This window comes from Electrophorus electricus, chromosome 17 (assembly GCF_013358815.1).
Source record: "Electrophorus electricus isolate fEleEle1 chromosome 17, fEleEle1.pri, whole genome shotgun sequence".
Lineage (NCBI taxonomy): Eukaryota > Metazoa > Chordata > Actinopteri > Gymnotiformes > Gymnotidae > Electrophorus > Electrophorus electricus.
Genome location: NC_049551.1, coordinates 17,640,700 through 17,711,771, shown reverse-complemented (window position 1 = coordinate 17,711,771; position 71,072 = coordinate 17,640,700). Strand labels below are relative to the sequence as shown.

The 71,072-nt window shown below is 41.5% G+C and overlaps 5 protein-coding genes across 8 annotated transcripts; 4 read left to right on the top strand and 1 right to left on the bottom strand.

Moving 5' to 3' along the window:
- The first annotated feature begins 3,910 nt into the window (after positions 1-3,910).
- Positions 3,911-26,079, top strand: LOC113584006 (seizure 6-like protein). The gene is given in 18 exon segments (XM_027020687.2): positions 3,911-4,528; positions 14,447-14,914; positions 15,328-15,470; positions 16,306-16,501; positions 17,239-17,424; positions 17,533-17,704; positions 17,790-17,959; positions 18,082-18,276; positions 19,117-19,255; positions 19,408-19,565; positions 19,568-19,603; positions 20,686-20,880; positions 23,586-23,777; positions 23,963-24,157; positions 24,254-24,289; positions 24,475-24,589; positions 24,846-24,951; positions 25,205-26,079. Coding segments are annotated over 18 exon segments (2,817 nt in total). The 5' UTR covers positions 3,911-4,443; the 3' UTR covers positions 25,235-26,079.
- Positions 26,080-26,277: 198 nt separating this feature from the next.
- tpst2 (tyrosylprotein sulfotransferase 2) lies at positions 26,278-29,582 on the top strand. 3 transcript variants are annotated; one of them, XM_027020696.2, is made up of 5 exons: positions 26,278-26,369; positions 27,020-27,534; positions 27,765-28,082; positions 28,363-28,561; positions 28,720-29,582. In XM_027020696.2, exons 2-5 carry the CDS (start codon positions 27,038-27,040, stop codon positions 28,777-28,779), a joined length of 1,074 nt encoding a protein of 357 aa, XP_026876497.1. In that variant the 5' UTR covers positions 26,278-26,369; positions 27,020-27,037; the 3' UTR covers positions 28,780-29,582. The 3 variants fall into 3 exon arrangements, with proteins under 3 accessions (XP_026876497.1, XP_026876515.1, XP_026876506.1); XM_027020714.2 differs by having other exon boundaries at positions 26,282-26,369; positions 27,015-27,534; XM_027020705.2 differs by having other exon boundaries at positions 26,295-26,369; positions 26,972-27,534.
- A 2,726-nt stretch (positions 29,583-32,308) lies between these two features.
- On the top strand, positions 32,309-34,170 carry ubc (ubiquitin C). The gene is made up of 2 exons (XM_027020902.2): positions 32,309-32,411; positions 33,381-34,170. Exon 2 carries the CDS (start codon positions 33,388-33,390, stop codon positions 34,075-34,077), a length of 690 nt encoding a protein of 229 aa, XP_026876703.2. The 5' UTR covers positions 32,309-32,411; positions 33,381-33,387; the 3' UTR covers positions 34,078-34,170.
- A 4,795-nt stretch (positions 34,171-38,965) lies between these two features.
- scarb1 (scavenger receptor class B, member 1) lies at positions 38,966-51,890 on the top strand. 2 transcript variants are annotated; one of them, XM_027020881.2, is made up of 12 exons: positions 38,966-39,353; positions 40,014-40,174; positions 41,944-42,085; positions 42,473-42,676; positions 42,873-42,968; positions 43,119-43,234; positions 43,495-43,661; positions 44,080-44,198; positions 46,755-46,828; positions 47,140-47,191; positions 47,398-47,544; positions 51,019-51,890. In XM_027020881.2, exons 1-12 carry the CDS (start codon positions 39,234-39,236, stop codon positions 51,112-51,114), a joined length of 1,494 nt encoding a protein of 497 aa, XP_026876682.2. In that variant the 5' UTR covers positions 38,966-39,233; the 3' UTR covers positions 51,115-51,890. The 2 variants fall into 2 exon arrangements, with proteins under 2 accessions (XP_026876682.2, XP_026876691.2); XM_027020890.2 differs by lacking the exon at positions 51,019-51,890 and adding an exon at positions 47,882-48,465.
- A 4,816-nt stretch (positions 51,891-56,706) lies between these two features.
- On the bottom strand, positions 56,707-62,042 carry tacr1b (tachykinin receptor 1b). Its single transcript, XM_027021152.2, has 5 exons — positions 61,636-62,042; positions 60,397-60,591; positions 58,015-58,165; positions 57,075-57,271; positions 56,707-56,944 (listed from the first exon to the last, which is right to left on the bottom strand). The coding sequence occupies exons 1-5, from the start codon at positions 62,040-62,042 to the stop codon at positions 56,707-56,709; spliced, it is 1,188 nt and encodes a 395-aa protein (XP_026876953.2).
- Between the last annotated feature and the right edge of the window lie 9,030 nt (positions 62,043-71,072).

The window sequence follows — 71,072 nt, the reverse complement described above, 5'->3', positions numbered from 1 at the left end:
ACTCGCCAGAAAATCTTCACAACACACGCAATGACATTCATGTCAACTCCCTCCATAGTGCTAGCTGTTGTTCGCTGCTCCCTGCGTAGTACCCTGCGGTCTGGAGTCTCCCTTAAAATGGCAGCATTCCTTCTGCAGTCCACTTCGTAGGGCATTACAGGGTGACTGGAAGGCACCTTATATCAGAACTCACGGAAGGTCTCTCGTCCAATCAAATTACTTGGTTGGTAAAACTAGTTTATACTATTTGTTCTTTTAGGACTCACCTTGGAAATCAGTTCAACTTTTTTCATTGAAATTTTTAATTCAGCTTTTTCAATTGGAACAGATCAGTTTAAGGCATACTCTCTGATTTATTTTACATTAAACAAGTGAATTTTCATTGGCATGATTATTGCCATGCTACACTGGCAACAGTACCTTATAACATTTTACCTCTTCATCACTGTGTATTGACCCCGATTATGTTTATCTAACTGAGAATATGAGGGAGGAAGGCTTCTTTGAACTCGCACTCTCTCAACCCCGTGCGTGTGTGTGTGCATGCTCATTTTGGAGACAGTTGTGTGATGTATAAATAATGTGGCCCTGTAGGCAGGGATCACTCAGCCACTGGATTAGCGAGAGGAAAAGAAACACAAGATGTGTGTGACCGTACCTCCCCTGGGTTCCGCCACCCAGTCCCTCTCTGCCATCAAAGACTACAAGAAGCAAGATGAAAAAGCTGGAAACCCAGAGAGGGGGGTTGGTTCAGGGGGCGGGGGCTGGGTAAAGGCAAAAGTGGCACAAAGCGATTCCAGCCAGCGCCATTTTAGAGGCTGACTTGCAGAGTTGCAGGTCTTTGTGTCTGAAGAGAATTTATATCTGCACAGCAGAGAGGTGTACGAATACAAGGATGCACAAGTTGGCATGGAAAACAAATACTACAGTTATCAGTGTGTGCTTCATGGGCACATGGGTGCACCCTGCATCCCCCACGCATAACATCCAGCCACTGTAGAGCCCAAATGGAGTGAGTGCGTGGGAGGGCTGAAGTGATTCCGCAGCATGTGTGGGCCCTGTGCTTCTCTCCCTACACAAACACACGGCAGAGGTTGATAAAAATGAGTTAACCTCATTTGCGCTCATGTCTACATTAGTGGAGAACATCAAGATGGAGCTGTGGTGTATGACATCAAATGCACGTACAGACACATATAGGTATGATTTCAGGAGAGAGACTTACAGAGAGCTTGTTGTGACATGCTGCAATAGTGCTGCAAGAATAAGAGTTTCTTCTCCCTAAGGCTTATTCATTCAGTGTGACATTAACGGTGCAGACCTAGCCTAGTGTCAACTGTATGGATTTTGTGTTGCATGCTGTAAGTATGGTTTTTCTGGTGGACTTGCCATGTAAATGTTAACCTATTGGCTGAAATAGAAAAGAGGAAACCTTTCCTTCTTCAGTGACTCTGATTAATATTTCTTGTAGGCAAAAAGTGGATCAGGTCATTTTCTCTTGGGCAGTTATAGATGCTATTATTCTGAGCTTGTGGATATCATTGTTACATTGTTACATTTCACACAGGTGAAAAAGTAACTGTTATTTTTCAATGTGAACAATGTACACAGGTTTATATATTTTATGGCTTCAGAAAAATTAAAATGTGCCACAAATGTGATGAAAATAGAGATTACTTGTTACATTCTTTGAATAATATCAGCTCATTGCATGCATCTCTTCTCCTTAAACTTGTCATGGTTGCCCCTCTTCTGGCATCGCATTCATCATGGCGGCGGTTTTACTTGTGCTCTGTGTTTTGGTTTCGTTTCTAGCCACATGCTTTCTGTTTTGTTTCTGTGGTCCACCCTTAGCTACACCCACCTCCTGTGTCCTGCTTTTTTACCCATTCCTTGTGTAATCTGCCCCAGATGTCTCCAGTTAGTATTCTGTGTATTTACTGTATTTATTGGCAGCAGTCGTTGATCTGGCGTAATGTAGAGTTAGGGTTGGGTGAGGGTTAGGTTAGGGTTAGGGTTAGGGTTAGAGGTTAGGGGTTAGGGTTAGGGTTAGGGTTGGGTGAGGGTTAGGTTAGAGTTAGGGTTAGGGTTAGGGTTAGGGTTAGGGTTAAGCACTTCTTTTGTTTTACCTTCTGTGATGGCCGCCATAGTAACAGGACTGTTCATGAGGACATTGCTTGGGCAAGGTCTTCTAACGCATCACATAGTCTCCAATCCCACCTATACCCATTCATCCAGCCAGCCCAGCCAGCAGGTACTTCCTCCCTCCGCGCTGCCCATTGTCCCAGCTGCCCTGCACACTTTAGCTCCAGCCTCCTGTTTCATGCTCTCCAGAGGGAACTGCCTCTAGCTCACCATGTTCCCTGATCTGCTGCACCATGCCCATGGGGTGCTGCCTCTGCCATGCCCAGGACACATGCCACTGCGCATGTGAACCTGCCATGCCCTGCAACGCTCCCACAATGTGCACATCTCCCACCCACCAACACCCCAAGGCCCCCTCCTCTTGCCAGCCTTTCTGTCTGCCCGTGTTCTACTTTCTCACTTTTTTGTGCCCTGTATCAGTGTCCATTCCTTTTCCCATAGTTCCCCTTGGTATGCATGTCTCTGTCTGTCCCTGTGCCTGACAATCTTTGTCCCTGTTCCTAGATCTGTTTTCCTACAGTTCCTCACCTATTTTTGTCATTTTACGTCATGTTCAGTCCCTGACAGGTACTTCAGGACAGGTACTTCCTGTCCTGTTTTCCTCTTGTTTACCCCCCAGGTCTCATTCCTGTCATGTGTGCCTTGGCTCTTCTTCCTGCTTCTGGCCCAGTCTCAGTCTGTGTTTAGTGTTTTCTGTTGGATGGGGGGGAGGGGTATTGTGATACTCTGGCGCTGATGTGCTGGAGAAAAATCACCTTGAGGTTCAACAGACTTACCAAACAGAGAATGTGAACATTATCAGCATATGAGTCATCAGACTTGTCATGAATCTATAGATAACTGTGCCATGAACCTAAAAAGAGATACAGTTAAAAAATACATCATACAGCAGTTTTAAGTATACCAGTGGTAAACCAGCATGAGAAGTATCAAATTTTATCTTTAAATGGCATGTTGAAGACAGTGCACTGACAGCCCCAGCACTATGAGATGTACCTCAGTGATCGTGCTGGTATGTGCAGACCCATGTGGCCTGAATGAACACGGATTATCCTCATCAAGGCCTTGTTGACGCAGCGGTCTGAGCTAAACATTAGACCCCACCGTACAGCCTCATTGTCAGAGTAACCAGTGAATAGTAAAGGTCTCAGTAGAATGGGCATGAATTAATTTTAACTTCCTGTTTTAGCACAAAAACAGTCTTTGGTCTTTTTGTTTGTTCTGTTTCAGCACCACGGACAGGTAACTGCTCCATATGTTGGGCACGTGAGGGCAGAAATGTTAATTTCTGCTTCATTTTCTCATTGAATGAGTTCCTTGAGATGATGAGGCATGTTCTCAGCACTCTTGGAGATATTAACAGTACTTGCCAGACAAAGCACTGTGATTCAGTATTTCAACAAGTCATTTTAAAAACAACCTTCTTTTCTAGCCAGCAGATGATGAGAAATAAGGGTCTGAGCACAACTGATGCCTCAAAAGCTCTACTCTTTTAGGTGTTCTCCTACCCACAGACTGACTTCTCACGCAGTAGAGATCAGCCCCTTGGTTTGTTGCCAGTACGGACCATGGCTGCATTGTCTCGCGAAGTGGCCTTTCCTTGCTCTGCACTCACCGTGCATAACAAGAGCTTTTTCACAGCGGGTGAGCGCAAGACACGGAGAGCGTGACACAAGCTCGTGCTGTGCCGTGACTAGACTTTAGCTCGCCGTGATTGGTCAGAATATTATGCCCAGCCCTGGCTAATGGGCGGTGGTTCTAGTTACTTCCATTTGTATTTGGTGACGCTAAAGTAATAAAGTTTCGTATTTTCATTATTCAGTGTGAAATCTTTGTGAGTTTGAGAATTTGGGGTAATATGAGTTAAAGTTTAAAGGAGAACCGGAGGCTGGTTTTTGTTTTTGTTCTTCTTCCTCTTCTTTCAATGCCCCTTTATAAAAAATAGAGTTGCGCATAAAACAAAAAAAACTGCTCACCAGCAGTTATGATACAGTAACTGAAAACAGCTTTAGACCTGCTGAAAGCAACATAGCAAGAGGGCATCAGCAACTTTTATTAGAGGCGGGCGGGGGTGAGCGAGTATGCTGTGAGCCACACTGCGGAGTTCCAGCAAGGGAAGAGATGACTCGGTAGTGGTAGAGCGGATACCGAAAATCCAAAGCACTTGGGAACACGAGACATCGACAGCGCCTGCTTGGTTAACCTCGACGACTACATCCGACTTGTTCCACGAAGCTGTATACTGGACTTCGTGGTTCTTGTGCGGTTTTTGGGGCAGCAGCCCTTTGGACTGTTATCATGCAGACTACACGCTCAGTTGAAAGTCGTGCCCTGTGCGCCGTGCTATGGATGGGTATTCTGTGGAGAGTAATCTTGACACAAGGTAATGTTCCTCTCAGCCTGTATTAAAATGACGGTCCACTGTTCGAGCCTCTGAGGAGATGCCCTTGACTTTGAGTCACGTTCTTGTAGCTATTGTGCCACGCGCATAGCCTTCCTTACCATGGTGACTTCGGAAACTTTGATTTCACTATTTGCTTCCAATTGAATTATTCTGCGACAAAATTATTTTGTTTTAGGATGTTTTCCGTGCAAGTTCTGTGCGTAAATCTATACGGTGGACCCGACATGTGGAATTCATATAAGCTAGCGCACAGATTTTTATAGGTGTCGTATGCGAATTTCTGTCAATGTCTGATGTTTTGAACAGTTAAGATTTGAGATGTGCTACTTCTGGTGTTTCAGGGAGAACGGGGGGACCTAGATAATGTTGAAAAACCAGTATGTGGGGCTGTTTTGTTCTGCTGCATGATAACGCGTATCAACAAAAGAAAACACTGCGGGAGATGTTGTCTGCGTGCCTGTGTACAAGTGAATATGTATAAATCAGCTTCCCCATATAACGGCGCGCTACTGAGTCAAACAAGGGCAGTTTTTGTGCGGTCGTCGGTAGTTAATCTTGATCAAATCGGAGGTTTAATTTTATGGCATAGACTACACGTCGGGGTTGAAAGGGAAAGAGCAGCGTTCCTTTCCTTTCAATAAAAACGTGACTGAGGAATTGTTGAAGCTGTAGCAACAGTGCCAGTAGACATTACAGTGTTTTTAGATCATTCTATGTGGCTATTTACATCACCAATAAATTATTCAGGCAAAATCATATGAATGTGTGTTATTCATACAGACAACGCAAGACACGTGTGAGTCCGCTTAATATGGTACATAGGCCTAGTGTTAGATTATTCATAAATGCATCGGCTACACTGATAAAGTGGCATAAATACAAGAAACGCATATGTGCCCAACTCTGCATCAGATCCTTAATTTAACCGTCACTCGATTTTCAATGTAAAGCAGTAGTTGTATCGCGGAAGTCATATTTCAGTAAGAAAATATTACGGACTTGTAGTGGATAACTGACCTAACCATTTGCTCCAGTTTATGAAGACAGAGTAATATATGCAGTACAAGTGGAAGATATAAGAATGTCACGATAAATTAATTGATTAGACTGGCACAGGACAATTGGGAAATGAAACGAAAACCGAAAATATGTGAGATTTAACAGCCGCCACACTGACTAGGCAAACGGTGGGATAGCACGTGGGCCAGCAGCGTCGCCTGAGATAACGTCTCATTCTACAAGCGTCTCACATGCAGTTTGCTTTGCAGCAGCGCGGGCAGCAACGCATGTCTGATTCCTTGATCCTGGTGTGCGGACGAGCGCGCACCTGTTGGTGGAGTAATGTCTCTAACAACACACAGAACATGAAGGCCCAGTTTCAGAACCAAGCGTCTGATTGTTTTGTTTTGTGATTTTTTTTCTTTCTTTGAAGCCAAAATATGTGTAAAAACGACTGTCAATCGTCACGACATCTGTGCTAAATCTAGTTAAATTGTATATTTCTGCTCCATCTCTTGTGATAGACAATTCGGCACTCGGAAAATCAGCTAGAATTGCTCCTCTCATCACATCACTTCTCAGCAGCATCCTGAGATGCCACTGTGTCTGATACCCTGGGCTAAATCAGAAGAGAGAGGCTGAGGGTATGTAGGCAAGGGAATGTCTGGAAAGAAAATAGACTGATTGGAAACCAGGAAAAAACAGATAGGAAAAAACAAGCAAGATGGCAATACAGATTTTTAAGAGATTTAGGACAAACATTGTGTTGTTTTGAGGAACAGGCACGTGAGATTGGCTGCATGTAATACAGGTGTGAGGGGGGCTTGGTCATTAGGTAAGAACTAAGGGGCTGAAATAGGTGTGTTGCTTGTGGTTCCTACTCCTTGTTCTTAACATAAAAGGAAAACAAACATTAACTCATTAAATCCTTCGAGAGCATGCATGTTCAGTATATAGGAGCATACTTTAATCCTCCTAATGTGTTGCTGGACTAGTGACATAGCGACTTTTAGAACAACCAGTGCATAAATGAACCCTAAGCTGCCAGCCAGAACACACAGGTTTGACTTCCATTTTATCCAACATCACAACCAAGGTCACAACGTTTATAACGTTGATGTGAACGTGAATGTTTATAACATTCAACACTGGAACGTCTCACAGGTCAAGGATTGCGTTCAATCCTTGTTATGGCCCCCACAGTGGGTTGGCAGGTCCCACATTTAGAACGTCTTGGAAAATTCTCTCTGTTGTGTTCTCATCAAACATGCACAGCTTGGGTTTGAAGCCCTGAGGCTTCCCAAAAGTGAAAGGGCTCTGAGATGTCTTCCGCCCTGCCCATGGGGCACTTCTGCAATCCAGGACCCCCCTTTGACTCCAATTCTCTATCCCTTTAGCCTAGCTCTTGATCCTTGGAACAGTTCCCTTAGTCACCACGGATGGGTGAGAATGTCTTGTGTATCTGCATTCTGGTCTTACAATGTCAAGAGAAAACGAGGGAATAAAGAGAATGCATCATGATGGCTGATTTTTAAATGATAAAATATATTATTAAAGCTGCCAGAAGTGCAAAAATGAACTAATGACTGAAAGTTAAAGAGGTTAAATGAATTTGATTTTTTTTTTAAATATGCCTTTGACAGCTCAGCCTTATTATGACACTGTGTTAACACACTGTGCTGTGTCAGGTTCGGCATCCCCAGGTCAGCTACAAGAATGGGCTAATTCCAGATCTCCAGGCAACTGTCAAAATTCTTAAAATTCCCATCTGCCATTATAAAACGGCATTACTTATTGTTAAGGTATTTTCTGGCACAAACAGGAATGGCAAAGATGAGGCAAAGCTCAATATCACAATTTAAAGGGAAAAAAAAGAAGTCTGACAATGGATTTGATGGGCATCGTCTCAGCAGGCGCCACGTCCTGCGTGATCCCAGTAGCCTGTCACATTTAGCATGGTAGCTGGAACTTTGAATACTGGATCTTAGCTTACAAAGCTCAGATCAGCATCTGTATAACTGAAATCAAATTCAGTTTTAATCAGTGATGACATACTGATGAATTTGCCCCTCCACTTACCTTGATAGGAAGCCTCATGGACAAAATCCTTTTTTATTTAAAGTGAAGCATTGTCATTGTTACTGCACACATGCATCAACTCTACCAAGTGAGAAGCTCACTTAGTGATGAGGACAGAACGACTCGTGACAGGTTGAGTCAAAGAAAAGTGAAACTGCATTTCATATTACTGGCAGTTTGAGGAATTATAGCAGGGCCGTATGAAAGTGTATAATATAGATAATAGTAGTGAACTCTCTCTCTCGCACAAGAGATTTCAATTCAATGCATTCTAGAAGATCTGTACCACACAGTTATGTCATGGAGGTTTATTCTAATATGACAGTGTCAGCTCAGGCAGATGGAATGGATTGGTGAAAATCATGCACCATCTGTCTAGCACATGACACTTTGATTTCATCCGGAGCATTTAACATGCTTAATATTTCAATTTCCCTTTGCTTCAAAGCAGGGGCCAAGAGTTTGCACCCCGTGATTCTTCCCAATTCATTGCCTTCCTTTGAGAAACCCACCGACACCCATTGATGTGTCCTCTGTTTGCAGATATACCAAAGTGCCACATGTCCTATGACAAACATAAATCAGTTCAAGGCTTGTTGGTAGCATCCTGATCTCAGAGGGAGAGTGTCAGTTGTAACACTGGCACGCAGCTCATCAGCCAAATGGCATTTCATTTACATCTTTTGACTGGGTTACTAAGCACTAGGGCTTAGTGTCGGTGGACATTCTAGGACATCTTCATCTCAAAATAACAAAGAGTATTTTTAGAGAATATTTAAGCTTGACTAAATGTTTCTTGTGGTGACTTTTAAGTCCTTATTCTACCCTCTTGTGTTTCATTAATGTGAAGAATTCCACAAAATTGTGATACTGCACACAAAAACACAGTAGGCTACTGAACCTGAGGAATATTTCACAAAGGAAAAAAATAATTTACAACAAAGAAATCTTTAAGAGTGTACAGTGATAGATTTTATAGCTGAATGAATGAGATGATGACATTGAGGTCATAAAAAGAAAGCTATGAGGGGTCTGAACAGGCCTGACGGGGGGATCTGTGCCGCTTCTGGCTGTGCTCACATGCAAGTCCTGCTGAGAAGCTGAATGAATGATTGGCGTAGTGTGGAGGCTCCTTGGCACGTCTGCCCATGGCAAGCTCAGTTCTCTGATGTGGGCAGCAGTCATTGAAACACTGCTCACACATCTCCCTACTTCATATCCACGTAAGGAGGTGAGCACAGAAGACAGCATGGGGTGGGGGGGAGGGCAGAACGCCCCACTCTTAGACGCCCTACTGCCGCGTTCTGCTGCGGTTATGAAAGCACTGTGTGATTATGGCATCACCAAGACAATAAGATTTGTCTTGTGCTAAAGATGTTGAAGTGTTTGTGTGCTCAGTGTGCCCAGAGAAACTGTATAAAGATTTCAAGGTTGTTCAGTAACGTTATATGGACTTCAGAGTTGTGCAAAACTATTAATAAATCAAAAAGTAAATGTTTTAAAGGCTGCATTAATTGTGAATGGTGCGTACTTTGAAAATGGGTTGTCATGGCAATACGAATATCAACACCGGGAGTCTTTCCAGAGAGGGAGAGAGAGCTCAGATCATCTATCTCAGTGCCGATCTACTTGATCCTCTTGTTCATGTAAGTTAAACGAACCCTGGAGAGGAAAGAATCACAAGGATATTACCTTTTGATCTGTCACTGCTTTTTGTTCAGAGCACAAGTGGTTAATGAGGTGTTCTCAGTGTTACTGAATCACGGATGGCGTTATTCATTGTATGTCACCTTAGGGAACGACGTAATCACAAAAACGACATTCAGAGAGGGGAGGCTGGGGTCAGCGAGGAGATGAAAGGCAGACGGGTGCCCAGCTGTCGGAGCAGGCTGCTTACACCTGCGAGGCTGGAGAGAGGAGCCTGGGCGAGGAGCTGGCAGTCCATGCCATCTGCTTCGCCCGGCTACCCACAGCAGTGCCATCCTCAAGAGTTCAGCTGCAGCCAGCCAGCCAGAGCCATGAGCTCTGCCCAAAAAGTGCACACTCCCACCAGGCACTGGGGGTTTTCACCCATATAACACAGGAAATTACAAGTCGCAAATTTGTGTATATTTTTAATTATTTAATAAAAATACTGAAACCTTTCCGCTTGTAGACTTAAGGCTTCCATGTCCAAGTCTGTTATTTGGTCGCTTGGTGTGTTTAAAGTCATAAACCTGCTTTCCACCCTAGTTTAGTGGGCTGGAGATTTTCACTGTAACCCCAATTACTGGCTTACATTGATTGGTCCTGAGAGGCAGTGGAAGCCATTGAAAGGCTTTGCCATCTGTCTCATTGGACCAAGATTGGCACATCTCATTTTGCACACCCACATGCACTTAAACCACTGCAGTCACCAACAGACTTGACTACACATACCTACTGAACGCACGTCACAACTGAGCTGTGCTTCGAACATATTACTGACGCCGTTGATTTCGTCCCCGGTCAGGAGAACAAGGCCAAAAAGCATCGATCCAGCGATGACAACACGAGAGCACTTTGGCTGAAGATGATTTGTGCTGAGGCTCGTACTGTGGGAATTGATGGTTCTATTTTAGAGCAGTGGGAGCATGGTCCTTCAGATGACATGGTGCGGACATGCTGCCTGAGTGGCACGGCATCGACCGCACAGCGCGCCTGTCTGTGCTGCCCTCATTAGCCCTCACTGGAAATCATTAAACATGCTCATGTGCTTTCTCTCTCTCTCTTTCTCTCTCTCTCTTTCTACATCTATTGCCCCTGGTGTGCTGGGTTTCTCTACAGCGATAAGCGCCATGGTTGCCGGTGTGCTCGCATCACACACGCTCATCTGATGAGGTAGATGCAGGAATTAGCAGTCCTGCGCAGGACTCCTCAGCGAGGTGATCTCAGTCACAGAGAGGTACTAATGAAAAAGTAGGGTCACATGGAAAGCGTACATGTAATTGTCATGGAGAGATGTTATTGTAGGATGGGGGAGAATGCAGTGACCTCTGCAGAATGTGTGTGTGTGTGTGTCAGCTTGATCACACTGAGGCAACACGTGTTATTTGAGTGGATATGAGATATGTGGAATGAGATATCTTGTTTTCCACAGTAGTGAGTAGTTTTAGTTTTAAGCACCCAGGTGGAAATGGGAAGCCACTCAGTCGCAAACAGCACAACATGTCAACGAATCTCTTGTAGATTACCTGTAGTAGACCTGTTTACATTTAAAACAAATACCTCTGCCATCTTTATCTCTTATGAAGTTGTTGCTGTATTTCTCTTTCAAAGTGACACTATGGAAAAGAGTTAATTTTATGTAGAATGTTTTAGTAATTACTGCAGATGGCCTTGCAGGTCGGAATTTGCACTGTTTGTGACTGTTGTCTCCAGAAAGGAGGCAGGTCCTCCCCTGAGCTTATAAAACCACATTATTAAGCAAAGTGTATGAATATTCAGTTCACACAACCATTAACTGTAGAGTGTGTTCAGAATTACACAGTGCAATTCTTAATCTACTGTCACACACTCACACATCTCAACACGCTGGCACCCAAAACACACATTCCATCCACACACACCTCACTGACACCTTTAATGAGTCAGCACCCAGTCATGGTGCTAAACTGTGATAATGGAATGCTGTGACAAGAAGAGACTGTGTGGAGCACAGAGGTTGTGCCAGAGGGAAAAAAAAATACCGTTTCTTTAACAAGCCAGTCAAATGAAGCCATTTATTTCATTTAAAGAAATGCTGGTTTTTAAGACGTTAAATACGTGCCCATTTTGTGTCAATTTGTGTAAATTGGCTGGCATCTATTCAAGAGCAAAGCAACTCTCCCAAAATAAATAAATTAATACAAATATTAAATTAAAAAATGGCCTGTTACAGCGATCCAATTCCCACCCTGTGCCAATAGGTCCGTGACGGAGAGCCCGGACAGCTGTTAAGCATGGGGACGCACGTGGCACAGTCTTGGGGGGCATTCCGCTGCAGATTTGTTAGTTCCCTTCTGTCAGCGTCATATAACGAAAGAAATCTCCCTCTGCACGTGGGGTTGAATGTGGAATGATTCTGCTGAAAATAACTACTTTTGCATTTCAGGGAACATATAGAAGAACAGAGTTTAATAGACTTTATAGGACCAGGACATCTGCTGTCTGTATGCTTTTGTAGCCCCTTAACAAGGGATATTTGCAGTTGGTTCAACATCTCCAACACCCCCGTTTTATGGGTGTAGGCTGTGTTTACGATCTATTCTTCTCCTGTTTTCGTAGCCCTTAAACTGAATGGATTCCACGTGTCATTCCTGCAGATTTGTGACTAACACAGATGATGTTGGGATTAGGTTTTGCATCGATTCGGGTACTGATATATATATTTTTGTATTACCTTCTCCTATGTTGGCCATTTACCGAAAGCGACTGCTTCGCCTCTGCAGAGGGGAAGACGGTCTGAGTCATAATCCAACAGCGGGGGAGCAGGAGCGGAGAGAAACACAACCATGAGACGAGAACAAGGGCACAGAACAGCACACGGTTGCGTTGAAAAAGGTTTAACACAATGACAGGCCGAGGATTCATTCTTCAGTCGGCGCATGGCTGGGTAGCGGGTGTGCAGGACTGCAGGTGTGAGCCTGTGCAGATTGGGGCTTTGAGCTGGATGCTGCAGGCCTTCATTACCTCCTGCTTTTGGATGAGTGCTCGCTCTTCCTGCTGTTCTCAGGGCTGACTCAGCCATGCAAATGGGTCTTCTTGACAAGTGCAATTTCAAATGAGATAGAATAGTTTGTTCGTCTTTCCACATAGAGGAGGATATTAGTCGCCATAATGATTTTTATGACTCCAGTTATTGAGGTTTTGTCAGTAGAGTCAGGACCCGGGCAGGAATTCCACCAGTCTTCCTCCCCTCGCGCGTTATTTGGATAGCACTCCCATGGCCATCGTTGGGTGGCTGTCTTGCTCTACTCTCCTCTGGGATGCTGAAAGGTGTGAATAATGACTCAAATCTTAAGTAGCCACAACCTACCCAGTGCGAGAAGCAAGTGGAGTGTCAAATCAGATTGCATTCAGTTTTTCTGACCCACTTGCTAAAAATAAGTAAGAACAAGAGTGTGAAACAGGCAGTCGGATGGAGGGGAATGCTGAGGGGAAGGACCGGAGAGCAAACGCGCTGCGGATGGCTGTGCACATGTCTGTAGGCAAGCACATGGCAGAAAACAGGCACATTCTGTTTCCAACTAAGACTTCTCAGTGTTGTGACAGAATATAATGAGCCAGGCCTTAAAATAAGAACATGAGTGCTTTATTTTTGTTACATTTTTTACATTTTTGCTTTTGTATAAGCAACTAATCTCACAATTTAAAGTGATTAATTATAATGGTTAGCTTGGAGGAACAGTACCAGAACAGCTATATGATTTAGTCGCTTTAGGACAGAGAATGTGACCTTTTGTTGTACTTTTTATGAAACATCAATAAAAAACAAAGGGATGTATCTTCTTTTTAATGAATAGGGTTATTTAATTTTTATTTTGTTTATTAAGTTTACATGATTAGAGCAATTGCACTGAGCTGCAAAAAACACAATTTCTTGGAACCTCCTTAAAATGAATTCTACTTAATTTTTAAAGTACTGTCTTTCAATAACAATGTATGATGGTAATGTATAGTACAATAATAGAATATGCAGTTGTTATTACTAAGACACAACACCCCACATAATCACTTCAATACAACAGGCTCAGTTCTTACTGGTTCACCTCATATCTAGATACTAAAAGCTGTCACCAGACAGTCTTTCCCATCTGAGACCAACTGCGTCTTTTTTTTGAGAGTATTTAATTGATGAGTCTCTTACTTTCTCACCTTGAGTTATGATAATGATTAATCTTAAATAGCTAATATGGCAGAGAAGTTCTCGTTTGACTATTGTAAGTGCTATTGTGCTGTTTGTGTATGTGTTTCATATATATATATATATATATATATATATATATATATATATATATATATATATATATATATATATATATATATATATATATATACAAACACACACACACACACACACACACACACACCACACACACACACACACACACACAGACTATCTATATTTCTATCTATATATCATTGTAATCAACGGTGGTTTCTGTTATATAATTCTGCTCTTATATTTTTTCCCTTTCCTGCAGTGCAGAAAGAACAGGCATGTCTAATAACACTGATCTAGTTCAGTACAGCTGCTGTGGCATTCTCCCCTTCCTTCCTCTTTACAGCTGTGATCTCTAGTCATGTAAGGAAGATTATTCCTACTTCATTCACTTCTTATCAGCCAAAAAATGAGCTGTTTAGATGTTGTGTAGCAGCTGGCTGTGGGCTGGCATGCAGGAAACCTAGTATGGAATATTAGCATGCGTGGGAACCCGTGTCCATCTTTTTTCCCGCGACATGCTCAATTTGTGCTTCAATCCCTTCCTTCCATAAAAGAGTGTAGGCCTGAATTAGAGAGATGCAGCAAGAGAAAGGACGCAGTAATAAGGAGCTTTTCGTGGAGAGCTGGACACCCTTTGGACGCCCCCTCCCTCACCAGCTCCTGTCGGCTTAGCTTCTTTGAGCATGTGAACCAAACTGCGCTGCCACACTGTTTGCTGAACTGCATTTCAAAAATAAGATAATTCTGCGATTTACCTGATGTTATTATAAGGCTGGTGAGGACACAACAGTGAGGATGTAGTCTGTCTTTGGTGTCATTTCAAACAACCATATACATGTCATGCTATCATCAACCTCCTCACCTCTCTCTTCTAGATGAAGCTCCAACTCCTCCCCCCACCTCCCCTCCTGTGGTCCAGGGTGCAGCTCCGCAGGAAGGCACCAGTGAGGCTGTCTCCATGGGACAGGAGCTCTTGGAGTCTGTCTTGGCCCATAAGGACCAGCTGCTGGCTCAGAAGGGCATGGAGCTGCCCACGGCGCTGCCTGCTGACCTGCTCCCTATGCTGGGGAAGAGCCTGGGGTCCAGACCCCCAGCCGGAGCTCTGTCTCCAGAACAGCAGCACCTCCTGAGGAAGATACTGCCTGCACATGGTGGGGCTCCCCACATGACCCAGCCCCTAGCTGCTCTTACTGGTCTTATTGAGGTGCCCAAAGCCACAGCGATGCATGGCTCAGTCAGACTTGCCACATTGCCTCAGGAGGCTGACAGTGGTGCGCTCTCTGCCGGGACTGTGGTCACCACGGCTACGGCCACAGGACGTGAGCCAGGTGCTCTCCCCTCAGGTAGGCAAACCTTCAGAGCAGCTTCTAATCAGGATGAATTTTCAGTCAAGCTGACATTATTAGAACTTGTACGTTAGCTGTAGTACATAAATGAAAGCTTTTGAATGTGCTGGATGTTGCGTGGGCCTATCTAGCATTATTGCTGGACAGAAAGTATGAGACACAAACAAGACTTGTTGCATAAATAATCACAGTGAGGGAAACTGAATTAGACATTTTCAAGCTTGTTTAATATCTTTAGTCTCTTTACATCTCTTACAGCTCTTCATCCTTTTCTTAGACCAGTCCTCCATATTCTCACCACAACATTTGATTAAAACCTAATTTTCTACTGGGCTTTCCTTAAATTCCTTAAATAAACCAGGCCATTTTGTTTGAATGTTGAACACTGAATGGCCTCTATCTTCTCTCAGCTGTGTCCGAGATGCTTGGTGTGAGCTTCTCAGACCCCGAGGGCTACATCGATTCAGCAGCTGATCCTCCTCTCCCAGACGGCACGTTCCTGCGCTGCTCATACACAGTGAGCGTGTACATGGGCTACGGCGTGGAACTGCAGGTATGCAAAAGCACATTTCCGGATTGTTCTGCTTTTTCTTCCGATGTGGTCTTTTCATACCTTATGCTGTAAGTTTCTGGTTTACACCATTAAAATTCAAATGTTCTGAATGTTCCTTTATCACTATCAAGTTTGTTCTTTGTCTCAATTTTAGAAATTGTAATTGAATAAGCACGATTTAATTACACATAATCAATTTTATTTCTCTCAAATTTATTATAGGGATTTCAACCAAAATATCATATCCTGTAACAGTATGCAGTTCTACATCACAGTGATTCATTATGGCCCACTGGGAAATTCAGTGAGAACAGTGAGGTTGGATTCCAGCAAGCTTTTGCTTTCTGATCGATCAGATTTCCCCAATGGACCACAGAGATCTTGACTACAGGTGTTGCAACTAGTGAAACCCACAATAACAGGTTGAAGGTGACCTCCACTGGTCATTGAAGGTACTGCGTGCTGTGACGCACAGCAGTGTAGAGCTGCTGCCACACAAACAGATGTTAGTGAGAGGCGCTAACCTGCCGCCTGCCAACCTGCTTTAATCCCATGTCTTTCTCACGGCAACAAAATCTCCAATTATCTCTCTAATCCGGAGCCCCAGTGGGGAGAACCCTGCTTATGCCATTAATGATCACGGCGGTTAATCTACTGTGCACCAAGATAGTGAAACTGGATCACTAAAAAAAATTATATTTGCTCACCAAAGAATGGTGTGTGAGTTAATATTAGTATTGTCAACCACTTTATTAATTTCCATGATGTCTGTAATACAGATCATATAGGTATTTATTAAGTACAGAAAATTCCTTTGTTTTCTTCATCATTGTAGGTCAAAAGTGTTAATTTGTCTGAAGGTGAGGAGTTGTCGATCAGAGGGGTTGATGAGGGCGGGGATCTACTGGTGCTGGCTAATCACACACTGCTGGTGGAGGGGCAGGTGATTCGCAGCCCAAGCAACACCATCTCGGTCTTCTACCGCTCCTCACCTGAGGGTGGTGTAGGCACATTCCAGCTTCATTACCAGGGTGAGTCCATAGTACGTAGAGATGTTCCACATAGTGTTTCAGAACGTAGAGAAGTTCCAGAGTGGTTCAGTACATAGAGAAGTTCCACAAAGTTGTTCAGTATGTAGAGAAGTTCCACAGAGTGGTTCAGTACATAGAGAAGTTCCAGAGTGGTTCATTATGTAGAGAAGTTCCACATAGTTGTTTAGCAAGTAGAGAAGCTGCACAGAGTTGTAGAGAAGTTCCATAGAGTTGTTCAGTATGTAGAAAAGTTCCACAAAGTTGTTCAGTACATAGAGAAGTTCCACAGAGTGGTTCAGTACATAGAAAAGTTCCAAAGAGTGGTTCAGTACATAGAGAAGTTCCAGAGTGGTTCAGTACATAGAGAAGTTTCACAAAGTTGTTAAAGTTACATTGTGTCTGAACTTTTAATTGCATCATTTCCCAGTTGGTTAATTTGGTTAATTATCTGTCTGATAGGATCTGTTGTGTCCATTAGCTGTGCAGTGTACTCTTAGATTCACTCATGAGGATAATTTCCAAGGACCACTGAGGTCTTTCTTATAGTGTCATTTACACCGGTTTGTTTTAAACAGTGGCTTACAAGAGAGACTTCTCATCCAATTAATCTTGTTGTGCTCATCAGGGTCCCATAAGATTTTCTGTAATTACATTAGAAGATGCATATAGATATGGGTATTGGTTGTTATTTATTATTATTATATTATATTATTAATGATTATCTTTCTTTTCTTCAGTGTTCCGTCTGAGCTGTGCCTTGCCCCGCCGGCCTCACTTTGGTGAAGTGTCTGTACTGGATCTGCACCCAGGAGGCACTGCACATTTCTCCTGCCACATGGGCTACCATCTGCAGGGGGCATCCACACTCACTTGCCTCAACGCTTCCCTGCCCATCTGGAGCCAGCAGGAGCCCAGCTGCAGAGGTGAGGGTCAGGACAGGCCTCGACCAGTACACTGGACGAAACAAAAGTCAGTGCAACCCTCTGGATTACAGGTTTTTATAAACGAGACCCAACCGTTTCCCTCTCCAGCTCTGTGTGGAGGTATGGTGAAGAATGCCACCGTAGGCAGAGTGCTGTCTCCTTCACCTCATCCAGGGCCCAACAACACCCTGGACCGCAGCTGCTCCTGGTCCTTGGAGGCCCCCAACAGACAGAGACTACATCTTCACCTGGAGAGGATGGTCCTGGGCCACACAGACAGGTCAGTGCCAGTGTGTCTGCCTGGGCTTGTTTTTCTGCTCGTGTCTCTGCTGTAGATTCAAACTCTGCATCTCTGCTCTGTTCAGGCTGGTTTTGTGGAGTGGCCTCGATGCTGGCTCTGTCGTCCTGTTCGACTCTGCTCGAGGGGGTCCAATCCCTTTTGAGGGAGTCATCAGTGAAGGTCCAGCAGTCAGGGTGCAGTTCATAACGGACCAGCCGAACCAACACAACACTGGGTTCAGCATCCGCTACGAGGGTACGCTTCCCAAGTCACACATACCCCGTTACGGTAAATGGGGACCAGTAAAACCAGTAAAACCATAAATGATAGTAGAATCCCAATCACTCAGCTTCCACTCTCCCAACCCACCTGTACAGCTTTTGAGAAGGGCCACTGTTATGAGCCCTACATTCAGAACGGAAACTTCAGCACCACAGATACATCCTACAGCGTGGGCACCATGGTGCAGTTTAGTTGTGACGCGGGTCACTCGCTGGAACAGGGTCCTCCAGTCATCGAGTGCATCAACACACGAGACCCCTACTGGAACGACACCGAACCCCTGTGTAAAGGTATTCAGCATGCAGCGCGCCGTGTCTGCAGCAAATGTGAATGTTGAATCCAAGTGATAATCTGCACTTACTCCCATGAAACTAATTACCAATTATTTCCCATTTGCTCTGCATGTAAGATTAGCTGTTCATTTTCTGAATATTTATCATCTCATCCCACAAGCAAATCATCTTCAGTCTTTTCAGCATTATTCTTTAAATATCATGCTTTACACACACACACATATATATAGTTACTTTTTGCCAATAGTAAGTAGATCGTTACAAAGGACGGAGTAACTAAATGTCTTGTTTTATATGGTAGTGAAGATATTGATATTGAATAAAGATTTGGATGGGAGGCAAAGGAGAGATAGTTGCAGATTAATCATTACTGGGCTAATGGAAGCAAAATGGAATTAATCATAATTATCTCAGGCTCTGGTAGTTGACCTCAGTTAGCCTCATTATACACAGCACAGTGAGCCATTACTTAGGCTTAATCAAGGAAACCAAATTGCAGTCTAGAGTCTCACAAGAAAACCCAACTGAAGAATTAAGAGCATGAGCCATTCACTAGTAAAGGGCTTGAAGTGGAACTGGATGTATTCTGTCTTTGACAAGTCTGTTGTCATTGGATTAATGACAATCAGTAAAACTCATATGTCTGAAGAGACAGACTGTTCCAAACTAGTGGAAATACAAAGCTACTCAGAGAGACATTTTTTAATGTTTTTTTGCCCCACCAAGAGCTGGGTGAATTGCCAGAAAAAGATGATAATTGAGACAGTAGCAGTGTAGAAGTGATGAGTGGTGTGTTTAGTGAGCATGCTCAGTAGTGCTGGTGCCGTGTCTGCACAGCACTCTGTGGTGGAGACCTCACTGGGCCAAGCGGCGTGGTCCTGTCCCCGAACTGGCCCGAGTGGTACGGCGAGGGCGAAGACTGCACCTGGCGGATCCACGTCGGCGAAGACAAGCGCGTCCTTCTGGATGTGCAGCTGTGAGTTTCTGCTCTCTCCTCTCACCAGTTCTAAGCCCAGCATGCTGCCTGGCTCAACACTGTGATTACTGATGTTTTCGAGTTTTGGCATAAGATACTGGGAGTTACTGACCCGCCTGTTCACACCTTGCGTTCTGGCTCTCTTTATCCAGGCTGAATCTTAGTGACAGTGACATGCTGACCATTCTGGACGGGGAGGAGGTGACCACACGCATCCTGGGCCAGTATGTGGGGGGCATCAGCCCGTTCAAGCTGTCCTCATCCACGCCGGACCTCACCATCACGTTCCATTCTGACCCAGCTGGCTTGGTGTTGGCAAAGGGGAGGGCTTCGTCATCAACTACATGGGTAAGAGGATCGTGATTAAATGGCTGTGGAAGAGAACTGTGCTCATGAGAGAGGCAAGCAGCACTCACCATCACTGTCTTATTCAGGGGAAGGTTGTAGGCTTTTAGGGAGACCCTTAATAGCTACTTTTGTCGGTACTTTAAATTAAGTATTGAGCTTTTGAATCATGACATTTTTTGCATACAGTTTTATCCAGAGTAACTTACATAGAAGTATCAGTACGACAGTCTGTGTGTTCCTTAGCAATCGAACCCATGACTAATACACATAAATCCTTCTTATTTTCAGTGGCACAACATGAATTAAAAGTATTTGGCACCAGACTAGAACACACAAGAAAGTCACGTCAGAATCACTGTTATTTGCTGTGAAGTGTTTTGGACCCCTCACAGTTCCCCAGCTGGGCTGTCTCCCATTTCATTTCACCGTTCTTTCTCTGTCTATTTCTTATCTTCTACTGTCTGCATCCTCTCATCTCTGCCCTCATTCTCTCACATTGGATTTTTGTCCCACTCTCATGGGACATGGAAGCTCGAGTGTCTTCATGCAGGTATCCAAGCACAGAACTGCTGTGAATGGCTTATGCTAGCCACTCCCTCTCATACACAGACCCAGTCAGTTTAATTTTCCTCATCAGAAAGTACAGAGACCTTTGGCTACCGGTTTCCACTGTATCTAGACAACAAAGCCAATTTAAATGACATTAGTACTAATCCTGTATCCTAGAAGAGCAAAATGTAAGTTAAAACCTGTAATAGCTATAACTCTGTCTGTCATTTTAGAATCGAATGAAATGAAATGAAAATGAAAAATTCATTTATTGCTGTTTGGTGGGGAAATGCTGGTTTGCCCTTGAGGTTTGCCTGATGGGTCTAACTTTTACTGAAGTTTTTGCTTTTAATTTTAAATCATATCTGAAATTTGAATGCACAATCACAGTCATGCCTTACAGTGCAAAGTAGTTTGTGCTTCTCTGGCTTTTCACCATGCAGATCTATGCATACTTCCTCTTTCAGTGGTCCATCCAAGCACTAGAATTTGTTACTAGTCCAGTCCTAAGGATCCATTTCCTCTGGATTCAGAGGTCTCCCGAAACGATTCCTGCCCGGACCTGCCAGAGATCCAGAACGGCTGGAAGACCACCTCCCACACGGCACTGGTGCGGGGTGCTCGGATCACCTACCAGTGTGACCCGGGTTATGACCTGGTGGGGAAAGAGACCCTGACGTGTCAGCTGGACCTGATCTGGAGCAACCAGCCCCCCTTCTGTGAGAAAAGTGAGTCCAGAGGAGCAGAGAAATAGATTAAATCCACAAGTAATTAGACAGTGATGCCATTTCTATGGTTTTACCTCTGTGATACAGCACACTGGTTTTAACATGAAAGAAGGACTAGTGGCATGAATTGCAGAAAAGTGGGTCAGGGACAGGTGATGTCTGTGAGTCTGAGACAGGTGATGTCTATGAGTCAGGGACAGGTGATGCCTGTGGGTCAGGGAGAGGTGATGTCTGTGGGTCTGAGACAGGTGAGGTCTTTGGGTCAGGGACAGGTGATATCTATGGGTCAGGGACAGGTGATGTCTAAGTCAGGGACAGGTGTTGTCTGTGGGTCAGGGACAGGTGATGTTTGTGGTTCAGGGACAGGTGATGTTTGTGGGTCTGAGACAGGTGATGTCTATGGGTCAGGGACAGGTAATGTCTGGGTCTGAGACAGGTGATGTCTATGGGTCAGGGACAGGTGTTGTCTGAGTCAGGGACAGGTGCTGTCTATGGGTCAGGGACAGGTGATGTCTATGGGTCAGGGACAGGTGATGTCTGAGTCAGGGACAGGTGTTGTCTGTGGGTTAGGGACAGGTGATGTCTATGGGTCAGGGACAGGTGATGTCTATGGGTCACAGTCAGGTGATGTCTGTGTCAGAGACAGGTGATGTCTATGGGTCAGGGAGAGGTGTTGTCTGTGGATCAGGGACAGATGATATCTATGGGTCACAGTCAGGTGATGTCTGTGGGTCAGGGACAGGTGATGTCTGAGTCAGGGACAGGTGTTGTCTGTGGGTCAGGGACAGGTGATGTCTGTGGGTTTGAGACAGGTGATGTCTATGGGTCAGGGACAGGTGTTGTCTGTGGATCAGGGACAGGTGATGTCTATGGGTCACAGTCAGGTGATGTCTGTGTGTAAGGGACAGGTGTTGTCTGTGGATCAGGGACAGGTGATGTCTATGGGTCACAGTCAGGTGATGTCTGTGGGTCAGAGACAGGTGCTGTCTATGGGTCAGGGACAGGTGATGTCTGAGTCAGGGACAGGTGATGTCTGTGGGTCAGGGACAGGTTATGTCTATGGGTCAGGGACAGGTGATGTCTGTGGGTCTGAGACAGGTGATGTCTATGGTCAGGGACAGGTGTTGTCTGTGGATCAGGGACAGGTGATGTCTATGGGTCACAGTCAGGTGATGTCTGTATGTAAGGGACAGGTGATGTCTGTGGGTCTGAGACAGGTTATGTCTGTGGGTCAGGGACAGGTGATGTCTATGGGTCAGGGACAGGTAATGTCTGTGAGTCACAGTCAGGTGATGTCTGTGAGTCACAGTCAGGTGATGTCAGTCAAGGCCTAACACATCACCAGAACTGTTTTAATATACTACACCTCAAGAGACATGAAACAGACTTTGAAGACACATTGACATTCATTGTGTATATTCAGACTGAACTTAGCTGGTGGAAGTCATTACAGGAATAGCAGCACTGCTGAGCCTGTTCTGAGCCTGTTCCTTTCTAGGTCTGGAGCGGTCCATGGTGATGCAGGAGACAGAGGGAACATATTAAAAAACCTGTGAAACAGAAAGAAAAGACATTATTAAATCAAGCTAGTTGGTGATGGAATGTATTTAGGAAAATAGTCATGATGATGATGAAGATGATGATTGTATATGCTATTGTAATTATTGTACTGGCCACACGTTTAAAGGAGGAAGGGAAGCAAAAGAAGGGAAATCCTTTTCTGAATGTGGAGAGGTGTGTGTGTACAGCTCAGGCTGCAGCAGTCTAAGTGAATGACCTCTCTATATTGATTGTGGGGTCAAATGAGCCGTGGTAATATAGCCACTGGTTTTAATGATTCTTTCCTCATGAATGTAAATAACTTGAAATATCCATAAATTCAGGAGCACTAGAATTCTGGAGAGCTGAGTTAACAAAGCATAGTGAATCCCAACCTTTGGGACCATTCATTCATCTAACTCACAGTCAGGGGATGTCTGTGGATCACAGTCGGGTGATGTTTGTGAGTTATAGTCAGGTGATGTTTGTGGGTCACAGTTGGGTTTTGTCTGTGATTCACGGGTTATATCTGTGAGTTACAATCAGGTGATGTCTTTGGGTCACAGAATACAAGCAGGGATTTGCAACCAAATAATAAACGTAATAGTTTTATTCAAAAACTCTGCTAATCTGTCTATATATTTCAGGTTTCATTAGATGTGTAAAAAAGGCAGTGATCCCTATATGGATCATCTAAAATAGTTGTAAATATCTTCAAATTAAATATGATCTTATGCACTTTAAATTTATAGAGATTGTTTCATTTCAAATCCAATGTGTTGCAGTACAGAAAAAAAAAAAGACTTATGTCCTGTTCATCTTTCCATGATCTTGTGCATAAGGGTGGTTAATTGAATAGTTCTCTAAAAAACCTTTTCCACAATACACATGTTCCCATAATTGGGAAACTGTTTCAGTAATGTTGGTAAATAAATGGATTATACATCAGTATTTCTTAACTCAGCTCAACATTTCTCAAGTAATGTGCACATTACACACTCTTGTTTTGTTTGTTTTACCTCAGCTAATTCTCAATAATCATCACATTAGATAATAAGAAAAAGATTAGTTGGAGGAACTCAGGAGCTAATAGGACCCCTAGATTTGGGAAGTGAGCTCTAGTGAAGGTTGCGCCAGTTAAGTCCTGCTTGTCTCTTTCCTGGTAGTTATGTACTGTACGGACCCGGGCCATGTTGAGCACTCTGTACGGACGCTCTCTGACCCCAAACTGCTGGTGGGAACCACCATTCAGTACAGCTGCAACCTCGGTTACATCCTGCAGGGTGGCGCCACCTTGACCTGCTACGGCCGAGAGCCTGGGACCCCAGTGTGGACCTCTCGCCTGCCACGCTGTGTCTGTGAGCTTTGGAAACAGATTTCTTAATTTGAACTTGGACTTGGGTCATTTTAATTTTTACTGTTTCTTTAAATCATTTTTCCTTAACCTGTCTCTTAACACTGCTGGCAATATCTCCTGTATTAATGCCACATTTTTATTCTTATTCTTATTCTCTGGCTGCATCATTCTCACCCTCAACCCCAGCGGAGGAAGCGGTGTCCTGCGAGAATCCTGGTCTCCCAGACAACGGCTATCAGATCCTGTCTAAGAGGCTGTATTTGCCGGGAGAATCCCTGACCTTCATGTGCTACCAGGGCTATGAGCTCATTGGAGAGATCGCCATCAAGTGCATCCTGGGAAATCCCTCATTTTGGAGTGGCCCACTGCCCCTATGTAGAGGTAAGGTCGATCCTTCGCAGTATTCCAGAATATAAACAGCATTATTGTACTGTACTATTGATTTCTCTTTTTTGTTGTCCTTTTATCCAAATTTAGCCAATCATGAGTGCTCTGGTAACCATGCTTTAGAAGGCAAGTTCCATTATTGTCTCATTCCAGTTGAGCATTCCACCAGCCGCAGTGTTCATATGAGTCTATTTTTAACATTAGCTTCAGCTCAGAAGGCATGTGTTTATTTAATTATTTAATTAGGTCCTTTGGTCTTTTCTAATGTTGGATTTCTGTCTGTCTTTTCCTAATGTGTTGTGTTCTTCTAGTGGCGGAGGCTACAGCAGAGACGTCTCTGGATGGAGGAAGCTTGACTCTGGCCATATTCATATTAGTATTACTGCTGTCTGTCTTGCTGGGAGGGGCCTACATCTATATCACGAGGTCAGTATATATTTTTAATATATATATATATATATATATATATATATATATATATATATATATATATATATGTGTGTGTGTGTGTGTGTGTGTGTGTGTGTGTGTGTGTCTGTTGGTCTTGCCATATGAGAAATGAAACCACACATGTGACCTTAGGAAACCAAAAGTTTGTCTCTACAGGTTGAATGTATATACTTTGCCTGGAGCACTGTTAACCAAAGAATCAATACTGTTCCAATCTGCTGTCCTGATCTAGGTGTCGGTATCACTCCAACCTGCGCCTACCTCTCATGTACCCGCACCCATACAGCCAGATCACCGTGGAGACTGAGTTTGACAACCCCCTATATGAGACAGGAGGGGTGAGTAGAGTAAAGAACCACATTTAATGCCAAATTAAAAATTATTTTAAAGGAAAATGAAATGCTGACATAGCTGACATTAACTGAAAGTTATGGACAATAAATTAGCATGAACCCATTTACTTATTCTTATACAAAAAGCAGATGCTCTTATATCCCTTTGTAGAAGCCATTGTCCTTCTGAATACTTGTGGAGAGTTTTCTATTCCTATATTTGAAAGTGAGACATTTTTGTTTTGTTTGTATTTGGCAGGACACGAGAGAGTATGAGGTGTCAATATGAGGAGAGCTGATGCTGAGAAGGATCTCTCTGGAAGCCTTGAGAGGACGTGATGTAAATAGCTCCTGACACTTCCACTGCTGCACCACCTCCCCAACCTCCCAAATCTGAAGGATGCAATGCAGGCAGCCAAATCAGGGATATGAGAGCAAGAGAGGGCCAGAGAGAGAGTGAGAGTGAAACAAAGAGAGAAAGAAAGAGTGAGACAAAGATAGAGAGATGAGATAAGGAAAGGAGGTTGTTAGAGGAAGGCTGTGTGTAGCAGGGGTTGGAGAGGAGGTCAATCAAGTGACTGTGGTTTTAACATGTGATTTGAACATTATGCACTTATGGTAGGAGGTTCTTGGTCAACATGTGAAAGGGTGCACTTGCACACATGCCTGCATGTGTGCACTTGTGCACATGTGCATGCATGTGTGTGTGTGTACTGGAACAGAATAAAATATTTATGGTTTCAGGCGTGAGCAAGAGAAGACTTGTGGTAAGGCACATTGTCAGCAAGCCTCACTAAGCCAGTGTAATGAAGATCGCTGCACTGGAGGAACTGCTGTTCAGTTTCACCCCACGAGGCATGTGGACATTGTGTGTCTGTGTGTCTGTGTGCCCTGACTTCCTGCCTGCTGTCATTTCTAAGGCTTTCTACTCAGTTTGTAGTGCAGGTTTTAAGGTAGTATATTTCTCATGCAAGTGAAGTCATACAACAGTGAAGACCAGAAGATGTATTTATTTTGATGTATATGTTATAAGGTTTTCTGATGATTAATGTAAATTTGCTTTTGGAATTAAGATAATTTCCCTAAAGAAGTGTTGAAACCATGAAAATAAAACAATGGTAGAGTGTTTCATAACAAACGTGTGGAGATTCTTGTTTCTGTGAAGTAAATCATAGTTATGAGACTATAGTTGTTTATTCATTCCCTACTAAACATTACGGGTGGTTCTATCTGGATTTTACACTTCTGTGACTTGCTGAAACAGGAATGAAGAGTGGTTAATGTCCCGCCCACTTCCTGAAGTTGTTTATATTTTAAGTGAGCTAGTCATCGTCACTCAGAAAGCATTTTCAAAATGATCATGACCAATGGAAACATTTGAAGTCAAAGAATGTGGTTGGAACTGCTGGTGAACTCTACCTAGTGTAAGTCATTTGTCTCTTTGCATCTTTACTGCATTTAAACAGGTTTTTTTTTTTTTAGAATGATGTCATAACACTCATGTTGGCAAATTATGAGAACCAATTCCATAAAGAGCCAATAGCATTCATGCATTTAATGTCTTATATTTTTGCTAACTGCTCACAGAGCGAGGAACAGATGAACTGTTTCAGGAAATCTTTTAGCTCACAAACTAAAAATGTACTGACATGCTTTGTAGAATGCATTTCACATAAGGTCTTCTTTCTTTGTAAAACCTGGAACAATGGATTCCTAAAGCCCCTTCAAGTACCAGTGTGGTGTATTTGTCTCTCTCATTTTCTAAATTAAAACCACAAATATGACCACAAATAGAACCAGCTTGGTTTTAGAGTTTTTTACCAGTTTTACAAGGTCCTGGATTTTCTTTCTTTTTTTTTTTTTTTGTAAATGTACTGTCCTAAGCCTTTGCTACACAATGTAATGTTGTTTATTTTGCCGGATTTAGCTAAAGATTGTGACAGTTAGAAAAAGATTGGTGGTGGTGGTTATAACAGGAGAAGTTGGGTTGGTTCCTGATTTTCAGGCATCTGTTTGCTTTGCTTAGAGCTGCGTCTCTGACAGCTTTGCTTTCTGTGGCCCTTGCTCAGCACAGGGGCCATGTAGCTGAGTGATGCGTCTGTCCTTGCGACGGGGGGTCAAGTTCCTGCTGGGGGTGTCCTGTGTCTGCATGGCAGCATGGGCATTGTATTATGTGCTCAAATGCCATGGCTGGCACACCCCTGCCCTACGGGTATCGATCGTGGTTAAGGGCAGCAACCAGACTTGGTACCGCTACAGTCAGGACTCGCCGGTGGTGTTTGTGGGTGGGGTGCCCCGCTCTGGCACCACGCTGATGAGGGCCATGCTGGACGCCCACCCAGGCATTCGCTGTGGAGAGGAGACGCGGGTCATCCCCAGGCTACTGGCTCTGCGTCATGGTTGGAAGAAGCAGGGCCAGGAACGCTCAGAGCTGGAGGAAGAGGGCGTCACGCAGGAGATGCTGGACTCTGCCACGCTGGCTTTCCTGCTGGAGGTCATCGTACGGCATGGCGACCCTGCACCACTGCTCTGCAATAAGGATCCATTCACCCTGAAGAGCTCCCTTTACCTCTCCAACATCTTTCCCAAGTAAGAGGCTCAAGATAAAGGGGTTTGTTCTTCAGTAGCATCGGAGTAGATGTCACAGTGCTTTTTGTAATGTGCTTTTGGTTTTACTTTATTTTATTGCATTCTATTCTGTATTCTGATTTTATCCATTGAAGTCTTTCTCTTTAACAAATGTCACTGTCAACTCAGTCTACTTCTTACCTTCCACCATCACTAGTCTGACCTCCCATTTCCTGTAACTCTGCTTTCAGATCAAAGTTCATACTCATGGTTCGAGATGGCCGAGCTAGCGTGCACTCCATGATCTCCAGACGTGTGACCATAGCTGGCTTTAACCTCTCTAGCTACAGGGACTGCCTTACAAAGTGGAATAATGCCATAGAAGTCATGCTGTTTCAGTGCACACTGGTCAGAGCTAAACGCTGTCTGGCTGTTCACTACGAGAACCTTGTTCTGCAACCACGAACCACAATGGAGAAGGTGTTGCAGTTCCTGGAGGTACCATGGCATGAGGGGGTGCTTCACCACGAGGAAGCTATCGGCCAACCCGGAGGAGTTTCCCTGTCTCGGTTCGTCATAATCACCTTACAAAATGCCATGTGAAAAGTCATCATTTAATAACACAAGTCACACTGCTGCTACCATTTGTCTTTTTATATAGCTAAAACTCTAAAGTCACTTTACAGTACAGGATCTCAGATTAAGTAAATAGTTTTCATGGATTGTACCTTTATATATTTATTTCATATTTGTTTTATTTGCTGTTATCTAAGAAGCAGGGGTGCAGGATGCAGCTGTGGTTCTCTTTGACTTGACTTTCCCTTTGGTTTGACTTTTCTGCTTTTGCAGAATTGAGCGCTCGACTGATCAGGTTATTAAACCAGTTAATCTGGAGGCACTGACTCGCTGGGTGGGCCATATCCCAGGTGATCTCCTAGGAGACATGCAGAATATTGCTCCAATGCTCAGCAGACTGGGTTACGACCCCACCGCCAACCCCCCTGATTATGGCCAACCAGATCCTGAAGTGATTCATAATACAGAGAGGGTATGATCAAAATGTCAACACAGTGCTTCCAATAGAATATCTGTACAACCATTGGCCATATATTTATGGAAAACATAATTTGAAAGTCCATATTTTATCACTGATATTTTAATTTTAATGTAGTGTTTCTTTTTTCTTTTCTTTTTTTACTTTTCTAGGTGCTAAAGGGAGATTTCAAACCTCCAGCAAGTTTGAAAAGACAAGAGAGTGTGGTCTGATTACATTAAAATCTTGGATTGACCCTCCTATGTACTTTATAGTGCATGTTCAGTTATGCAGACCCTATGTAAAGTTGTGTAAACTTTAATTTCATTCCACCTCTCTGTCTGATATGTCCAAAAACTCCAGCACAAGCAGATGAAAGGAGAAATACTACAAATGCCTCCATCTTGCATGCAATATGTTTTACTTTTTTTTAACCACAAGCTTAATCCTTATATCTATTGATGTCACCTGCAGACATGCATAAGGCCTGATGGAAAATTTGTGTGGCAGAAAAACTGGTCTGAGTTCTCATAATCAGAGATGCAAGGAAGCAAAAAGGTTATTGAAAAAAGAACTTGTCAGTCGTCAGGAAACCCACATGGTACATCGTCTGTAGTGCTTTATCTAATGACCAACCAAACATGATTCCAGTCTACAAGCTACCAGGTGAATGAACAATGAACAATCCTCAGAATATGCCTTGTCTTACTTAAGTCCTGTTGTGATATGCTGTTGTGAAGAATGTAACAAAAATAAAGGAATGATAAAGGATTGTGCAGATTTTGACAAATTGATTGATTAATTTTGAGCCTGCAAATTAAAATAAATGATTATTTATGATCAGGACATTTATTTATGTCATTGCCACTAGCTTGCTCATTATTAGGGATCAGAGATATTTGTAAATCTGGTTTGCAACAGTATATGTTGTGACAAGTGCTATAGACATAAATTGGACTTTGACTTTGATATGATTATGCTGTTACCAAAAATCAAATGCAGGAATAATATGTGCAATTAAAATAATTTACATTAACTTTTGGCTTAAGCATGCTTTTTTCCCCTGATGTGCAGTATGTCAATTATATGTACTCTAACTGCATACATTTTACATTTGGGGAATTTTGTAATGTGTATGTGGCAGTAAAATTGATTTCCAGTTAAAACCTTTTAAGTTGGACATAAAATGAGTTACACAGTTGTAGCAACACCTACTGAAGTGACCTGAGCATTGGGCCGACACACTTGGTATGCAGAGTGCTGTGCATTGCCTATGTGTGCACTGGGTTCAGCAGTGGAAAGGTGACCTTTGACATAGCAGGCCAAGGGACACAAAACATATAATATTATATGTTATATTATATTATCTGTTATGTTATAAAATATTATAGTTGCGAAAAATGGACTGGCTTGCTCTCTGTGTCATATATTTTGCAAAAGTGCAAGTCAATTGTGACAGTATAAGCCTAGGTTTTAAAACGTTAACTGAAAATAAATAGTTATTAGAAGCGGCTCGAAACCGCTTCTGAAGCAGGTGAGAAACTGGCCAGCAGGAGCCATCTCTGCTCTTCAGGACTGTTTTGAGCAGACGACTTGGATCACGTTCAAGGAGGCTGCTACTGACGGTGGCACTGTTAACCTGGAAGAGTATACAGCATCAGCGACTGGCTACATCAGCAAGTGCATTGATGATGTTACTGTCTCCAAGACCATCATCACACGCCCCAACCAGAAGCCATGGATGACTGCTGAGGTGCGCATGCTACTGAGGACCCGTGACTCAGCCTTCAGAACAGGTGACAGAGAGGCTCTCAGGAAAACAAGAGCCAAACTGTTACGTGCGATCAGGGAAGCAAAGCGTGCACACGCACAGAGGATCCGTGGACACTTCAAAGACACTGGTGACACACGGCGCATGTGGGAGGGCATTCGGGCCATTACTAACTACAGGAAAACACCACCTTCCTGTAACAGTGATGCCATCCTCCCAGATGCACTGAATGACTTCTATGCACGGTTTGAAGCGCAGAACAATGTTGCAGCAGAAAAATCCATCCCTCTGCAAAATGACCAGGTGCTGTGCCTGACGGTGGCTGATGTGAGGCGTACTCTGCATGGAGTTAACCCACGGAAAGCTGCTGAACCAGACAACATCCCAGGTCGTGTGCTCAGAGAATGTACTGACCAGCTTGCAGATGTCCTGACAGACATCTTCAATATCTCTCTGAGCTGCACCATGGTCCCAACATGCTTCAAGACCACCACCTTCGTCCCCGTGCCTAAGAAGCCCACGGTGTCATGTCTCAACGACTACCGTCCCATCGCACTCACATCCATCATCATGAAGTGCTTCATGAGACACATCAAGACCCAGCTTCCCCCTTCTCTGGACCCCCTGCAGTTCGTGTACTGCCCCAACCACTCTACAGATGATGCCATCTCTACCACACTTCATCTGGCACTCACACATCTGGATAAAAAGGGCACCTACGTAAGAATGCTGTTCATAGACTTCAGTTCAGCATTCAACACCATTGTTCCTCAGCATCTGATTGGAAATTTGAGCTTACTGGGCTTGAACACCTCCCTCTGCAACTGGATCCTGGATTTCTTGACTGGTAGACTTCAGTTTGTCCGGATTGGGAGCAGCACTTCCAACACCACCACACTGAGTACTGGTGATCCCCAGGGCAGCGTACTCAGCCCTCTGCTGTTCACGCTGCTGACTCATGACTGTGCAGCGATGCACAGTTCAAATCACATCATCAGAGTACTGTACTAAACCAGCACTGTACTCTGAACTGCTCTGGCTGCTACCGGTGACTGCTATGTTCAGGGTAGCATGTCACTGATTGCTATGCACAACTCGCTTTACATATGCCCAGTACTGTGTACTGTACTAAATAATTGCACTGTCTACTCATTTTGTATTTGTCCTGTCCTGTATTTATCATTATTTATTTATTTTATTTAGTTATTTTTAATGACATTTTGCACTATATTGGACTGTTTGCACTTGTGTAGCATGTTGTCTGTTGCACTGTTGTTTTTGTGTTGCACCATGGTCCTGGAGGAATTTTGTCTCGTTTTTGTTGTGTACTTGTATATAGCTGAAATGAAAAATAAAACCTCTTTGAACTTGAACTTGAAATAAAACGTTAACTTAAAACCTACACTATTCCAAAACTATTCCAAAATGATGCGTGTTCTCATATATATATATATATATATATATATATATATATATATATATATATATATATGTTTGGGTTTATCAGTAAAACTTGAAATAGGGCACTATTGGGTTTAGTTTGACTGATGGTAATGTGAATGGCACAGTGAGAAAATGAGGTCTTTGTGTGTTTGTTTGTGTGATCTTGTATCCTTTGCGTGTGCATGTGCGATCTTGCATTCTTTACGTTTCGAACAAAAAAACATTCAACAATATAAAGCTTGCGCAATTTTCAGCTAAATTATTTCAGTTTACCATCATTATGTTTTGTACATTTTATTTAAGATTTAATTCTCTCGCTCTGTCATTGAACAGAGTCGAATCCCTCCGCGTCGATTTGTCTTCACTTCCATATTGTCCAAATGTTTGCTAAAAATCTAAAAATTTTTATGTTAGCGATATCTTCGTAAAGTTACACAATATAAATAATTACAATCCTCGTTCATTTAATCATTGTTTGACCGTATGTTTTCGAACTGCACAATTTATAGTTCACTGGGCGTAACAGTGGAAGGATACATGGCGTTTGTATAAATACGTGGCACTGTGTTTTCATCATCAGTTTGCTTCCTGCGACGCTGAGGTGCAGCTCACTACAGAGTCCGTGGACACCAAAAAAAAGAACATTTGTTTGTAAGTATACATTGTCTTTTGACAAAAGCTTCACATGTGTTGCTGTTTTAACGAAAAAAATACAAGTTTGGAAATGCACATATCGGATTATAGTAGTAACTTTGCCTAGCTAGCTAACGCTTTCTTTCTCAGTTGTTTAGCCTTAAAATTGCGGTTTAGTGCTGGAATAGCTAGTTTAACCTATTTACTTGCTTGCTAGTTATCGTGTACTATTAGATTTTCACCACACATAATCACATTAAAATTATAGCGTTAATGTAGACGTTCGGATAATTTTGATAAAAATACATGCATAAACTTTAGTTGGTCGCGGGCCTAGCGGTTAATCTAAATGCGACTAACTTGGCTAGCTAACCTAGGTGATCTAACTAGCTGCTTTTACCACTCATGTTTAGTTTAACTAGACGTTGGTTCGCTCATGCCAAGCTGTTTGACTACCTCACTGGCTACAGCTGTACAGCCAGTACTTATATAATCTTGATTATTAAGGCCTTCTTTGGAGTTGTAAGGTAATTTTGTTTGATTTCCGTCTGTCTTTAAAACCCTGATAACGTTAACGTAAGTAGATAGTTAGCTACTTGTATGTTTCTTTTCGAGAGCTCCTCTCTCGAATTCCAATGTAGCTAGCGAATTAGGCGTTTTCAATATGTTTAAGTGGTAAATAAAACTGAACTAAGAACTAACTATTTAACTGTTTTTACTTTTAATACATGACTGATGTATTGTAGTAGTTCGACTAGCAAAAAGGATGGTTTCAGTCCTGGCAGGCCATGATGTTTTGTATCGTATATTTCTCGCAAGTCACTTAGCCACACCTTAGGGAGGGGGTTTCCTTTAACTCAACCCATAACTATTACTTATTTATTTTCTCTTCCTGGCAGTCATCCAAATCTGTTATGAAAACCAAGCTTGATGCATTTTATTTTAATAACTTGCTAATGCAAACATTTTTGAACTTGACTGATGCAGCGTAAAGATGCAGATCTTTGTGAAGACCTTGACTGGCAAGACCATTACACTAGAGGTGGAGCCCAGTGACACCATTGAGAATGTCAAGGCCAAGATTCAGGACAAAGAAGGGATTCCCCCTGACCAACAGCGTCTAATCTTCGCTGGCAAGCAGCTGGAAGATGGACGCACTCTCTCTGACTACAACATCCAGAAGGAGTCCACCCTTCACCTGGTCCTGCGTCTGAGAGGTGGTATGCAGATCTTTGTGAAGACCTTGACTGGCAAGACCATTACACTGGAGGTGGAGCCCAGTGACACCATCGAGAATGTCAAGGCCAAGATTCAGGACAAAGAAGGGATTCCCCCTGACCAACAGCGTCTAATCTTCGCTGGCAAGCAGCTGGAAGATGGACGCACTCTCTCTGACTACAACATCCAGAAGGAGTCCACCCTTCACCTGGTCCTGCGTCTGAGAGGTGGTATGCAGATCTTTGTGAAGACCTTGACTGGCAAGACCATTACACTGGAGGTGGAGCCCAGTGACACCATCGAGAATGTCAAGGCCAAGATTCAGGACAAAGAAGGGATTCCCCCTGACCAACAGCGTCTAATCTTCGCTGGCAAGCAGCTGGAAGATGGACGCACTCTCTCTGACTACAACATCCAGAAGGAGTCCACCCTTCACCTGGTCCTGCGTCTCCGTGGAGGCAATTAGCCTGTTTGTCCTTAGCTCTTAAGTGCTTGGAGATCAATTGCACATTCCTGTTCTTGTTTTAATGTTCAATAAAGTTTAAGCATTCCTCAGTTACTCATTTGAGTTGTCAGTTCTTTTTCTTTAGTTCTTTAATACAGGTGGTTTAATAAATGGCAAAGTTGCTTAGCGATGTTGGTTAGTGAAGCAGATTGGAGCACTAGTTGAGGCCTGGTCCATTTTTAAATGTTAAGTCTTACTATGCTTTTGACACTCCACACCTTAAGGTAATTTTTGCAGCTTTAATCTTCCTTTTGTATTAACAACCTTATTCAGTGGAGCTTTCATTAAGACATCTGAGATTGCTAGGGACACCACACCATTCCTGACTGCTTATGGTTCAAAAGGTCGGTTCAGTGCAAGGGTTTAGCAGGGATGGATGTTAATACTCAACCACTAGATGGCAACCAATACGCGTCAGCCGCATTTAGTTCAAAGGATTGCAGAACTACATCTCTTAATAATTCACAAGATTATGGTCATGTGTTGGTGTACATTTGGTATTCTGTTATGCTGTGGACAAATTCATATCTATTTAGTCTATAATGACATGCATCTCAAGGTTTTTTTTTTGTTTTTTTTTTAAACCGGAGCGTCCAGAAATGATTCTATGCAATTTGATTTTTGCTGCATAAGGTAATGGAAAAGCATTGCTCCAAGTGTGTTAGTATAGGGGCCTTATAAATTCCAGCACTGTAACACCTCAAACATGCTATTATGTGGTTATATTTCCATGTTCTATATGCAACTTTTATTTACAGTTTTGGACACTTATAATTTAGCCGTAACTAGCCTTAATTTAGCTTTTCTCTTGTTCTGGCATGCATGTTCTAGTTTTGTATCCAAGTTTTTTGTTTCAAAAGTATTTGGTTTTAGCCTGCAAAATGTACATGTAAATTTATTAGCAGTCTCTAAAATGACCATCAAGACTTGCTGATCATTTTGCCAAAAACGTTCAGACCATCAGAAGGAAGGGTATGTCATTTCCATTGGCAAGGCATTTTAATACTAATGGACCTTGTATTAGTGAAGTGCTTTGATTACACTGCCACTTATGTCAGAAATGAAGTTAGGAAACCTGATGAACTCCTCTACATTTTTAACAAGATCCTATTCACTTCAGTGGACCTTGTAGACTAGTGTCTACACTACAAGTTGGTATCTTGTAGCCGTTCTGTCTGCTGTAGCCTAAATTAGTCTCAAGCCTGTGACCACTAAGTGACTAACACAGATTGGAGATTTGATATGGAACTCTGATAAGCTAACCCTGCCTAACGATTGTTTAGGGTGGTAGGATTCAGGTTTTGGATACACTTTAACCTGACAATTGCATTGTGGGAAGTTTAAAATAGATTTTAAATAATCTATAGGCGTGCAAGTGCGTTGCTGAAAATTCCCAGTGTTTAAGCTCTTTTAAATAAAATGTTCTTTTCTGTAGTCTCTTCGTGAGCTGACCAGACAAACTGGTTACGTCTGCAGGCTCCCACCCTAAAACTTAGTCCATATAGTGTAAGTGTAACTCATGATAAACCAAAGCAATCATTAGGGGAGGAGTGGTGGCACTGTATGATTGATATAACATATTACAGAAAAGACTGACAGAAGAGATTGCGTTTGAAGCCTAAATGGTATAGCTGCGATCTAAATGCTGTCCCTGTGGGTGAAGTTGTCTGATTGCTGCTGTGATTTATAGTCCACTCAGCTCCTCAACGGCAGCCAAATCAAGTACATTAATCACATAGTACCTGGATTGCTATCTGTGAAATATTGAATGTAGCTACCAGAATGCTGCCATTGTCATTCTTGGGGACAAAAATAGGTACAAGTCTGAAACTCGTCAGACATGAATTGAAACATCGTAGTCAGATGTGGATTAAAGAAAGTTGTGGCTGGTGCAACAAGAAAGCCAGTCAACATGATGCAATTTTTTTACCGACATTCCTTCCATGTATGGGTTACCTGTGCTTTTGGCCATCATTGGTACTTCTGACTATGATGTTGACTGCTGGTAAATGGCCCTGTAAGCACATTCAGTTCATCACACATCACTCCACTGCTGCGTTCCCTTCATTGGCTTCCAGTAGCTGCACGCATCAGATTTAAAACCTTGATACTTGCCTACAAACCCAAAAATGGACCAGCACCTTCATACATGAGGTCAATGGTCAAAGCCCTTTCCATACCTCGAATACTTCAAACCTCAAGTATGGCTCAGCTTGAAATACTGTGCTTCAGGTCTCATGGAAAACAAGCAATGAGACTATTTTCTGTCCTGGCTCCAAGATGGTGGAATGAACTCACTTGCTGTCCGGACAGCAGAGTCCCTTGTAGTCTTCAAACGCAGACTGAAGACCCATCTATTCATGGAATTTTTAAGTGACAACTGACCCTGCTCCCAAATTGACTGACAAAATTAGTGCTTATTGTAGGGTATTGTTTATTACACTGATGTTGTTTAACAAACTCTAGCACTTATTGTTTATTGCACTTATCATTGTCTAAGATAGAACTTATGTATTTCTACTTCTAGGCATCAGCATTGATCCCTGTATTTCTACAGTATTCTAGATCATTTGTATATTGGACTCTAACCTGCTGTACTGGCTAGGATGTATTCTATGAGTAAACGACAAAGCACTTTTGTAAGTCGCTCTTGATTAGAGCGTCTGCTAAATGCCATAAATGTAAATCACTTGCTGAAAGCATAAAGCTGAGACGATGAGGGGTTTAGGCCTTCTCATGAACACTACTGACTGTTTATGAGGTTACTGAGCCAGAGGTGAATGTTATGGCCTTAATCTCCATGATTGGGTCCATTCTGGATAAAGCTGTTCCACTAAAGAGAGAATCAAATACAGACAATCCTTGCATGACAAAAAAATGAAGACGGGTAAGGAGCAAAATTATAAGAAGTGGAGGAACTGTAGTGCTGTAGCTCAAAACAGTGGTTCACATCTATTACTGCACGTATGGGGATTTATAATTGTAAACAAGTTGTAGTATCACAAGACCACAACATCTTGCCACATGAATATGACCTTCTGGCCAATCATTTTACTTCAGTATGGGACCAAGTGGTGCTCCTTACAGGAGCATGTTTCACACACACTCTACCTTCCCTGAGCACTGTGCATGTTAATGCTAGACTCCACAGAGTTAATGTGGACATGGCAGCTGGATCAGACTGTAGTCCTTCTTAGGTTTTAAAGACTTTTCATGAAGAACTGGAGCCGTGTTTTTAAATTATATATCCAACACAATAATTTCCCAAAGCCATGGAAAGAAGCTTTAGTCAAAGCTGTTTCCAAAAAAAGCAAAGCCCAGCTGACTCTTGTCAAATATTGTTAATCAGCTGAGTTGGCAAGGTGTGTGAAGGGATTCTAAGGATACAGTTTCCAAAACCGCCCCATCTCAGCATGGTGTTATGACAAACGGTTCAACGGTCACTGCTCCGATTCAGATTTTACAATACTGGCATAAAGCACTCAATAATAATCCCAGGATGGATATTATTGCCATTTCTGTTGATTTCTTGTGCTTTTGAAACAATAAATGTCAATTGCTTCACACATTAGCTGATATGTCCATCAGATTTAAAACAGACATAGCTGACCTTCATCTGCCCAGTCCTTGAGTATACTAGTGCAGTTTGTGCTGGGCTGACACACACACAAAAAAAAAAACTCAGAGGAGGTGGAGAGTACAAAAATGATGCAGGATGATCATCATTGTCATCATCATCATCGTAAGAGTTGGCACCAGGCCGAGGCCCCCTCCGGCCACCAAGGGGAGGCCTCGAGTCAGACACACTACCAGTCAGGCTTGATGCCCAACAGCTGGGCTAGGTCTATACAAGCCCAGTGACCCAGTCACTCACTGCTGGGTGTTTGCTAAAGTATTGAACCAAGCTCCTAGCTGGTAACTCTGAGTTTTGTGGTCTGTGAGCCCTTGTGCTACACCTCTCATCCGCTCTTTGAGGGTGCCTCTGTTTTTACACGTCCCCTCCATTCTCCAGTTTTCCCTCTCAAGTCTGTCTCTTTCCTGAGGCTTCCCTTAGCCACTAAAGTTCCTCTCTGGTTTTGATTGGGAAGTCTTAGTTTGGTTTTTCCAGTGCATCAGGGCTGCCATTTTTCCCGTGGTGTCCTTTGTTTTCCCTTTTTCCACACTCAGCGTGGTGTTTAGTCTTTCCACCCGTTTAGTCTAGCAGGAGCTCGTTCCCCTCGCAACAAAGTGGCCGCAGTTCAACTCCTCACCTTTGTTTTTTTCTTCTCTTATTTTACCGGTTCTAAGACCTAACTGTTTTGCACACAGGCCCACCATCATTGAAGCATGGTGGCTCACCCAGCGGCGGGTCAGTGGCGCCACCTATCGGACCTGGGTTTGGGCCCCATTACAATCATCTTCATCACCACCCTACACCCTCATTAACAAACTCAGTGTTAGTTCAGCTCCGTATTTCTTCCTCGGGGCAGCCTCAAAATCTACTTACTTTGTTGGCACTGGGGTTATGTAGCACCCATGAGCAGAACCAAAAGATATTCTTTTATTCCTCTGCCTCTTAAATTGCTTTCTAAAGGATTTAAATATTTTTGGTTAATGTTCTTAATTTAGTGTTTCTGTTTATAATGTTAAACTATAGTTGACTATAGTTGATTTCAGGTTTCACTGTTTAAGAACTGTTTTTATGCTGTCGTATCCTGCCTAGTCAAAATTTTATAAATAAAGGTAATGTAAATATGGCTGTAGGTTTTGAATAATGTATGTGCAAGCGATAATGTTGCATGTCGCGTCACTGTTGCCCTGTACCTTTAACTACAACCCCCGGAAGCCCTTGGTTTGCAGGGTGGAGACATGATGTAGTTAGTAAACATGCCGCCTACCCGGCAATGTCTTGGGTTCTCTTACAGAAGAGCTTGCTGTAATAGCTGAGTAGGAATTTGAAAGTTGAACCTTCGCACTACATTATTTGCTTGGACTGATCAAGCCTGCATTATAAGAGTAGGTAGCCACATACAATCAGTGTTATCTTGATCAGTGTACATTATTGCCTGCAGACGCTCACGCACCTTAGCCATCTGGCAGTTTGTCTACTAATTTTTTAGTTTCTGTGCAAAACTATTATGGCGATAGTATACTCTAAAATAGCAATTGGACTTTTAATCGCGGGGATTTCAACGCTTGTGTTCGGGACTGTTCTCGTGTTCGTGGGACCAATTATTATCGACGAACAAATAGTAAAGGTAAGTTGGTTGCTAAAGGTTGAAATTGTTCCTCTGTACCAACCAGTCAGATCACTTTTTTTTTTTTTTTGTATTTCATAAAATATTAGAAACCTAGATGAAAAAGTCGTATGAGAGAAGAACTGTCACCTTGGTAAAACCCTGCTTTAAAACCCCTTTTCTTTAACTTACCTTTATAAGGTTATTCTTATAGGTTAATAACATTAAACAATTTACTTTAAATCTGAGTCCATGGCTACTTAGACTATGATGCTGAAAATGAACTGTAGGCCCTAATATTAAAGTTCATCAGGTGTGTGAGTGTAAAAAGTTGATGTCTGTCTATAAAATGCGTTCTTGAGTTTGAGAAAGACGATATATAAATGCAATTAATAATAATAATAATAATAAATTAAACTATTAAGGCCTCTATTCTTTCTGTGATGCAAGTCAAAGCCTAACTAGGATTATAAGGCAACTGTTAAATACGGCTGTTGATCCAACTACCAGTTATGGTTGAATAGCTGTAATTTGGCCATGGTAGAAACAAATTGTCTTGCATTTTTTACCACAACCTGATAGTGACTGTGGTAACATATAAAATATTTTTAAAAGAGAAAATGCAATTTCTGCTTTGTCTATGTCTCTGTGTGTCTCTCAAACACTGCTTTTATCTCCCAGAATACACAGATAAACCCCCAAAATGAGCTCTCCTATAACATGTGGAAGGATATCCCTGTACCATTTTTCATGAGCGTATATTTCTTCAATGTTGTCAACCCTAAAGAGATTTTGTTGGGAGAAAAGCCGCTGGTGGAGCAAAGAGGCCCATATGTTTACAGGTGTGTGTGTGTGTGTGTGTGTGTTTTCATCTCTCTTCCATCACAGGTCATTCTGATGTGTTCATTATGCACTCCAACACCTGTCTGGTCATGGCTTTTGTGTGTACAGGGTTGCGAATAAATGTTTTTATTTATGCTTTGTAAATCAGGTCTTTTTGTCATCGCGCATAAGAGTTACACAGACCGATGGGTGTATGTCGGGTAAGACCTACACCCGCAAAGTTGCCATCAAAAAATGTAAATTAAAATTGCACAATGTTCACAATGAATTTGTGTTCCATTCTGAGATGAATTGGTATGTCTCCTAAAGCTCTCCCCATTGTCCCTGAACCCAAGTTTCCCTCTGTGGGTGTGGTCAGTTCATTTGTGGGAACATGTTAAGTAAATAACATTTTTTACTTTCTCTGCCTGTACTTGAGTTTGACCTAACTAAGCATTCTTCTTCTGATTTAACCTGTCTGGGTGTAATCAATCATTGTTGACTTTAGTAATTTAATAGCTTGGGTCTGTAGTTATAAATCATCATAACATTGTGGAACAAGAAATACCTTTGAAATTATTTTGCTTTTGAAGTTTGCTGTCACCAGTTTTCCCAATCTAGGAACATGTACTATATTTACATATAGTCATTTTGTTGAGGAAGAAATCTAAAGTTGTACACAGAACAATTTATTTTGTCATTGCTTTGAAATCACATTCCTTTGACATGGTTATTAAGACCAAGTTTGACTGATAAACATTTGGTCAGGTACTGTGGCTTCATCCTAATTTCATCCTTAATAAACCATAAACCATATTATGGGCCATTGTGTGCAGAACAGACACAGAGGCAGATACCCATGGATGATCAGACAAAAAAAAGCTCACAAGATTTCTCTCTCTGTATCTCTCCATCTCAAGTAATTTTAGTCAATTTTCTCAGATGTAATTATTTCATATTATAATATGGAAGCTGAGTAACTGGCAATTAGTATTGCAACTTGCAGTCTACAATCACACAGCATCTCACTTCAGTAGTATTGGATGTTAGATTAGACATTACAGCTGAAAAGGCCATAGCCACGACTGTCCTGTAGTTCAGATCAAAAATGTGAAACATGCCTTTGCCCAGGACTGTAACACAGCCTTGCAAAACATGTTAGTGGAAAACGTATCAAACGCTTTGGGGATATGAAAGGTCTGGTATGTCCAAATATTAGTTTTATATGTTTGATCTTTTCATCACTACACCTGTTACATCACTTAACCTATCACCTGTTTTAGAAATCAGTCTAGTGCTTGGACAGTTACATTTTTAGCTATTTATCTAATTGTACTAAAGCAATACATATACACCCAAATAAGCAGACAGCGGTATTTTTTCAACTTCTTGGTGTTTCCTCTGTGCTTATGGAGGTGGTCCTCTCAGCATGCCGTAAACACAGAAATATGTTCAAGGAAGATGTCCAGAGGTCCATATTTGCATCTCAACTACAGTTTCCTAGTTTGAATAGAGGGCATGTGATCTACATTTAAGGAAGCTCCTTTCACGCTTCTACTCAAAATGTGTGACTTTTGCAGTCTTCAGGAATTTCAAACACGTGTCTCACTGTGACATTCTCATACCTTTCATCAAACACTAATGCTGACCTGGCTTTTTTTTGAGTGCAGCCACTTGTTGAGGCTGGCCATTTGAAAGCAAAGGTGGGTTATACAAGGTGCTGAATCTTGAAGCTGGACAGTTCTTTTTTAACTCACTGGTTCTTTCCACTTGCTTCACTTTATTTCAGTGAGAAACGTTCAAAAGATAATATCACCTTCCACACCAACAAGACTGTGTCATTTTGTGAATATCGGCAATATTTCTTTGAGGAGAGTATGTCTGCAGGCAACGAGTCTGATGTAGTTACCATCCCCAACATGTTAGTGCTGGTAAGATATTTGAAATTGCCTTTTGTCTGTTCTTCAATGGTGGTGTGAAAGTGTGGTGTGAAACATTTTTTAATAACACTTCACACCCAAATGTTGAGTGGCTGTCAATGATTAAAATCTAAAGTATACGAGTTGGCACGCTCTCTGGGAACTGACATCTACAAGGTCCTGTAGCTCATCTAGTGGAGCAAGTAGACATAGCAACAGCAAGGTCATACCTGTGAATTGTAACAACACCCGTTCTGTTATAGTGGCAACTCTGCATAGGAACATCTCCCCCATGTTTTAAATGTCATTCTACCAGCTGTAATCCATTATCATCTGAATCAGCTTTACTTTTCTTTCCCTTGTGTTTTTTCCTGGTCCGTCTTGGTCTTTTGGCTTTAGGGAGCATCGGTGATGCTTGAGAAATTGCCACTCCCAGCACGTCTGTTGATAAGTTCCACCTTCACAATGTTCAAAGAGGGCCCTTTTGTGACTAAAAGTGTAGGTGAGCTCATGTGGGGATATGACAGCAAGCTGGTGGACTTCCTCACTGCATTCTTTCCTGACATGGTGCCCATCAAAGGGAAGTTTGGCCTGTTTGCTGAGGTTGGTACATGTTTTGTCAAATGCTGTGCAGCCAGTATTCACCACAAATATAATCTCTCATGTGATCACTTTCCAATGGGAGTGCTAAGTATTTCCATATAATTTAAACCCCTAAACTGCTATTTTTATCTAACACATTTTGGTTGGTGATGTGAGAATCTTTTATCTTAGAGTTTTTGTCTTTGTCCAATTACAGTTTAACAACTCCAACACTGGACTGTTCACCGTATTTACAGGACAGGATGACATCAGGAAAGTTCACAAAATTGACTCCTGGAATGGCCTGAAGAATGTGAGAGCTAAATGTCAATTATACATCTGCATTCTAATCGCAGCAATTACACTGGAGCATAAGCTCTGTTGCATAAAAACAATTTAGTCTGAACTGCAATTCAATTGAGAATCAATACAAAATCCATTTCCCATTCTTTTAATGTACCAGGTGAACTACTGGAATTCTGACCAGTGCAACATGATCAATGGGACAGCAGGTCAGATGTGGCCCCCCTTCCTAACCACAGAATCCACCCTCCCATTTTACAGCCCAGATGCCTGCAGGTCTCCATGCACAGACCCCGCTGCATTTCACACAGCAACCCTCTGCTCATTTATGCCATCGGTTACTTGCCCCATTTGTTCAAACTGACTAGATCCGCATCAAACTGAATAAAGGTACAAGTGTTGGGTAGAGTTGTGTCGTAATATCTATTCTTGACTTTCGTGCTGAATTTACATCCCTTGGTTTGTAAAACCTTCCATTATGCTGATATTGGGTCATTGGTAAAGTCTTGTTTTTAATGACCCTTGTCTTTTTTCAGGTCAATGGAGCTGGTGTATGAGAACCCTGGGATGGTGAAAGGAATCCCTGTGTTCCGTTTTGTGGCCCCAAAAACCCTCTTTGCCAATGGCTCAGATTATCATCCGAACGAAGGCTTCTGTCCATGCAGGCAGTCAGGTCTTCTTAATGTCAGCAGCTGCAGGCACAGTGAGTGTCCTCCCACCTGCATCTGACCCTGTGCACACATGGAGTAGTAGACATCTGGCCTTGCACAACCATATTAAACCAAAGCCTCATTTTGATTCAGCCTCTGTGTGGTAAACCCTCTGCACACAAAATTGTTGAGCTCAGTTTCTGGTTTCTGAGCTTAACATGAGCGCTTCTTTGTGTCTGTATCGACAGAGCAACCCCATAGTTCGTCACTTAATTGGCAAAAATGCAAGCAAGCAAACAAACAAACAAACAAACAAGCACCCCAAAAGACTGAGAAGAGGTTGCTTCCATTTAAATAGACATATTATGAGGCAACTTCTGAATGCACCTTCAGTGCCTATTTTATGTTTGAGATATGTGACTTTAGAAATCATCAGAAATGAATGTGAGACATTTGTCATGTTCCTTCTAGAGTCCCCAGTGTTCATCTCACATCCTCATTTCTACAATGCTGACCCAGCCCTATTGGCCACTGTCAATGGACTCAGCCCTAACAAGGAAGACCACAGCCTTTTTATCGACATACACCCAGTAAGGAAAAGCAGACATACAGATGTACACAAGCCACAATTAAGAATACACTCCATCAGCATGCAGAAACAACATCCTCCTTTTTAGATTCTTATAACTAGCAAAAATAACACTTCTGCCGATGTTTGTACCCTAAGCTTTGAGATGAGCTTGGAAGTTCAAATCCCAGCTGCATCGCATGCAGACAGTAGCCTGCTGACATAAAATCACAGAGAATGAGGGGGAGCAGCTTCCCTCTCTGTTTACATCAGTGTACAGGATCATCCAAAATCTGCAGGCTGGCAGGGTACAAGAACTGAGTGCTTCGCATTCCCCCCTGAATGTGTGGGGTTCAACAGGCTTGAAGGGGGGTCTAATTAAACCAACAAACTGTAGCTGCCCCCTCTAAAAACGGGAAATTAAGCAGATGATAGAGGTGGTAAGATGTATTCTGTTTGAAATAAACATACAGATATTCAGAGGAGTCAGAAGGTTTTCTCTTCAGCTTGTATGTGATGGAGGGAACTGACCTCTAAAGGTTTTATGCAGTGGAGTTATGGCTTAAGTGCTATAATTCTTAAGTGCTTTATCTTTAAATTTGGCCATAAATGTTGTTATCTAAATTGGTTCCATTTAACATCCATGCAGTCCGACTTTATATTGCTGACCTTGGTTCAACAACTCCTTCTTATTGTTTTATTGACGTAAAACTGTGGAAACTGAAAATATTGTTTTTTGTGGTTCCTGTGGTTTAGGCTCTTTTTGGGTCCAAGAAGTTAATGTTCTACAGTTAACTGCTTGAACAATAGGACATTTGATAAACTAATTGAAAGTTGCCATAAGTAGTATGCTGTAATTGAGGTTATCATAACATTTACAGGCTGTTTTTGTTCCCTCAAAAGCATAGGATATAAACACGCTGATAGCTCTGGTCTGATTGAGTAATATTGTAAACTTTGCTCTTAGCGTCTGATTTCAATCTGTTGAATCAGGTAAAAGAATTTTCTAACTCTTGACTCTTAACATGGTCCATAAATGATTAAACATTGAAATATTATAGTTATTACTCACACTGACTTGCTTGCATTATCATTAAAGGATGTATGGTCAGATATTATTAGAAATATTATAATGCAATTTTATTCCAGTATGATTTGTTATAGTTTGCGGGTGTGATATTTTAGCATTTTGTAGTGACTGTCAGTGTAGCAGACCACATAGTCAACGCTTGACTCAGAGAGCCTTTTAACACAGATAATAATGTGATAAGATAGTGTTTGAGTTGTCATTAGCAGAGAAAGGAACAGTTCCTCATGACTAAAGTGGATCTTGGTGAATTGTGCAATCATGAATCAGACCTTGTCCTGCTCACGCATGTTTTATTATTTGCCTGCCTATGTTAGATTATGTTTGTAAAGGATTGACTTACAATCTACCAGCCTATGTTACTTAACACTTAATACAAATCTTTAGCTGTTTAGCTGTTATTTATATGTTTGGGACACACACACACACACACACACACACACACACACACACACTGTTCTCTCAACCAGAAACCTCAGGCCCCTGAGAGACTGAATCAGGCACAGGCAGGGGAGAAAGAACAACCCCCGGGACAGAGTACCATCCACCACTGGACATGCAGACACACAACCATTCACACACATAGTAACACTAGGATAACTCTATTAGGGTAGCGATCACTAGGCATTCCCACACACACAACCATTCACACACATAGTAACACTAGGATAACTCTAGTAGGGTAACGATCACTAGGCATTCACACACACACAACCATTCACACACATAGTAACACTAGGACAACTCTATTAGGGTAGCGATCACTAGGCATTCACACACACACACCAGGACATTTTAATAGGATGGCCAGTTGACCTAACTTCATGTAGTCATGATGTGCTCTTGTCCACTCACCCGGTCAAACCTTTTAACGGTTCCGTTTGGTAACATTCTGAGGTTTATATTTAACAAGCAAAACTTTAGTTTCCATAATGCAAAGTATGATGTAGTACCGGGTAGCCTTTAGAAACCAACAAATCCTTATTTACCAACTCAGGATGAACTGTCTTGTTTTTGCACTGAATGTCTAGTAGTTTTACACTTTATTTTATAGCATTATATTATATTGTACTGAATCTCAGTCCATGTTTCAGCACTGACTCTTACGTCTGGCAGGATCTTGAGTTAAGGGAGTTAAGGGGGCAGGATCCCATCTCTACTAGCTAAGGCTGTTTTTCTACTTTTGTGGGCACGGTTGCTTCTTCCAGCACACATATAGCCACTGCATCCTTTCAAACTGCCGCTAATGTGATGTCACTGGACAGCTCAGTGCACTTTTAGGAGAGAGCCAAGCACCAGCTGCTGAGGGACCGGGGGCGGGGGGGCAGCCAACCCACTCAGAGAGCAAAGACAATTACACTCACTTGGACCAGGGATTGACCAAAGGGTTTTATATCAGTGATGTTTGTTTTTTTGAGAAACATGTTTATTTACAGAGTTTGTACTTCATGTCCTAAAATCCTAAAATGGTATATTCTTCATGCTTTGCAGGAAACCGGTATACCTATGAATGTGTCAGTTAAGCTGCAGCTTAACTTGTTAATAAAAGAAGTAGAAGGAATAATGTAAGTACAGCATCCCACATCCCACAGCATCCCACAGCATCCCACATCCCACATCCCACAGCATCCCACAGCATCCCACATCCCACATCATCCCACATCCCACATCCCACAGCATCCCACATCCCACAGCCCACAGCATCCCACATCCCACAGTATCCCACAGTGCTGCTGATGTTTGCAGTTACAGCATTTGTCTTTACTAAAGGTGCCATTATTCATGTAGCTATGACAGATAAGACAGCTGTGCACTCTCAGCTTTAGTGAGTGAGCTTCACTCTGCTGAACTTGGGGGCTTTTCATTATGTTCTTAGGCAAACCGGCAGAATAGCTGAAGTGGTCATGCCGATGATTTGGTTTGAAGAGGTATGTCACGTTACTTTCATGACCAAAATAACGATAACGGCCTGAGATATAATGATGTCATCATTATTATGAGTAAATGTATCTAGGGTCTGGCTGAATTGGCTTTGTTTGTAAAGCCTTATAGTGAAACGTGTGTTATTAATGTTGTGTATTAATTTATTAATGCAGATGTCCATGGCAAGTCTTAACCACCTCCTCTTTCCCAGAGTGGCCACATTGACGGCCCTGTGCTGAGTGTGTTCCGTATGAACCTGGTGACTTTGCCGATGGTACTGGAGTGTGTGCAGTACATCCTCGTGGGTCTTGGGCTAGTCTGCATCCTTGGGGCCATGGCTTTACAGCTGAGTGAAACGGTATGTTCCCTTATGTACACAGCCGTTGTCTGGTGGGGGGTTTGTGTTTTGTTTATTTTGTAGGGGACAAAACTAGATTTTGCAGCTATATTTGCATGTGATATTATCATGCATGCACTATTATGAATTTCTTTTCTCTGTCACACCGTCAAGGCATGAACACCAGTCTGTCAGAGTGGTTGTACAGTTTTGTTCAGTGTTAGCTGTTGTGTATAAACACCCTAATTTTACCTCACTGTCGCTGTTCTCCAAGAGTTCCTGTTGTTACACAACAGCATGTGTATAATATTTTGGTCATTTTGAAGCACAGAAAGAGTTGCATAATATTTTTTTACAGAGAGCCAAGAAAAGAAGGGCATTTGGAGCCATTGAAGACAAGGGGGTCAGAGTTTATTTTTTGAAGTCAATGCAACCAAATCAATCATTTCAATGATTCTGCTCTGATTGACTCAAATTGCAAGTTTTGATTATGTCATCCCTTCGACTGGGTCGTACCTGACTGTATGACGTCCTGAGTGATCATAAGAAATTTGAATGGGATTTTGTATCATTTCATTTGTGCTGTCCAGTCCAGTCCTCATGCAGCCAGGCTTTCAGTGTTCTTATGACCCTGGTTCAGAATGACATGATACAGCTCCTTTCTCACTACCCAAGTACACATTACCATCAACACACTACACAACACTTTTACATTCAGTCAACAAATCAGTGAAGAGCCACAGTCAAAAGCACACAGCGTACTGTCAGATGGAAACCACAGTACCCCCTGGGGGACCGCATCAGGCACAGGAAGGGGAGAGAGGACTACACGCAGGACAGAGCGCCATCCATCACTGGGATGTCAGACATACAGTTATTCTCACACATACACACACACACACACGGACCATTTTTAGGGTAAGCAATTTTTAGCTAACCTCCATGTTTTTGGACTGTGGGAGGAAACCAGAGACCCTGGAGGAAATCCACACAGACACAGAGAACATGGAAACTCCACCCAGATAGAGACATGAACCCAAGACCCTTAGCACTCCGAGGCAAACATGCAAACCACCAAACAACTGTGTTGAGAACTGAGTTAGAGCTGTAATGGAGAGTGGACTGGGAAGCCTTTTACTTCTGATAGTGCAACAATGCAAAAGACAACTGGATGGAAACACTCTCGTTAGGCATGTGATTAGTCTCCGTATGACCTTTAATGACCTTTAATGCCTTTCATGCTTCTGTTCGTGTCAATTACCCACTCTCTACACTCTCTACACACATCTCCGACAGTCCTACTGCAGCTTCTAATCACACGCAGCTCCACGTGGAGCTATGAAATCCTCTTCCAGCATCAATCGTCAGTTTTATGATCAAATAAAATGTTATTACGTTTGACAATAATCAACCCGAGGACAAGTCAGAATGACATCTACCCACGGGATTCTTAAATGAGGTCTGATTCCTTTAGGAAGGAGTAAAAGACACAGAAAACGACCAAGGTACCAATGAGAAGCAGAGCAAAAAGTATATGACGAAAGATACAGGTGGGTTTTTAGCTGAAATATTCCTCCTCTTCAAACTCTTCTTATCTGGCTACACGCTATGGAATCAGATGCGCAGGCTAACACGACTGTAGCTTTTTTACTGATCACTGAAGTGACTGCGCCATCACTGTGTCCCAGCTCATTCCTCAACTCACGTGTCCGCAGCTGAAAGTGTCCTTAATTGCGTCTGACAATGTCCCAGACAGAATATTTGGATAAAAAAATAAAAATAATAAGTACTGCTTTCCTCTATGGCCAAATCAGTTTAAATAAAATTGCAAGGTAAGGTGCATGTAAAAAAGATTAAGGTAAGGAATAAGAATACATTTTACATTTCTTGACTGTGTATGAAATTTCACATATTTATTGTCTTTTATATCGAAATAAAAGGTATCCCTACGAGACATTTCTAGACACAGAGCTGAACCTTTAGTTGTATTTGGAGCGTGTAGACGATCCTATGCAGTCTCGCATTGTGATTCATGTCGCCATATAGTAACGTACGCACTTTCATTCCGAATTCTGCTTCGTTGTGTTCTGTTTGTATTCCCCCGTTGTGAGCTTCTTTGTGGTTGTGATGATTTGCCACAAACTACCCTAACAAATCATACCACCAATGAACAGAAAAAAAAACTTAAAAAAGAACCTTCCTGCGTGAAAGAAAAGTTGAGTGCCAAGGTGAACATTTCTGTATCCACAAAAGGACATTTGAAGACATTGTTAGAATCTGTGTTAAGAGAATGTGTAACCTGCGTAACCTACAACCGTATTGGCTAATTCTGTCGATAACGGGTTCTGTCAATATTCTAAGTGTAAATCATATTCATGGTTGTTGTGCCTTGCATACATGTTTACTTGCATTGTATAAGATGAAAAATAAAGAGCATATCTGTCTATATTTGGATAGCCAGTAAGAATATGGAACTTGCATTACTGGCTCGTCGTTATGGTTACAGTGCACGTTGCGAGAAGCGTGTACGCACGCTTATATGGATGGATTATATATCCTATATGTCTGTGTGTACATTAGAATATTTATTTTAATTAATACTTTGAATATTTGCTTAAAATATCCTTATCCAGTCAATGAATCAGGTGTGCTAGATGGGACTAAACCGATAAAGGCGACGGTTGGCCATACTGTTCTACAAACGTTTGATAGTGAAAGTAAAAATATTAATGCAACTATTTGAGGAGTTCTTTATTAGTTTAAGCAAAGATAACTGATTTTTGTACTTCTTGAAACCAAACCAAAATAAATATTATAATATGCATGATTTCAGTATCGCTGATGTGAAGAAACACCTGTGTGACCATGGCTGAGTTCCTGGGGGTCCATGGTTAACTCACAGCAGGCTTCTCAGATTAATGGTAACACGGTCTACTAGGACCAGTGTGGCGCTGGTCACACTGGAAACGGGAAAGTAGGGAAATTTCAGCACCCAGTCGTCACCGGCCCAGTACAGTTTATCAACGATATTCCTTCTAAATGTTTTCAATAGCAGTGTTTTGCAGCGTAACCTTCTTTGTCTTAGCTTCCGTTCTGCATCAGTTGTACATTGTATGTGGTGCAGACACGTTGGTCACTTTGCATGGAGAGTTTAGTCAGTGTTATCCATAGCTACAGTCTAAGCCTTCCTCAGAGCACTCAGCACGATCCAACAGAACATTCCCACAGTAAAGTATTTCAGAATTTAATATGTACATGTATAAAGATGATGATCAAACTTGATGATACATAATGCATATTGCTTTACGAGTATTTGCACATATGTAAAAATTTATTCTGTGTCTTTATATGTCTTTAGAAATACAATTTCTTTTTTTTAATGATTTACCTGTTATAAGTCCAAAACAATGGATCTGCATGTGTGGACAGTTGACAGTAAGCATGATATCCATTTGTAAATGTAATATCACATCCCATTCCTTTCTATATTCACAGATTAATAGTGAAAGGACCCATCATCCCTGCACGGATGGTAACCCCAGCACTCCGGACAATGAGCGGGCTCCATTACTGCAGAATGTCAACAGCTAGAGCAGCCCTGCTCTGCCTTCTTCCTGGTCACTTCCTCCAAGCACAATCACCAGAGAACAGTGCTGGGTTTTGTATTTGTGCAAGTGGTTAGGCAGAAGAGCAACTTGGATGTACTCCCGCAAGGTGAACTGTGGGTTTTGCCCACTTCCCAAGGCAGTTTCAGCCCAAGATTGCTGTGTCATGACATGGCATGACATTTTATGCAGGGGCTGTCGCTGTGATTTATACTGGACCTGAAACATTAGCTAAAGTTAAAAAAAGGTAATAGATCCTGGTATTTTGTTTGGGTTTAAATATGCAAATCTAAACCTTTTGTTTTCATGTTTCCCCTTATTGTATTTCTCTTTTCTGGGTAATTGTATTAATACCTTTAACTGCTTGAAAGATGTCCCACCAACATTTTTTTTTCAGTCGCCAGTGTACTAACAGGAGAGACCTGTACATGTTTACTAAACACAAGATTACAGTAGTAATTGGAAATTGTGGTATGTGGTAATCAGAACTTTTATTGGCATGAGACTGTATCAACTGCTATTAACTGCCATTAAGTCTTATTAATCACTGTCAGAGGTATGAGTTCAGTCAATATATCAAAATAATCATTATCATAGAGAGCACATTATTTTCAGTACTTTCTTACTCTTGAATAAAAGACTTAATATTAATTTTATAAATTCATCTTGTCAACTTGCCATTGTGTATGGATGGGTAATAGGTTAAATACAAAAATAACATTTTATGCTGACACATTGTTCCAATCTTATTGATTAGTAAAAGTGAACTTTTATAGTTCAAATGCCTCTGTGTTGTTTTAACTAATTTAAGTAAATTCACATGTAACCTGTAAAATCTTTTTTAAACTCAGATATAAATCAAACGTTATTATGACTGCATTACATGAAGTTACCACTAGGTGGCATTCTACAATTGTGCTTTTTCAGTCTTATAGGGCTGTTGGGTTAGAAACACGGTTCAGTGCGCGATGTTTCTGATGCTTAGTATAATTATTAATACCATATTAACATTTCTGAATTGGTTTGAGCAAGTAATCTGTTTTTATATAGCTTGTACTTTGGGTTGTCTTGACTTTAAAGCATCCCCCTTCCACGTCCCTTTTTTTTTTTACTTAAAACATGTATTTCTCTTGAGTGCAACGTGATTTATGTGTAAGTTATTTAGGATTTAAATTAACACTGTCATTAAGTGCACCGGTTGCCAAAAATACTCAAAAGTAATTTCTTAGTGTTCACTATGCCTGACGACAACATGTGGGTCATTTCCAGTCAGGATTAGCATTTTACAGATTATTCAAGGGGATAATTTAGCTGCTTTTATTGATCAGTTCAGATTTTTTGGCAATTTATATTAAAACAGTGGAGGGAGATTGATACCCAGCCTTTCATAAAATCAATCACATTCATAAAATGGATATGAAACTTCAAAAAGAAAGTTGCTTATATTCCAGCATTCCAGTATGCTCTCCATGGTTAATTTGTTTATTTTAAAGTGCTTGGTGCTCTGGTCATTTCAAGGATGGTTACGCATACATCACAGATTTGAATAGTTCAACCCCACTCCACCACACAGCTCTCTTCATCTTCATTAGTGTCAGAGGTGTGTGTGCTTAGTGAAAAGAGGTACGGCCCTGAGAATGCTAATCTTTTTAAGCCTCAGCCTCGACTGTGCAGTGATCAATTTGTGACATCTGCAAGGAAGTGTGACCTTTTCATTGGAGGCAGGGGATTTCAAGCACATGCCCAGGGGAGACATGCGTCTCTCTTCCTTTGACCCAAGATCCTCATACTGTGCTGGTGTCATGGCTGGGTGATATGGCTCTCTGAGCTATGGCTTGGGGCTCCACAATCTGTTTTACCTTTGTTAGTGGGAAGAATCAGGGACGTTCTATTGATATGCAAACTGCTCGTGTGCTATTGCCCAGGTTTACACTCAGCCAGATCCTTCAACAAAATACTAGACATGTTTTCATTTGGCCTTAACATTATGACAGCATACGATAGGCCTACTGGTCTGAACACTGTGAGAAGCTGTTCACCACCACCATCATACGGCAAGCATGTGCACAAGCTGAATGGAGAACATGTATGACATGTGTATGACATGTATGACATGTATGACATTTTTATTCAGAGCTTCCTTCTGGGAAATGAATGTTCGAGGGAGCTGTGAGTTCTGATCACTGAGAGTAGGGAGAAGGTTTCTGCATACCCCGTTTTAGGTTTTATTTCTTGGTGAGTGTGGGTTGCCTCTTCTCTCTTTCTCTCTACCTGTGATCTCACACCAGCCTTTCATGCCTTCCTCACAAGAGGCGTGGGCTTGACATGGCTGATTTAGGTGGAACATACTGGTCACAGTGTCTCTGTTTGTGACTAATTGTGCCTGACCTCTGTCTGACAATAATGACACTGTCCTGTGGTGAGGTGGCTGGAAGTCCAAAGGGACACTGGCAAGCCTTCAAGAACATCAAACAGAGACTTGATTGCAGTTGGTCTTTGTAGACCTTTGAGCCTAAGCATGAGAAAGGTTTGTGTAAAGTCATTCTGGACTGGAGTGTACCGGTGTGAACACTGAAAGAACCATTACTGGACTGGAGTGTACCAGTGTGAACACTGAAAGAACCATTACTGGACTGGAGTGTACCAGTGTGAACACTGAAAGAACCATAACTGGATTGGAGTGTATCAGTGTGAACACTGAAAGAGTCATCATACTGAAGCAGCCCTTTACTCCCTGATATCATAGCAGCACTAAAACAATCTGGTTCTAAAACAACACAAGCTTCAAAAGGGTGGCGTGGAATTTGCTGTCACTTGGTGGGCATAAGGACAGGGCTTTGCTATGTCCCCACATATGTCTACATAGTCCTAAAATAATTTTAGAAACTGCATGCTCTAATCACCCTCAAACTGATTGCAGAATAAATGCTTAAATATTTCTGTTAAAATATGTGAGAAAATAAACTAGGTGATGTTATAATAGTGACCTCATCAGTGGCCTCGGAGACCAAGACTCAACTTTAAAGAGCTATTGATGCATTGGCCATAAACCCTGCTAATGTCCCCACTGAGGGATTTAAATGACAATTTTTAAATGAGTAACAGATGGGTTTAAGCATTATGCATTAATGAGAAGCCGCAAGTCCTCAAAGGATCTTGCGATGAAAGCATTATGGAATCACTGCAACTGATATGCAGAAAGACTGTTAAAGACTGTTTATTTCATATATATATATATATATAATGTGTGTGTGTGTGTGTGTGTGTGTGTGTGTGTGTGTGTGTGTGTGTGTGTGTGTGTGTGTGTGTGTGTGTGTTTTATGTCCACTGGAAGATTCTACACCTGATTATCAGGCACTGTCACCTAATGGCCAAACAGGTGTTCAAATGTAGCTACATTTATAATTCATCACCATTTTGCCCATGCTTGCATATAGTGTTAATAAGTTAATAAGAAGTTTATAATACGTATAATATGTAAAAAAAAAAAACAACAACAACAACATACTGTATGTGGAATAGCTTAGCACAAATATCATAAATGACACTTTCTCTCAGACAAACACAGCAACGAACATTTAATTCCTTTATTCTGCACAATGTGAAGTAAAACATATTTTAGGTTTTTAGTACAACATGCTGTCACTGATTTTCTGGAGAAGACAATAGAAAGACAGACTTCCAATCTACTACAATAGACATTTACTTTTGATAGCTAGACTGGCAAAATAATTCATTTAGTAATAATATTCATTACATAAAAATGTTGTTTTATATACATTTAATAGATAACACCCATAAAATAAACACACAATATCAGCTTGAATAATTTGAAAAGTTATTCTATACAACATCTGCAGCACATTAAAACCTCACTGTGTACCTCACAGATGAGATATCCTAAACCTCACTGTGTACCTCACAGACGAGATATCCTAAACTTCCCTGTGTACCTCACAGATGAGATCTCCTAAACATCACATTTCCATTTGTCATAACAGGATTCTTCTTCAGAACTAAATACTCTTTTGGCATTTTAGAGAGAACATAGCATAAACAAAAGAAGAAGCACAAGACAAATTGTCCTAGCCACACAAACTATGCCCACTTCAGTGAACTCTGGCATCCATGCTTTCTGGGTAGTACAATATAGGCATAGCTGATGTCCTGCTGTTTTTATCTGAAGCAAACAGAACCAATCAGTGTCCAGATAGTTGAGTATGTGGCCAACAAGAGAACTCAAAAGCTCCTTATGATGGAGGATCTGGTGGCGCTGCAGCTGTTGAGCAGTTCAAAGGGTGTGACGTTCTGATGTTGGTGTTTTGTCCTGCTGTAGACATCAAAGACATGCTCACACGTGCCTACCAAAGGGAGGGGGACCTACAATTTGTGCCCTCACAGCTGGGGGGGGGGGGGGGGGGGGGGAGCAAGCACACATGACAGCCCACTAAAAACAAGTACTGCTTTTATACACACACATACAGTTTCGGGAGAAAACACGCAAAGCACAGAAGAGCATGGCATGAAGCAGATAACGAGGGAATTCAGCAACATACAGTGTAATTAGATTCTGTTGTGGTCCCTTGAATGAGAACATGTATATGGATGTCTGAAGCTCTGAACATATGCATGCATATGCATACTCTTATCAAACGAGTTCCTATTGTAATCTTCAGTTCTCATATTACACTGTGACTACACATCTCATTAATGTGCTGTAAAATGAATCATTTTCTCTTAATTGCAGTCCCCTAAGATATCAATTAATCTGCAGTATTACTATTAGCACACAATGCAGCAATTTGTGTGCAGTACTGTTAGTACGTGGAACAATGGCGCTCATTACTTACAGAAATGACCAATTTAATGTTTCCTGTTTGCCTCTATGACTACTTCTTTGTTTTAGTGTAAAACACATGCAAATATATGTTGATTTTTCTATCATATGTACATATGTACACTGTATGGCAGTGTAAACACTGACACAATGATATCTTAGAAGATGACACGTTGTTTCAGTCTTTGTTACTGTACTATATATACCTTGACTGGGGGTCCCACTATGTAGACAGTTGCTATTCAATGCATTTACACTTTCAGGCTGATAATCTGAAAGAAAAGGTACAAAACATTCCATATCTTTGCCTTTGCTCTCCCTAGTCAGTGCCAGAAACCCTGATGGACAACTGAGCAGCCGTTGCCAAGGACAGCACTCTACACAAGCCCAGTGGACTGTTGAGTGCAGGAATATACTGTGAGGGGTTACATAAAAGGGCACTACCTAGTCAGCCCCTCTGTGTGTCTGCACAGCATGCTAGTATGTGAGAGTCCAGCCCTACACTATGTTCAGAATGGCTCTGACACAACTGCATACATTGGCTTATAAATGAAGAAGACATTAAAAAGAAGGCATATATCATTCTCTTGGACTGCAAAATTAGGAAATGCCAGAGCTTCTTTTGCAGTGATATATTCAAGGATCGTAGTGATGCAAATAAGAGTGTTACTGTGACACAGCAGAATGCATGCATGTACCTCAGCATGAGCCCCAGAGGTGGGAGAACTCAGACAGCATCTTTCACAAACTTTTGGAGGAGGCGTTTGAAGTGAACTCTACTGAGAACCGAGTTTGGTTCACCTGAGGTTCTCCTTCTCCAGGTGGCATCACCGTGGAAACAGTGGTTTCCATGCGGCTAGTGCGGTAGATGCTGACCTGGGTCTGCAGGTAGGTAGCTGACTTGAGTTCCAGCCCTTCGTAGGAGCCCTCAGGGGTGCAAGGACACCAGAAAAATACTTGCTGGAATCCTGCCCGAAACCTGCCAGGAACATGCCAGGAACATAGTGGCCAGGCCTACAGTGCTATGGTATACACTGCTGTAATACTTCACTTGTACTGTTATTGTAAAATGCATGAAAAAGTATGTATTTCTTTGCAGTTGTTGGTACCTGTCATTAAGGAGGCAGTAGATGATGGGGTTGTACATGGTGGAGCTCATAGCCAACCACATTATTCCCAGATAGACCTGCTGGATAAAACGCTCCTCAAATAGGTGCGGGAAGTACTCATGCACCAGGAAGTAGATGTGAAAAGGCATCCAGCACACAGCAAAGGTGCACACCACAATGATCATCATTTTCACCACCTGAGAGAAGAACGCCAACAAAGGAAGAGGAATGAGGCTGCACGGTTTGGAGATAAATATTATATTACTATATTATTATACTGCTATAATTGTAATATGCTTTGTGACATGCAGAAGACCACTTGATGAGACCTGCTTTAAGATTAGTCTTTATTATTTTTACTAAAATTATTTCCCTTTATTGTATCATATGAGCACTGTGATTCAGCAAATCACAGTGAATGTTGGTCTGCAGCGTGTAAGAATAATCAGAGTGCACCCAGATAAAATGTGCTCAGATCACATCATACAATGCAAATAATCTATTTTTTACTAGGCATAAATTAATTTAACATAACTGAGGTTTCAAAAATACCTATTAAAGAAATTAACAATATATTACAATGTTCAAGCACTTCAACGTTCAAGCGTCTAATTTAACTCTGTAATCATAAACCTAAATATATGTCGCCATTTCTAAATATATGTATCAAATAGTATTATATAGTATAACAGTAACACAAGAAAAGTGTTTCTGAGATATCCTTTATAATTTTCTAAAGGTTCCCTGCTTAGTAAGGCAGACATTGTGCTGATCGGGACTCTTTAAATCTGATATTAAACGAGAGAGTTTAGCTCACAAATCGTCAAAGGTTGACGATCTCTGCCTTTGAACTCTGAAATGAGAAGTGATTATCATCCAAAGCAAGTTGTAAACCACTAAATATGAAGTGTGCATCTTTTGAAGAGATAAATCCCAGCACCTTCCGCTTGGCAGCGAGCTGCTCTCGGTAACGGTCTGAGGAGTCTCCCGGTATCTCGCTCGCCCACAAGGTGCGTCCCACCACCAGATATGCACAACCCATGACCAGCAGAGGCAGGAAGTAGATAAGCACAACCACACAGACATAGTACCTGTGTTACATGAGACAGAAGGATGTGAGAGAGGAAGAAAAAAGAGCAAAAATGAGAGAGCGTCCATCACAGAAGAAAACACCATCAGATGTCCACACCTGGACTCCACACACAGGTAACCTTTTGGCAGCTTCTGTGTGTTTCTCATAAATATATCCTTGAAGATGAGCCCTAGAGCCCTTCTCATTCATGAACTGTGAGTTCAGAGGATTCAGGTACACCCAGCGGGTCTCTGAAGATAGCTTTCAGCATGCTAACTGAATTGAAACTCAACATTATCTACCAACACACTCGTTTCACTACAGATTCAGAGGGAGAAAATAGAATAGCTCTCAGAATGCTGTCCTCATGAGACTCTCCAAAGATTATTTCAAGTTGTAATTTTCAATTTGCTCTCAAATTAATGAGTATCTGTAGGAAATGATATAAGTACTTTGCTCAGTCGTTTATGCTGAGACAAAGCTCAGAGTCAACACCCTGCTCGCCATTTCAAATATCCAACAGCAAATGTGCATCTGCCTAGAAGAAAGAAGTGAGTGGCTTTAGTCCAATCTTGATTGCATATATGCTGGTTAGAAAATGCTTACTGTAAAAGCATTCACAGCACCATGATGCCAGCATCCCAAAAATAAAAAAGACTTTGCTTTTATGCCACTACACCACCAAACATAAAAAAATATTTTGCATTATTAAAATTAGACAAATGTGAACTTAGTTTACCATTATACATACATTCTCCCTCTTTTTCTTACACACATATGCAAAGAGGTAGAAAGAGAGAGACAGCGTTTATTAATCAAGACTGCTTATCTCTCACAGCAGAGCTGTATGCAGGATGCTGTCTCATAGATTAGCTTTATTTCAAACTTATAGAAGAAGCCAGCTCACAGAAGACTCCCACAAGAGTGGGCCCAACAGCTATGGCCTGATGCCCTGAGTAATATAAGCTATTTCATGGCAGAGGACAGGTTACTGATGGAGTGACAGTCTAAGCCAGGAGGAAGATTGATTACATTAAATAGGAAATGGCTCAACTGTTTGCAAAATAACGTCTCTCTCCACAGACACCTGGCATGAACATTGTAAGTGCACGAGCCCAACCAAGATAGCAAAGTGAGTGAACCGAAGAAGTGCTCCAATTAAGCACAAGGAGGTGAAGTGACCCTGGTGAAGAAGTGCTCCAATTAAGCACAAGTGAAGTGAAGTGACTCTGGTGAAGAAGTGCTCCAATTAAGCACAAGTGAAGTGAAGTGGCCCTAGTGAAGAAGTGCTCCAATTAAGCACAAGTGAAGTGAAGTGAAGTGACTCTGGTGAAGAAGTGCTCCAATTAAGCACAAGTGAAGTGAAGTGACCCTAGTGAAGAAGTGCTCCAATTAAGCACAAGTGAAGTGAAGTGACTCTGGTGAAGAAGTGCTCCAATTAAGCACAAGGAGGTGAAGTGACCCTGGTGAAGAAGTGCTCAAATTAAGCACAAGTGAAGTAAAGTGACCCTGGTGAAGAAGTGCTCCAATTAAGCACAAGGAAGTGAAGTGAGTCTGGTGTCTATGAATAGCACCTGAATATTGCTACTGAGATGCTTTAGTAATGAACCTGTACATTCACACCAGTTAAATTCTTGCTTTAATGTAGTTGCAGGAAAGTCTTGCTGTTTTAAAATATTCTGGCATTTTTATAATGCAATTAATTTTATTTTTGTCTCATCTTACAAAAAAATACAATTATCCACCAGTCTTAAATAAATTCCTACAGAGTTAGATATACACCTGCAGGGCAAAATAATTTTAGATATTTAAACAATCAAATTTAAGACTGACACTACTCATTAACCACTTTGGTGTTATATAGTTGTATAATCTTTGTGTGTACTTAGGGAGGGAAAGGATGACTGAAAACGCTCAGTCTGACATGTATCTAATTTTATGCAGATTACATCTTTTATTGTCTCTTGAAGGGTTATAGAGTGAAATATTTTGCTTTTTAATATCTTATTAAAGATTTATTGTGCTTTTTTTTTGCATACACCACAAAAATATGACACATTTTAAAACTTTCATCTTCAGTGTCCCAAGTTCTGTTGTCAGATGAATTTAACTACTGGGCCCATATATGTAAAACACCCTTGTTTATCTGTCTTAGTTTTTAGACTGAAGACACTGGTTTAAGAGGATTCCCCCGACAAAAGGTCGCATCTCTAAGAGGCCACGCGAAGCCGCAACCACATGCATACTTACATCTTCCGGAAGTCCCAGACTCCATACTCAGGCCAGTCGATGAAGCAGACATCACGTCCGGGGAGCTGTGCCGTGCTGGAGTAGTGGTACTGTGGGAAGGCCAGGAGCAGAGCCAGCACCCACAGCATCCCAACCACCCCCTTGGTCTCAGCCGAGCTCAGACGTGGTTGCAGAGGATGTATGATGGCCACATACCTGTAGAACAAAGCAGGAAGGTTTACAGAGGCCTGAATGATGCCATTATGGCACTCTGTTTGGTCATGTGAGCCCTGTGTCTCAGGGAGATGAAGATGGATAGGTTATGCTCTGGTGCTAGTGACCCCATGACTTGACCTGGATGTAATCTATACTCAGGGTTATTTTTAAATTGTATCATGCTAAGATGTATTAGGTATCACAGATCACCTACCTCAGATTGCAATCAGGAGGCAACAATTTAGTAGATGAAACAATCACAGGAATGCATTCTTCTTAAACAATTAAGGCTACATAATGGATAACCGAAAAGAGTACTGCCTCAATCTCCATTTGAAAAATTCATAACCGAGGTAATACATGGTTTAAGACTATAGCCTATACTCCTTTTTCAGTAACCTTTCTTTATCCTTTTGTTCTAACAACAACAAACAAATAAGAAACAATTACTTTTCCAAAATCATCTATGTTATTATTACTGTTATGGGTTTTTTTTTTTTTTTTTTTTTGGTTGTTATTGTTGTTTGTTTGTTTGTTTGGTTGGTTTAGAGGATTTTTCGGACTACAGTTAGATGTATGACATTATTTCCTAGTCATACCTCAGGCAGTAGCTCCTCTCCCAACAAGCTGCTGTCTGGAAGGGCGACATTTGTAGCTCTGTTTTCCACCAGTTTTCCAAATCAAACTAATCACATCACAATTTTTTAACGTGCTTAACATCTACATAAGCGATTTCAAAATGTTGCAACCAATATACGTCGTATCTTCACATCTAATGCTCACAGTGATCGAAAGTACGTCTGGAAACACTACTGACCAGTGGAGACTCATCTTTGCAGCTCTGCAAGGAATTGCACGTAGGACTATTACAAATATTTTTAATTCCACACAGTCTCCACAGTAATAATTATTTATTATCACTCATTTGTTGCTACAATAAGACAGTTATTACATTTAAGGCAATCTTTTCACATACAGTACAGAAATTATCAAAAAGTTATTTTTCCCCTGACACATCGAATAAATACATCTTACGAGGCTTACCTGTCCATAGCTATAGCTGTCATTGAATAAATGCTTGCAAAAACGGCGGCAATCGGAAAGAAGTTGTGAAAACGACAATATACTAGTCCGAAATACCATTCGTTATGTACGGCATAAACGAAGTTAATAACGGTATTGAATGCTGACATTGACGCCTCCGCGAAAGCAAGGTTGACCAGAAAATAGTTGGTCACAGTTCTCATCCGTTTGTGCGCTAAAATGATCCAAATAACTGTAATATTTCCAACGACAGATACTACGACGATAGTGCTGTACGCGAGCGCCCATAATACAATCTGCCACACAGGCTGCACAAACTGGTTTAAAAAAACATTAGTTTCGTTCGGAAAAGAGCTGTTAGTCCAGTTGCTGCTCAAGTTATCCATTGTCATGTTAAGAGGATCCATTGTTTAAGTTTTGTATGCGTGAAAATACGTTAAAATGAGAAAACCTATCGGTTTATGATCGGTTATGCTTAAAAACTCAGCGAGAACGTCATCTCTATTTCTGTGGATTCTGTGCCCTTTCGCACTGAAGGATGCGGCACATGCGCCAGTGCGTGGTCCTTCTCTCAGTCCACCGGGGCGACGGTGCATCCATCCCCAAAACAGAGGCTGAGGTCTGTGGGAATCGACAGATACCTCACACTCAAAGCTTTTGTCCTAAATAATATTCATAAGACTGGAATGTGATGAATTTTGTCACAATAAATTATTGGAATGTATAGGTTTAAATCTATCTATCTATCTATCTATCTATCTATCTATCTATCTATCTATCTATCTATCTATCTATCTATCTATCTATCTATCTATCTATCTATCTATCTATCTATCTATGGCCTGTGCTGAAAATATGGGAACAGTTTCAAATATTTGTTGTTTTACCATTGTTCTACTTTAAATTAGCAAAAAGTAAAGTTATTAAGTGTTTATTTGGAATATCTCACTGTAAATTATGAAATATTTTAAGACATTTGTAGTTTTGGATACAAGTTCAGGAAACAAATGCTTTTTCTAGAATTAATAGCTTTTTTTCAGTATGTTTATCTTTCCTTACAATAAAGTGATAGAGAAAATGAGCTCTGTTCTAAAAACTGAACACATGCCAGCCTTGATGTGGGTCCTTGTGCTAAATAAGTGCAAAATGGACAAACTCTTCATCATCCTCCAGTCAGGATGGTTCAAGATAGACAAGCACTTGTCTTTAACCTACAGCTCACTAGAATTACAAACATAAAAAAGCCTAATCAATTCCACATAATTTACAGCTGCTGGGCTGTCAACATCATTTTTAGAACAAGAATGAAAGTGTGTGGAGTAATGACAGCACATTGCAGATGATGTATATTTGATTACTCCATCTTAACTATACAAGTTACACGAGGCATGTTATGTCTGCTTATTTGTATTTGTCAGTCATAATAAGATTTAGGTGTTGTTTTGTTTTTGCCATCAACCTGTTCAACCTCCTCTTCCATCTCTCTGTCCAATTCTATTTGGCCGTAAGTGCCCAGCTAAATGAGAGTTATCAGAATCGACAGAGAGAAATGGAGATTCAATTTAACATGTCACCTGCTCCTCCCTATAGTGGAATACAATTCCATGAAAGAGAGAGAGAGGAAACTCAGAAGCCTTCGTGTTACCCAAACTTTTGAGAGGCTAAACTGACAATAGCAATGGTTTTATGCCAGATTTGCTTTACCCACAAATAGAAGAACTGTTTCATTTGAGAATATAAAAATTAGCACTGAAGAGCAAATGAGTAAGTAAGTCCATGGACCTGCAGAGAGCCGTCAGAGTCCCTGAAGGGTAATTGAATTTCAAAGAAGGTGGAAAAGAAAGTGCATTGCCTTGGAAGACATGCACAGAAATAGAAAAGAGCTTTTTCTTTTTTGTGTGGAAAATGAGGTGGATAATTATCAACTGACAAAGAAGCAAAATTTTCTCTTTTGGCTCTTTTTGTCTGTGGGGTTTTATGGGAATCCATTCACAAAGGTGCACTATCTCATGGTAACATCTATTCTCTTATTAAAACATGGAAAGCCATAAATGATTAAATATAGCAGCGTAATTTAATAGGGCAGGAAGGCAGACAAACATACACACCAGTAATTTGTGTTGCTTATACAGGAGGCTGCATGAACATTCTACAGGCATCTTAACTGCATTTTTTTAAAGCTTACCTGAGGCTGCAGAAATTCAAAACAAAGGTACAAAACATGTTTTCATCCCTGTAAAACCAAACCTGCCAGATACATATCCCTAATTTTCTGTTTTTAACAAAATGCGTTGTGTTTGACACTGTGACCGTTTGCCAGATTGCTAATCTGCATATCTTAAAACTGGGCTTTGTCATAAAAACATCATCTTTGGACAGGAAACAGGCATGCATTAGAATGGGTGTGGCCTGTGAATCTTCAAACCTTGAGTGGGTCTCTTGAGACATTCTTGTCAGTGTATTTCAGACAGAAGCTTTGCACCAGTGCACCAGAGGTAGACTTTTCAGATGGGTTATGTCATGTGCGAATGGCCTACTGACTCTTTTCTTTACGGCAATCATTTAGATTAGCATGTATATTGTTGTAGATTTGTCCTCTCGTTAAAACGCCTGTTCACTGGTGCCACTGGAGTCATCATGTGGCAGCCTAAAGTAATGACTTCCAGGTGGCTCTCAACTGGTACTTATTATCCTCCTGGGTTTTGCTTCCTGTCAGACCAGTTCTGGAGCCTATCCTGGATACTCGAGACACTATGTCTGTCTGAGGGCCCCCGTCTGGTACCATTGGTTGTATGAACCTAGTGGATACCAAAATAAGTCCTATTGTTATTGTTTCTAAATAAGAACAATACCTAGATACGGAACCCAAATGCAGGTATAGAACATTTGCCCAAGTTACAAAGATCCTGTTTACTATGGACGTGCTCACTGCAAAAATCGGACCATTTCTGGTAGACCTGCTGCCACAGTACATAAAGAATTCATCCATGAGCTGAAACCTTCTATTAGGACTTATTTGTACTGCTGCTTCTACACATCTCTGAGCCCCTGAGGAGTACACACAGCTGAATGCTGATGGCTCAGTTGATTACTGAATACCCAAAAGTGTAGTTACAAATATATGTAAAGTGGATCTGGCCTAACCGTCACGGAACGCTCGCCTCTGCAACCACGTGGTTTGACCCGCCACGTGCAGTGGGAGGGTTGTTTGTAACCACACCTGCACACACCTGCACCTTGTTTGTCTAAATGTATGTGGAGTGTTGGTCAATGTTCACGTAACGTGTTAATGGTAACCTTAAATGTTATTCTCGTTATTGTTAGCTGTATCCGTGTTTATCGTGTTTGTTTAATGTTAACCGTTTCATGTTCATGTTCCTCGTCTGTAACACGTGTGAGTGCCGTTGTCTTTATGTGTTAATGAATGTTCGTCCATGTCGCTGGAGCCTGTGCGTCCTGCCCCTCGGCTTTCGACACTCGGGCCAAGCACGTTACAATAACATATTCAGTAAAAATGGGAAACCTACAGCGTTTGTTTTTATTTGAATTTTATTATCCGTTGAAATGAGCTTGTCACTTTAATTTTTTTAATGTCTAAAAATGTTTAAATAAAAGTGACTATTCACATTTGTTCACGTTCTTAAGTTGGGAGTATATCTCAAATGGCGTTTGTTGTTGTTTTAGGCTAAAAGGTTCCTTTTAAAAATAACTGGGGTGGGGTTTAGCTTGGGAAGGTATTTTCGTGTGAGGTGTAATATCACACGCGATGTTTTACCTGCGTTCAGAAGTAACGGAAGCGTCTTAAAACGCTGGTGGCTGTTCTGTGGTGATGACGCAAGGTTCACACAGACGCATGTCATTTATTTTGATACGTACACTTGGTCACTAGGGAATAGATGGTCAGCCGGTAGTGGTGGTTATATATGACATATTTTGACCACCATTAAACTGAGAAAATTGGTGAATGTGGCAGATTCTTTAAAATTGATCCTTAAAGCTAATGAAGAACTAATCTGTTAGTTTGATTCTTCCACAAGGCACAATAAGCACATTATTTTTAGAAAACATCAGACAATGTTCCTGTTGGTGTGTGATGAAGTGGCCCAAGCCCCTACAGTACAGAGAGAGTCGTGGCTCTCCATACTCCATGAGCTCATTTAATGGAGATTCTGGGAATGTGTGACAGTCTCTTATGTAGCAGATCCAGCCAAGGAGATGAGCTAGTCGAAGGTTAAACAATCATCTGATCAATGACTGATCATTACATCCTGATGACTGTCAGGATACCCAACCGCAGTATTGTTTTCTTGCTTTAATCAACAGCATCGCTCTACACTCCAGTGGATAATTAAACACTAACCAGAAAAGTGCCATAACTGGATTATGAGACCATTCTGTTCCTCTTCCTGTTCTTCTTAAACAGCTCTCACTTTGCCAGAGAGAAGTGAGACCACAAAACCATGTTGTATGGGAAAACTAGAGGGGTTGCGTGCCTGATGACACAAACCCTGAATTCTGAGAAACAAGGGGGAGACTCATCGCTGCCTCTCCTGCACCTGTGCAAAAATGTGTCTCATGGAGAGCAGTCACCTGGTGCAGAGAGACGTGCCTGTGGAGGAGGTGAGTCGATCCACAGCTTGGTGTTGAAGATGTACTTGTAATGACTCAGATAACCGATCACAGGAGAAAATGTCAACATAAAAAACCTGAAAGGTGATTGAGTCACCAAAGTAGAACTCATTTGCAATGGTACAATTCTCTCAATTCTTCCTGTGTGTTTCCCATCTAATTATACACATATAGAAAAGTTAGAAATGGACCTGATGGAGATCAGTAGTTGTGGGTCAATGGTAGCAATTGCCATTCTACTCCCATCTAGACATAATCACATGTCGTCACCCCACTGGGCAGAACACATAAAAGCCAAATGCCAAAGAAATGCATGTTTTATACTTAAAGGATCCATTCACATATTTAACACAAAAAAGCAGAGTCTTAAATACAGTTAGCCTAATAAGATTCCAGTGTTAAGAAAGCTAAAGTAGAGTGTCATCCAGTTTAATACAGTAAATAACCACACATATGGAGGAGATGTGATTTACTGATTTTTTCCATTGCATGTGTTATGGACATTCAACAGGGATCGGTCCAGATCTAAATATCAGAGTTGAATTTAAGAAGGCTTCTAGAGCTGTAAAGCCTAACAGGACATTAACATGATATGCCACCCAAGAATGCTAATATGGATAATACCTAATGAAAGCTTGCAGGAACTAATTAGCATAATCCCATTCACATGAAGTTAATTAATCCCTTCTGAATTTAACTCATTATTAGTAACATTGTTATTGCTCGATGAAGTATATTTTTAATTCATTGTACAATGTCCAAAGCCTAATCACCATATTATTGACTTTCAATTTATCTTCTGGTCCTTAATAAGGTGTAAAGGAATACATTATGTATATGGGTAACAATCTATTCTAAAAAGACTAAGGTAAAGAATTTGACTGATTTAAATAATGGTGAAGGTATAGTTAATTATATAGCATTTTGAGCCATACTTTGGTTGACTTCTTGGTGTTAATGAGCTTTGATTAAAGAACATAAGGATGGAGCCTAAAATAATAATAAGACGTTCACTTGTTCACTGCAATCACTAGGTCCACCCTAGTAACTTTAGGTCTTTGCACAGTGGACTAAACAGGAAATTCAGACATTTTAAGTGTGCATCCAAATCATAAGAAATGAAAAAGGTTTATCATAGTGGTTGGTAAAGTTTACCCATCAGTCACTGTACATCACTTTAAAATGATCCCATGAGTTCAGCAGAAGAGCCTAGGTTATGATGCAACCTGTTTTGGGAATAATGACTGACAGTAATGTCTGGACATGCCCCTCTCTCTTCTGATCCAATGAGACAGTTTAACTTATTAAAACTCCTCTTAAGAAGCACAAGAGAATGACTGTCCTTTTACATCGAAGAGAAATGTTACCAACTGTATCACAGTAACTGGATGCATCAGACTACCGAGCAGTCAGTGAGTTGCTTCATCTATTTACCCACCACGGTCAAAAGCCTTCATTCATGCTGTGAAAGAAGGCCTTTGTTAAAAATAGCACAGTTAATCTTACGTTAGCAATCTACTTGTTCCTGAAGATGTATATATAGCGCCATCCTGTGGCAAAAGGTGGAAATTTTGTTCCATTGTTGAACAAACAAAGGCCTTTTTGTTTTAGGGATGAAGACCATTTGTGTTCAGTGTGTATATTAAGCATGTTACAAAAAAGGTGAACATTTTTTTTAGGATATTATTGCAGAAACATGTCTTTTTTTTTTCTTTCTATGTGAAGCAGAAACTGGTGGAGGGAAGTGTACCTGTCACTGGCTATGTGGGTGTGTTGTACATGAATGATTATGAATTAAATAAATAATTCACTTGATCACAGCCCATAGAGTTTAAATATCACTATTGGTGAAATTACCTAAGAACACTTGCTTAATTAGTAAGTTGATCCAAATATGGTGGAATGTTTCTCGTGTGATTCATATGTTGGGTACAAAATCTGTATTGTAGTGTTGTTTCAAGTTTCAAGTTTCAAGTTTGGTTTATTTGTCACATTTGTCATACACAGTATAACTCGCAGTGAAATGGTTGAGAGTGCTCTGTCCAAACTGAGAAAAAAGAAAAACAGGGGTGCATAGAGAAATATATCTATATATATATATACAAAATATATTAACAATGTATGTACAATATATGTATATTATGTTTATATACACAATGTACTATGTATATATGGATATGTATATATGTATGTACATAATGTACAGTTCCATCTTGTAATTGAACATATTTACAGTTATATGTTACATGATGGTGGTGGTCCCCACAGTTTATCAGTTTCCCTGATTCAGGGCCCGAATGGCCTGTGGGAAGAAGCTCCTCTTCAATCTCTCTGTCTTGGTCTTCAGGGAGCGAAAGTGCTTCCCTGACCTCAACAGAGAGAAGAGCCTATTGTTGGGATGGGTGAGGTCCTTCACAATCCTCCTGGCCTTGGTCTGGCACTGCCTGTAGTAGATGGTCTGCAGGTCAGGAAGTATGAGTGATGCACTCTGCTGAACGCACCACCCTTGGAGTGCTTGTCTGTCCTGCTTGGTGCTGTTCCCAAACCAGACTGTGATGTTCCCCGTGAGTATGATCTCAATAGTGCAAGTGTAGAAGTTCCGCAGTACCTTGGAGGGCAGTCTGAAGTCTCTTAGGTGTCTGAGGTGGTAAAGATGCTGACGAGCCTTCTTTGCCAGGGAGTTGGTATGTGGGACCAGGACAGGTCCTGCTTGATGTGAACACCAAGGTACCTGAAACTATCTACTCTCTCCACCGTGGTTCCACTGATGCTCACAGGTTGGTAGTGCTGCTCCTGCTTCTTGCTGCAATCCACGATCAGCTCCTTTGTCTTATTGATGTTTAGGAGGAGATTATTTTCCTGGCACCAGTTTTCCAGGTGTTTAATCTGCTCCAGGTAGGCCCTCTCATCGTTGTCCGAGATCAGGCCCATGACAACGGTGTCGTCAGCAAACTTGACAATGATGGTGGAGCTGGAAGTGGCTGTGCAGACGTAGGTGTGCAGTGAGTAGAGCAGGGGGCTTAGGACACAACCCTGAGGAGCTCCAGTGCTGAGGGTGAGGGTGGATGAGGCGCAGTTGCCCACCCGTACTGATTGTGGTCTGTCTGTTAGGAAGTTGGAGATCCAGTCGCACAGGGATGTATGCAGTCCTAGAGCCTCCAGCTTAGTAGTGAATAGGGAGGGGATGATAGTGTTAAATGATGAACTGTAGTTGACAAACAGCATTTTAACATAATTACCCCTCCCTTTGTCCAGGTGGGTCAGTGTGGTGTGGAGCAGATGTGCAATTGCATCATCAGTGGAGCGATTGTGGCGGTATGCAAACTGCAGTGGGTCCATGGAGGCTGGCAGTGAAGATGTGATGAAGTCTCTGACTAGCTTTTCAAAGCACTTCATCACGACTGATGTGAGGGCAACAGGGCGGTAGTCATTGATTGAGTTATTCCAGATTATACTGGTATTTTTCTGATTTGATTTGCATTACAGGTGAGAAATCAGTATTATTGACAGTGATAAAAAGAACCTGTGGCCTAAATACAAATCCTGGGTTATATTTTCATTTATTACATCTAGTCACTCTTCTGTAACCTCACATGGCAGTCACACTTCTGTAAAATCACGTATGCAAATTCAAACAATAATAATTGAAGGAGAGGAAGAGTCCTGATGGAGAGTCCTGATGAATACAGCCAGGTTACGGTGGTTCAATTTGTCAGTTTCCCATGATGGAGGTCAGTGCTTACTATACTATTGCTCTGTTTCACTTCAGCTCTTCTCCACGTCGCAGCCTTTTATGAAGTAAGAATAGATTTTTTATTATGATTATTGTATTCCGACTAGACATGTAGCCTTATTTGATTATAAATACTAAGGTGATATTTAGTTATTTTTTTAATTAAAGGGTTTTTCAGGCCATTTTCTTAATTTTCAAGAGTGCATGAAATGGTTTGAAAATGAGGCATAGTGATTTCAAATTGTCAGTGACTTTTTGCAAACAGTGTTTTTCGGAAGTAATTCTGCAACTGATATTAACTTCGTATTGTGTTATGCTAGATCCTTAAATATGTGAGGGTTGCTGCTGTTTCATTGTTCATTGTTAATATTAATCACAATTTCAATTGCAATACCTGATTTCCGATATGTGTACTCTTTGTCAAAGGTTATGAGTTACTTCAGTTCAGTATTTGAGAACATTGAGGCATACTGACATAACATTCACATTTTCATGAAAATGAAATGAAACTGAGACTGCAGTAATGCATCTGATGAGAATGTTTCCCACCCGTGTAATCATGGAGACTTTCCAGGCTAATCAGTGAAGCTGTCTGGTCCAGTTATCTGTTTGCACAGTAGTTGTGCGTTCAACATGAAGGATACTGATGATACTGATTACTCTTGTGCAGTACTATCTCAGACCAGCCTTTCTACAAGGATCTCTCCATTTTGTATTCTAGTCATTGTTTTAAGTGCTTTCTCTTTGCATGTATTATATCCATGAACCCTACATTTACTGCACCAGATGTGTATGCTTCTGCAACAGATTTTTGTAAAATCTCAGTCTGTCTCACAAACATCTGACAAGCAGTTTTTTTATATTTCATTTTTCTGTGAGCATGGCATAGTCTTACAGAAGCAAGAGATCTAACTTAATGCCTGTATTATTGTCTGCATTACTGTCTACTTGGCATGAATGTCAGTTGATCAACATCAGTTGATGACTTATGTTGGCATGACACATCCTATGACAAAAGAGAGATGAGTGCTGACTGCAGTGTCACTGGACCGGGGTGTCACTTTTATAATTTACC

Bases quoted from the DNA above. Each gene is read 5' to 3' on its own strand.
- ubc (XM_027020902.2), top strand. From the start codon at position 33,388: ATGCAGATCTTTGTGAAGACCTTGACTGGCAAGACCATTACACTAGAG.
- scarb1 (XM_027020881.2), top strand. From the start codon at position 39,234: ATGGCGATAGTATACTCTAAAATAGCAATTGGACTTTTAATCGCGGGG. The intron at 39,354-40,013 runs GTAAGTTGGTTG...TTTATCTCCCAG, and splicing joins TCGACGAACAAATAGTAAAG to AATACACAGATAAACCCCCA. The intron at 42,969-43,118 runs GTGAGAGCTAAA...TTAATGTACCAG, and splicing joins CCTGGAATGGCCTGAAGAAT to GTGAACTACTGGAATTCTGA.
- tpst2 (XM_027020696.2), top strand. From the start codon at position 27,038: ATGCGTCTGTCCTTGCGACGGGGGGTCAAGTTCCTGCTGGGGGTGTCC. The intron at 27,535-27,764 runs GTAAGAGGCTCA...CTCTGCTTTCAG, and splicing joins CTCTCCAACATCTTTCCCAA to ATCAAAGTTCATACTCATGG. The intron at 28,083-28,362 runs GTTCGTCATAAT...CTGCTTTTGCAG, and splicing joins GGAGGAGTTTCCCTGTCTCG to AATTGAGCGCTCGACTGATC.
- tacr1b (XM_027021152.2), bottom strand. From the start codon at position 62,042: ATGGATCCTCTTAACATGACAATGGATAACTTGAGCAGCAACTGGACT. The intron at 58,166-60,396 runs GTAAGTATGCAT...CATGTAACACAG, and splicing joins GTCTGGGACTTCCGGAAGAT to GTACTATGTCTGTGTGGTTG. The intron at 56,945-57,074 runs GTACCAACAACT...TGTTCCTGGCAG, and splicing joins TACTGCCTCCTTAATGACAG to GTTTCGGGCAGGATTCCAGC.